The sequence below is a fragment of the Pongo abelii genome, chromosome 14 (genome assembly GCF_028885655.2).
Source record: "Pongo abelii isolate AG06213 chromosome 14, NHGRI_mPonAbe1-v2.0_pri, whole genome shotgun sequence".
Lineage (NCBI taxonomy): Eukaryota > Metazoa > Chordata > Mammalia > Primates > Hominidae > Pongo > Pongo abelii.
The window spans coordinates 60183416-60255504 of NC_071999.2; positions in this window are offsets into that span (position 1 = coordinate 60183416).

Genomic DNA, 72089 nt, shown 5'->3' on the forward strand with positions numbered 1-72089 from the left:
GTATCTTTTAGAGATAAAAGTATTTATGGAATATTAAATAATAAAATTGTGTATGGTACCCTAAAGTCTAACTTGATTTATATAAATGCAACCATTCTTGATCTGGCAAACCGAATTCAAATTTTATACACTATTATAAGGTGACAGTACTTTGCCAAACTCCAGACATCATTAATAGATTCCCAGCCCCTATAAATGGGAGGACAAATACTCTTGAGGAAGGCATGTAAAGCTGGTCATTAGCACAATCTGTGAATCATCTATTAGCTTTCCTCAAAGGGATCTACATCAGAAAAAGAAAAATAGCCAGACCTTATGAAGGTTTTTGTAAAACACTTCTCATGGATCTTGAATGCCACTGCAGTTCATCAGGAGGAGCAGTCTTTGATGGAGAGCAGGTGATAAATAGACTTTTAACATAAGTTCTACTTTAGGTAAGATACCGTGAGAGACACACAATGTAGTCATTTCTGAAGTTCTTGTGTGTGCTATTAGATGAAGTATACTCAGCAACTACTACAACTCCTGTATTGGTGTCCATTTTGTCTAGAACAATTTTTTAAAAAGACTTTTCTTTCTTCTTTGACTTACCTTTGCACCTCTCCCAAAGGTCAATTAACTATATTTGTGTGAGACTAAATTTTATTACTTTGGCTTATAGTAAGATTTGAAGTCAGGAAGTCTGTATCTTCCAAATTTATTGTTCTTCAGTATTGTGTTGATACTTCTAAGTCTTTTGCTGCCCCCCACAAACATTAGAATCAGTTTGTCAATATCTTTAAAATAGCTTACAGGGATTTTGATTGAAGTGACATTGAGTCACTAAAGTGGAAAAGAATGACATCTTAAAAATATGTAGCCTTCAAATTTACGAACATAGACTATCTCTCCATTTATTTGACCTTTTTTCTCAAGATTTGTAGTGTTCAGTCTACAGATTTTATATGCATTTGACTAGATTTATAACTATTTTATATTTTGATGCAAATCAAATATTTAAAAAATTTTATTTTCCAAATGTTTATTACTGGTTTGTAGAAAAGTAATTGACTTTTGTATATTAGCCTTATGATTTCTGACTTTGCTATTCTTGCTTCTTTGTTCTAGGAGATTTTCTTTTTCATTATTCTCTGAGATTTTTCTACATAGATAATCATTTCATCTCTTAATAGAAACAGTTTTATTGCTTCCTTTTTAATCTCTTGGTTTCCTTTTCTTGTCTTATTGGACTGGCTAGTACTTACAATTCAGTGTTGAATAGGAATGTTGAGAAATGTATTTTTACATTGTTTCTGATCTTAGAGAAATGCATTCTTCTTTTCACCTTCACGTATCAAGTTAGTGTGGGTTCCTACAGATGTTATCTATCAAATTGAATAGTTTCCCCTCTATTCCTAGTGTGAAACTCCTAAAGAGTTTGTTTTATTTCTTTCTGAAGGGGTTTTGGAATTGATTAACTGCTTCATATGCATCAATTGATATGGTCATATAATTATGCTGGTATGGCAGATGACATGGATTGACTGTTCCATAATGAACCAGCCATCCATAAGTTGGGCAATTCCCATTGGATTGTTATATATAATTATTTTTTATACATTGCTTGATTCTATTAGTTAATGTTTTGTTGACTTTTTTCCACATCTAAACTCAAGACATGTGGGTTGTAGTTTTCCTTCCTTGCAATGTCTTTACCTTATTTAGGTATTAGAGTAATATTATAGTAATGCTGGCAACATAGAACAAGCTAAAAAGAGTTCCTTTTGCTTTTATTTTGTGAAAACAATTGTAGAGTATTAGTATTACTTAGTTCTTAAATGTTTGGTAGAATTTACCAGTAAAACCATCTGAAAATGATATTTTCTTTTACAGAGATTATTCTTGACTCAATATTTTTAAAAACATAGGCCTATTAATATAATGATTTTCCTTGTGTACATTTTGATAGTGTATCTTTGAGGAATTTGCTCATGTTTTCCTAAGTTATCAAATTTGAAGGCATACAATAGTTTATACTATTCCTTTAATATTCCTGTAATGTCCATGGGATCAGTAGTGATGACCCTTTACAATTTCTGCTATTAGTAAATAAGATCCTCATTTTTTTGTTAATCTAACTAAAGGTTTAGCAATTTTAGTCATCTTGTCAAGGGACTGGTTCTTTGTTTTGTAATTTTTCTCTATTGTTTTGTTCATTTCAAATTTTATTGGTCTACTCATATTTATAATTTCTTTTCCTCTACATGGTTTAGGTTTATATTTCTCTTCTTTCTCTAGTGTCCTAAAATAGAAGCTTAAGTAATTGATTTTAGGTCTTTCTTATTTTGCAAGATATGCATTTAATGCTATACATTTCCCTCTGGGTACTGCTTTAGCTGCATACAAGTAGTTTTACAATTTGTATTTTTAATTTTATTTAGTTAAAATATTTTTAACTTTCTTTTGGGACTTCTTTAACTTACAAGTTACTTACTAGGCTTCTATCAAATTTCCAAATAGTTTGAGATTTCCAACTATCTTTTGTTATTGATTTCTAAATTTAGTTTTATAAAGATTTGAGAATATGCTTTTCTCTTTTCCTTTTAAAACCTAGCTAGTGACCTATCAATCATGTTTATCCTTTCAAACAACCCCTTTTCATTTTCTTGATACTGTGTATTTTTTCTTGTTGTTTTTGTCTTAATTTCATTTAGGGCTGCTCTGATTTTAGTTATCTGTTTTATTCTGCTAACTTTGGGTTTGTTCTTATTTTTCTAATTCCTTTTGATGAAGTGTCAAGTTGTTAATTGGAGATCTTTCTAACCCCTTGATGTAGGTGTTTAACCCTATGAATTTTTCTCTTAACACTGCTTTTGCAGTATCCCAGAGGTTTGGGTATGTTGTGTCTTTATTTTCACTTGTTTCAAATTATTTTTTGATTTGTTTTAATTTTGTTGTTTATCCAAAAGTCATTCAGGGGTAAATTGTTTGTTTTTTATATGTGGTTTTGGGAGTTCTTTCTTCTATTAATTTCTATTTTAATTCCACTGTGGTTAAGAAGGTACTTGGTATGATTTCAATTTTTAAACCTTTACTAAGACTTGCTTTATGACCAAACATGTGGTAAATCTTGGAGTATGTTCCATGTGCATATGAGAAGAATGTATCTTGTATAGTTACTGATTGGAGTATTCCACAGATATCCATTAAGACCATTGGTCAGGTGTTCAATTTAAGTCCAGAATTTCTTTATTAGATTTCTTTCTTGAGGATTTGTTTAATGCTGTAAGTTGGGTTTTGAAGTACTCCATTATTATTGTATGGCAGTCTTTTTCTTAGGTCTAGTAGTAATTTTTTAATAAATATAGTTGCTTCAATGTTGGTCGCACATATATTTAGATTGGTTAAATCTTGCTGAATTTACCCCTTTATCATTATGAAATACCATTCTTTGTGCGTTTTTTACTTTTGTTGTTTTAAAATCTGTTATATCTGATACAAGAAAATTGGCCTGTGCTCTTTTTGTTTGTTTGTTTTCCATTTGCATGATAATCATTTTCTATCTCTTTACTTTGAGCCTACGAGTGTCATTACACGTGAACTGGGTCACTTGAAGACAGCAGAAGTTGGGGCTTATTTTTTAAAAACCAATTGCCCCTCTGTCTTTTAATTGGAACATTTCTGCTATTTATGTTCAGGATTAATACTGATATTTGAAGTTTAGTTTCTGTTATAGTGTTGTTAACTAGTTACACTGTAGTCTTTATTGTTTAGTTGCTTTATAGGATCTGTGGGCGTTGTACTTAATGCGCTTTGTGGTAGAAAGTATTGTTCTTTCATTTCTATGTTTATAACTTCTTTTAGCATTTCTTGTAGGTCTGGTTTGGTGGTAATTAACTTACTTAGTGTTTACTTGTCTGGGAAAGACTTTATTTCTCCTTTGTTTATGAACCTTACTTTGGCAGGATAAAAAATTCTTGGCTGGCATTTTTTCTCTTTCAAAGGCTAAACATAGGCTCCCAATCTCTTCTGGCTTGTAAGGTTTCTGCTGAGAAGTCCACTGTTAGTCTGATGGGATTCCCCTTATAGGTAATTCGGCCCTTTCTCCTAACTGCTTTTAAGATTTTTTTTCTTTCGTGTTGACCTTGGGTAGTCTGATTACTGTGTCTTGAGAATCATCATCCTGTACAGAATCTTTCAGGAGTTCTCTGAATTTCGTGTCCTGTATGTCAACCTCTCTAGCAAGATCAAATAAATTTTCCTGAAATATACACTCACACATGTTTTTCTAAGTTGTCTACTTTTTCTTCTTTCTCAGGAATACCAAAATGTCGTAAGTTTGGTCTCTTTACATAATCCCATATTTCTCAAAGATTTTGTTTCCTAAAATTATTTTTTCTTTGTTTTTATTTGATGGTGTTAATTCAAAAGACTGGTCTTTTAGCTCTGAAATTCTTTCTTTTGCTTGGTTGTGTCTATTATTGTGTCTATTATTTCCAATAGTATTTTGAAATCCCATAGTGAAATTTTCAATTCCAGAAATTCTGTCTGTTTCTTTGTTAATATGGCTATGTCATCTTTCATATCTTGGATGGTTTTTCTCACTTCTTTGTATTGGATTTCAACTTTCTCTTGAATCTCATTGAGTTTCTTTGTCTTTCACATTCTGAGTTCTATGTCTCTCATTTCAGACATTTCAATTTGGTTAGCACCCATTCCTAAAGAGTGAATGTGATCCTTTGGAAAAGATTAAACACCCTGGCTTTTTGTACTGCCAGAGTTCTTGTGCTAATTCCTTCTCTTCCAATGAAGCTGACAATTTCCTATCATTTGAATGAAGCTTTTTATTATTTTTTCTTTTTTCCCTTAAATGTATGACTGTGGTGTATGTTGTATGTGATTGACTGGCTTGTTTCTGGGTGCTTTCAGAGGTCAAAGTTCTGTATTGATTCCTTTGTTCCAGAAAGTTTCATAAGGTGACTTTTTCACATGCTGCTCATTGTAAGGATGTATTTTTGTTTGATGGTACAATTCAGGCTGAAGTCCAGCAGATGGTGCTTGAGCATAAGTGCTGGCCAGTAAGCTGGTGCCCCAGTGGATGCACTCTCTCTGACAGTGGGTGACAGGAAGAGAATGTGATATGCTGAAGCCTCAGGTGCAGGAGTGAGGGTGTGCATCAGCTCCTCCTCCAGACCCAGAAGAGCATAATTCACTTTCCTATCATGACCCTGTTGCAGGGATCATGACATTTCCATTTATAAAAGCTTTGTCCTTTGGTTCCCAGCCAGAGTATGGCTGTGGGCCATGGTCTCACTTCTCTAACAGCTACCAGTAGGATGGGGGTTGGGGACACAGCCTCTTTCCCTAGTTTGGGTCAGGCAGCTCCATGGACTGTACTTCATTGCCAGGATACTGTTGCTCTGTTTAAGGAGGAGGAGTTGGACCGCACCCTTTGTAAAAGCTGTAGCCACGATGGGCTCACTTTCAACAGGGATGGAGCCACTGGAAAAGCCCCAAAGTGCTTTCTTTCAGTATCTTTAGTGGTTGTGGAGCCACCAGAGAAGCATAAAAAGCACTTTCTTTCAGTGCATGCTCACTTTCAATGAGGGTGAAGCCATCAGAAAAGTCAAAAAGTGCTTTCTTTCTGTGCATGCTCATAGGGATGCAGTGGCAAGAACTGCTGCTGCAGCTAAAACAGTGCAACGGAGGGTGAGAGGCAAGAGATGACCCCCTCTCCATGTTTTTGCTTGGGTACTTGTGGTTCCTCCTCTAGCAGTTGGCATCACATCCATGTTTTCTTTGTCCCAAGAGGTGCTTTGGTAGGCTGTACTCCTTTCTCCTTAGGGGTGATCTACACTGAGGGTTACATTCCCAGGGGTCCCACAACTACCCAGGGAACTAACAATCCCTGTGCTTGCCAAAGTTAGAGCAGGTTGTGGGGTTTGTTTGTATATGGTTTGGTGGTGCAGTGGCTTAAGAGCAGAGGATTTCCAGGCTAGGCAGTTGCATCTCAGGTGCACTATCAGTGTGGTGCCTACCATCTCAACTTGGGTCTGAGGGAGGGGTAGCATGCCTGCTTGAGCGGGCCACCAGGTTCTCTGGTCCCAGGAAGTTCTCTAATCACCAACCTTTGTGTTGACCTGGCTCATGAGGGTGGGGGGACTCCCCAAAATTTAGCAATGATCAGATTGTCAGAGGGGTGAAGGAAGACAAGAAGTACTCCCACCTATCCTTTCCACTGAGCTACGAATTCCTCTGGAGTTAGTCTCAGCCAGACTTTTGCTGCTTTCTTTCTTTGCTCCTTAGCCTCTCCCATAAGCTCTCTGAGAGTTCCTGGCTGCCTTCTCTCCATTTTTCATTCAAATCCTAACCATTCACTGGTAACTTTGATCTTTCTTCTGAGGAGAGCTGGCATGCAATGTCCCTACTCATCAATTTTGAATTAAAAAAAAATAAACTGTTCCCTTACTTTTAATAACTGTCCTTTCATTTTAGTCCAACTGTTAAGTTTGTATAACAAATATGATACTGAAAAATTTCCTTTTGTTTGTACTACTGAATCTATACGACCAACATTATAAATAATGTTTTCCATTCACAAGTGATCAGCATATTCCCTGATTACAGTCCTGTTTTGATATATTCTTATCAAATGAAGTTTGTTTGAAGTTGGTTTCTCTTTCCATGTGTTTGTTTAGATCGTCACCACAAGGGTAAGGCACATTATTACCATTAGCACAGTGACAGTCAACAATTTTTCATCTAAAAAGCATTTTACCAATATTGACTTTGGAAGTCTTTATTACTAAGATTATTTATTCATATATATCTGAACATAACTTGTGGGGGACAAGGAGAACTGATATGAACTTGAAGCTTATCCATCTGTTATGCCATGAGTCTTTTGTCCCTGGCCCAGGAGTTGCAGCTTCTGTCAACATCTGTGAAACAGTGGCTGGCCAAATTGTGTGCTTGCAAGCAGAATAAAATCTCAGACTCTTTGCAATTCCTGAAAACTGTAAACAGATATATTCATAGAATATCTTCTGGCCGGGCACAGTGACTCACGCCTGTAATCTAAGCACTTTGGGAGGCCTACGGGTGGATCACGAGGTCAAGAGATAGAGACCATCTTGGCTAACATGGTGAAACCCCATTTCTATTAAAAATACAAAAATTAACTGGGCATGGTGGCGTCTGTAGTCCCAGCTACTCGGGAGGCTGAGGCAGGAGAATTGTTTAAACCCAGGAGGCAGAGGTTGCAGTGAGCCGAGATCGTGCCACTGCACTCCAGCTTGGTGACACAGCAAGACTCTGTCAAAAACAAAAAAAAAAGAAAAAAGAAAAGAAAAGAAAAGAATATCTTCTACTATACTCATAATTAATGTATCTTCATGTAACTGTTTTGTAGAAGCCAAATTAGGTTGTGAATAGAAATAAGCTAAGTTGTTCATTTGAAAAGGAGAAGAAAGAGAGATAAAGAAAAAGAAAGAGAGAAAAGAGGAGAGAAAGAGAGACAAAGAAAGAAAAAGAGAGAGAAAAGAACAACTGACTTTTCCTTTGCTATTTAATCATTAAACGGACATAACGAGTGTGTACTCTATCCCATTCATACTTTAAGATAATACAACAGAGAATAGAGTGGACATGGTACTACTTTTATGGAATACATCTTTTAGTTAGACATAAGGAACAATATTACAGATAATGATACATAGCATAAAAGAAGTGAACATTCTTGGGATAATTGTAATTAACAGACAGCTACATTAGACAGGGTGATAAAAATTCCTTTTTAACTCTGAACCTGGGAGCATGGTTTAGTGAAAGAAGTCCTGAATTCCAGTGATAGACCTGATACCTATTCATTCTGAGGAATTTGCAAGTAGGTAATCACACTTTTTCTGTCATACTGATGGATATATTTTCTAATAATAATACCAACATACTGTAAGCATATTTTGGCATTGTGGAACACAAAATAAAGGTTAAATGTTATTAGTAGTAGCAATTAAATTACCAGAGTTCTTGTTAACCAATGTTTTTTCTGCTAAAGTAAAAGTTGACATGACTATCTTTTGTTTTTGACTTTATAATATGGATTTTTTCTATAAGCATTAGTATCCTTATGAAGTATTGTGGTAAAAGTTAAGCTGTCTTTGATAAAAGCTCATAAAATGTGTCTAGATTGTCATTTTATACATGCTATCACAGTCATTCTGCAGATGTAATTGTAGGAGTTGGGCTTCAATGAACACTACCCTAGGATAAATCTAGGAAGCTAGATAGATTTCCTTTTTTAGCTTAGGCTTATTTTTTTCTTTTATATTTTTTTCTTCTTCCTGATTAAAAAAAAGTATCTAATTTTAGCTAAACGGAATCTGGACTAATCAGAAATCTTTTTTTTCTGTAGCATGCTATAAATTAGAACTTTTGAAATAAGTGTTTCTATTTTAATAATTCCAAAAGGTCTTACTATTACTTTTAATCTCCCCAAATCACAAGACTACAAGTGCATAGTCCTCATAGTTTTACATTCAACTCTAGGAGATCCAGGGACATATTTCTTGTAGACAAAATACAACTTGAAATCACATTCTTTATAGTAAAAAAGATCAGGAAAAGGAAAAGATTGTATGTTAATTTTGTGTTTAATGGACAATGTTATGCCATAGATTAAGTTAAAAACTGAAAGCTTAATTAGAATTTATTTTGTGTTGAAAATTCATATTTGATTTATTCTTCCATGTTACAAGCAAGAAGAATACACTCAGGAAAAAAGAATTTTCTCATGATGACAGGACCAGTGAAATTAAAGTACATTTTACATTGTACTTTATTGTACTTTAATTTCACTGGTCCTGTCATCATGAGAAAATTCTCCTTCTCTTTCCTTGTCACAGACCCTACTGACTATTCTATATTTCAAAGGTGTGATCCTTGGATTACATACATCAGCATCACCTCTGTCTTGTGACTGTTTAATAATCAGATTTCTAAGCCCACAAGCAGACTTGCTGATATTGAATTTGGATGATGAGGCTTAGAAACAAGAATTTTGATAAGCTTTTAGGACTTTGTGTACTTGAGAGATATATAACCCTTGAATTATATAAGTCAATAAAATTAAAACAAAATGTCTGACTAGGGTGGTAAAGTTATCTGTTATAATTTATACCAATGAAACTATCAAATACATAAACAATTGAGCTTTCTTCAGAATCTTATGGTACACTTATTTTTCCCTTTAATGACATTTTATTTTTCATCAATAACTATGCTGCCACAGTCTACAAAAATGCTTTGAATAAAATATGTATATACACATCCTTAAAGAGCTCAAATAATATAATTCTAAATAAGTAGTAGTTTTAATAATAACTAAAAAGTTTTAAATAGTGAATAATTATAATAAAGAAATGTAATTGAAGATAATTTATATATGAGTTATACTGATGCTTATAATGTATTATATTTTATTCATTTAGCTTCATTTAATCAGATCTCATATTTGATTTTTTTAAAATTCAAAGCCAAGAGTTTAAGTTTTGGTTCCCCCAAAGTCTTCATTTTACTCTCTTCTCTAGGGCAATGACCATGAGTCTTTTTTTAAAATTGAGTTCTAATTTATATGTCATCATTTGCAAAACAAAATTGTATATTTGCAACTGGATATATTAGTGTAGTTAAATGGTGAAACTGCTGCTAGAACTATTGAGAAAGAAAATTTATCAGATAATATTTTAAAACAATATCCTGCTTTATAAGAAACAAGACATAGCTTCGTTAAGAAAAATGATTACATTTCTGATAGTTATAATAGTAAAATCATGGGAAAAAAGAATAATATGTTGTTATAGTGTGAACTTAAATACAAGAATCAGCAAAAGAACAGCCCAAGAGTAGTTGACAAAGCTGAGATAGCAAGTGAAGCTCAGATACTATCTTGGAAAAGGGAGCTGAGAGCTATAGTTCGGGGACACAGTCATGTTACTTAGTCACTCTAAGTCAATTTTACAACTGCAAATTGGGATGGTTTCATAACAGTATTCAAGAAGTATTTATTGGGCCTATATGTTAGATGCTGTTCTTTTTGTTAGGGATAGACTACAGGAAAAAATAATGGATATAAAGTCCTTAGAAATTTCTGGTGTACAAATGACACATACTCTAATATTGACCACAGAGTTGGAAATAAAACAATTCTCGTCAAAATCAAAAGAACTAAAATAATAACAACACATTCTCAGTCTACAATGCAGTAAAAACATCAACACTAAAAACATCACTTAAAACTGTACAATTACATGAAAATTAAACAACATACTCCTGAATTATTTTTGAGTAAATAATAAAATTAACACAGAAATAAAGAAGTTATTTGACACTAATGAGAACAAAGATACAACATACCAAAATGCATGAGACACAGCTAACGCAATGTTGAGTGGAAAATTTATAGCACTAAAAGCACACATCAAAAAGTTAGAAAGATCTCAAATTAATGACCCAACATCACAACCTAAAGAATTAGAGAAGGAAAACAACCCCAAATCTAGCAGAATACAAAAAATATACAAAATCAGAGCAGAGTTGAAGGAGATTGTGATACAAAAATAATCATTCAAATGATCAACAAATCCAAGAGTTGTTTTTTTGAAAAAAATAGTAAGATAGATAGGCTGCTAGCTAGATTCATAAAGAAGAAAAGAGAGAAGACCCAAATAAATACAATTAGAAATGACATAGGGAATGTTACCATCGAGTCCACTGAGAAATACAAATAGCCATCAGAGACTACTATGAACACCTCTATATAAACAAACTAGAAAACCTAGAAGAGATGAATAAACTCCTGGAATCTGAAGTTGAATAAGTAGTAAATTGCCTGCCAGCCACAAAAATCCCAAGACTAGGTGGATTCACAGTCAAATTCTACCATATGTCCAAAGAAAAGCTGGTACAAATACTCCTGAAATTATTCCAAAAAATTGAGAAGGAGAGACTTATCTCCAACTCATTATCTGAGACCAGCATCATTCTCATACCCAAACCTGGCAGAGACACAACAAAAAAAGAAAACTTCAGGCCAATATTTTTGATGAACATTGATGCAAAAATTCTCAACAAAATACTTGCAAACTGAATCCAGCATCACATCAAAAAGCTATTCCAACATGATCAAGTAAGTTCTATCCCTGAGATGCGAAGTTGGTTCAACATATGTCAATCAATAAATTTGATTCATCACATAAACATAACTAAAGAAATAACTACATGATAATGTCAATAAATGCAGAAAAAGTTTTCAAAAGTTCAAAATTCATTCATCTGAAAACTCTCAGTAAACTAGGTATTGAAGGAACATACCTGAAAATAAAAGCCATCTATGATAAATGCACAGCCAACATCATACTTAATGGGAAAAAGCTCAGAGCATTCCCCTTGAAAGCAGCACAAGATAAAGATGCCCTTTCTCACCACTCCTATATATTCCAATATAGTATTGGAAGTCCTGGCCAGGGCAATCACACAACAGAAAGAAATAAAGGACATCCAAATAAGAAGAGAGGAAGTCCATTTATTCTTGTTTGTAGATGACGTGATTCTATACGTATAATAGAAAATCCCTTCGTTCCCACACCTAAAAAACTACTTCTGCTGATAAAAACTCCAGTAAAGTTTCAGAATACAAAATCAATGTATGAAAATGGCTAGTATTCGTATTCAGCAACAATATCCAAGTTGAGAGCCAAATCAGGAACACAATACCATTCACAACTGCACAAAATGAATAAAATACCTAGGAATACAGCTAGCCAAGGAGGTAAAATTCTCTACAATGAGAATTATAAAACACTCCAGAGATAACATAAACAAATGGAAATCATTCCGTCTCATGGAAGAATCAATATCATTAAAATTGTCATATTGCCCAAACCAATTTACAGGTTCAATGCTATCCCTACAAAACTGCCAATGACATTTTTCACAGAACTAGAAAAATCTTTTTGAAAATTCATATGGAACCAAAAGGGAGCCCAAATTGCCAGTGTGATCCTAAGCAAAAAGAACAAAGCTGTAAGCATCATGTTACCCCATTTCAAACTATACTACAGGGCTACTGTAACCAAAACAGCATGTTACTGTTACAAAAACAGACACATAGACCAAGGTAACAGAATAGAGAAACCAGAAATAAGGCCATACACCTATATGTATCTGATCTTTGAGAAAACTGATAAAACAAGCAATAGGAAAAAAATTCCCTATTCAATAAATGGTGCTGGAATAACTGGCTAGCCAAATATGCACAGGACTAAAACCAAATCCCTTCCTTACACCTTATTAAAAAATCAACTCAAGATGGATTAAAGACTTAAAGGTAAAACCCAAAACCCTGAAAACAACATGTTCAATACCATTCTAGACATAGGAGTGGGTGAAGATTTCATTATTAAGAACTAAAAGCAATCCCAAGCAAAAACTGACAAATGGAATCTAATTAAACTTAAGAGCTTCTACACCGCAAAAGAAGCTATCAACAGAGTAAACAGACAACCAAAAAATTTGGAGAAAGTATTTGCAAACTATGCATCTGAAAGAGATCTAATATCCAACATCTCTAAGGAACTTAAACATACTAATAAGCAAAAAGACAAAGAACCCCATAAAACATGGGCAAAAGACATGAACAGATACTTTTCAAAAGAAGACATACATGTGGCCAATAATAATATGAAAAAACTCAATATCACTGATTATTAGAGAAATGCAAATCAAAACCATACTGAGATACCATCTCACACCAGTCACAATGACTATTATTAAAAAGTGAAAAAAATAAGAGATGCTTGTGAAATTGTGGAGAAAAAGGAACACTTATACACAGTTGGTGGGAATGTAAATTAGTTCAGCCACTATGAAAAGCAGTGTGGTGATTCCTCAAGGAGGTAAAAACAGAACTACCATTCAACCCAGCAATCCTGTTTCTGGCTATATACCCAAAAGAATATGAATTGTTCTCTATAAAGATACATGCATGTGCAATTTCAATGCAGCACTAGTCTCAATAATAAAGATCCAGAATCAGCCTAAATGCCCATCAATGACAGACTGGATAAAGAAAATTTGGTATATATACACCATGGAATACTATGCAGCCATATAAAAGGACCAGATCATGCCTTTTGCAGGAAAATGGATGGGGCTGGAGGCCATCATCTTTAGCAAACTAACACAGGAATAGAAAATCAAATACTGCATGTTCTCACCTATAAGTGGGAACTAAATGATAAGAACACATGGATACAAGAGGGGAGCAACAGACACTGGGGCCTACTTAAGGGTGGAGAATGGGAGGAAACAGAGAAAAAACAAGAAACAAACAAACGAAAAACAACTACTGGGTGCTTGGCTTGTTACCTGAATGATGAAGTAATCTGTACACCAAATTTCCACCATGCAAGTTTACCTATATTACAAACTTGCACATGTACCTCTGAACCTAAAATAAAAGTTAAAGAAAGAAGTTACTGACATATAGAAAACACACAGTAAATCATGTTAGATGAGATTATGCAGAACACATGTTAAAATAAATTATGTGTGCATAGTAAGAAAGGGCTACAGAAGAGTTTAAAATGCAGGGAAAAAGACAGAGACAGGATGCACTGAAATGGGGTTCTGAGAAATAGATATATTTTCTAAGGACCTCTGATATTATGTATAGGGCAGAATGAGGGAGAGAAATAAGGCAAATGAGACCTAGCCTTTCTTATAGATTCTAATTAAAGCTATCACAGGCTGAAATGTATTTATGTTTGCATACGAATGTCTGTATATCTGTGTGGCAAAAGATTCAAGGTAGACCAAAATTCAGGAATAGGCTGCAATTATGGAAGAAGACTGGGCCAAGGTAGGGTAAATAGTCAATCCCTCCATCTCCCGTTTCCTTTAAAGTCCATGTGAGACTAAGTGCTTCTCGAATACTCTGAAAATCAAGCTAGCATTTATCACAGAATATTATCCAAACATCTTACTATCTGCACTCTAGAAAATCTATCAGAGCAGGAACTGTGAGTGTCATTTTTTTTTATGTATCCCTGGTGCCTAGTGCAGTGCCTTGAAACAGAAAAGAGGCTCAGTGCATATTTGTTCATTGTCGAATCTCATCTCAACTTATTCAACAATAGACATTTTTCTCTTCAATTGCTATTTTCATGTTTAATTTGTGCATATTCTCTTTGTAAAGGGAGGGAAGAAATAGGAGGAGAGAAACATGTTTGAATCAAACATTTCTCTTTTCCTGCCTCAGAGGTTCTGAAGCTAGAGGTTCTTGAACCTCACATTGCTTTTCTAAGAATGTTACTTGTCCTGTCCTCCACAAAATCACAAATTTTACCTAATAATTCCAAGGTGATGGTGCATGTTTGGATGTCGCCTCCAGGTTAAGCATCTTGACATCAATGTGGTACACTGTAATGTTTTTAAGTTCTCTTCTTCTCCTAGAATTTCTAAAATTTATTCTTCTATATATCTGCCAAACACTATATAGATGGGAGAGTTTATGGAAGTTTCTCTAGTTATAAAGTTTTCATTAGCGCTAATAATCTTTCAAGACTGAATACCAAAGAACATTTCATCTGCGGGAGAGGAATCTTTCACATTCTTTTCTACACTCTAAAAATATCAACTTAAGCTGTGATGGAATAATTATGTGTACTGTAGCACTTTGTGTATTACTATTCTGGGATATGTGCACATTTGCCTGAGGGTGTATATAGGATGGATACTATAAAAACATAAACAAAGTGGGTGGGTGCTAGCGAAGCATAAAAGAGGAAACATTTGATGGACTGTTTTGTACTTGGTATTCTGCTTCTATTGCTCTGCTTACGTGGCAATCACAGAACTTGAATTCAGGATACAATAATATTTTTCTGGCAGCAAATTCCAGAAGTAACTGTGTAGGCTGTTTTAGAACTGCTGCTAAGTCACTTTTCTCATTAGACTACTAATGAGATGCCTCAGGTACCTTGTTCTTTCCTGCAGTCCATTTCTTTTTTATTTTTATTTATTTATTTATTTATTTATTTTTGAGACAGAGTCTCTTTCTGTCACCCGGGCTGGAGTGCAGTGGCACAATCTGGGCTCACTGCAAACTCCGTCCAAGCAATTATCTTGCCTCAGCCTCCCGAGTAGCTGGGACTACAGGCTTGCGACACCACGCCCGGCTAATTTTTGTATTTTTAGTAGAGACAGGTTTCACTATGTTGGCCAGGCTTGTCTCGACCTCCTGACCTCATAATCTGCCCACCTCGGCCTCCCAAAGTGCTGGGATTACAGGCGTGAGCCACCGTGCCCGGCCGCCATTTCCTTTTAATTTCAATTTCAGTCCAGAGACATATATAAGATGGCCTAGAAAGCTCAACTTGTTCTGGCCCTTACTGCCCCTCTGACCTCATTTCACGCCACAAGAAAAAGAGAAGAAATACACGGTGAGTTCCACAAGAGTTATATGAAGAACTCTATGAACTGACTCTATGTAGCGGCCATTTCTGGCCCTCTAGGATAGCACAAAGAGTCAATAAATGAGTTGAGACAATAAATGGCAAAAACAGAAATCGACTTGGGTATTAGTATTTCAAGAATCTCAGTGTATGTCCCAATATTATATACAGTTTTTATATGTTGATTAACCTAAAGTAGCAATTTTCCTGATTCTTTGCATATGGTTCAAGAATAGTGATGGCATCAGTAAGACTACGATATCGTAATTTTCAGGAGAGGTAAATTTCTAACATAGTAAGCGTTCAATAAATATTCGTTAAAATTGAATAAATAAAAATTGACGAAAAATTATTGGCCCCATTTGAAATAATTACAGTTAACTTGAGTGATTACAGCATTAATATTCAATAGCAATTTAAATTTGATATTACTTACTTGATGGGCTTGAACCCAGTTTTGAATGTTGTTTGTCAATTTTCAGCATCTTAGAAATAATTACTATGCATTACTTTGGGGTCTAATTTTAAATAAAAAATATTGATGAGAATGCTCTAAAAATTACAATAAATTATCAAAATTAGATAGAATACTTTACAAAATAAATATAGTAACTTGCCTTTTAGATTTTTAAAAAATATTTCTTAGTAGAATGTCACTTTGTAAGAAAAGACTTGCTTAAAGTTAATATATCCAGATTTTTTTTCTTTCCTTTATATAAAATTATTTTACTTTGATGTGAGGTTATAAAGTAAAGTTGGGATTAGGAATATAATCATTCATGCAGAGACACCATCAGTACAATCATCCCATAGGTAACACTGATAGGTAGAAAGAAGAGTGTATCAACCATTTTACCTCAAACCTCAGTATCACACAATATACCCATGTAACAAACCTGCCATCTATTCCCTGAATCTAGAATAAAAATTGAAATAAAAAAGAGTGAATAAATAACATTTCTTCATTTGAAACTGCCGATTTTCTCAAACTATTTAATTGAGAATACAAAAAATTATTTTAGAGACATTATTTTTACTTAAAGAGAAATTTTTTTGTGATTTGTGTTTGTTACTAAATTAACTGTCCAGTATGGTAACTAAACGGAAGGTAATGCTGAATTAATAATGCAAATGAAATTTGTTTAGAAGGTGAAAAAAGGGACAGAAAAGTTAAACAGCATCTAAAATGAATGGCAGTGTGAATAAGGAATTTTTTTGCTAATTTGTTTAGCTAGGAAAACATCTACATGGCATATTAGTAAAGCTTTAGATTCATCTTATATAACAAATATTAATTTCACATTATCATAAAGTTTATCGTAACTTTTATACCTTTCAAATGAATGTATTTTAAACTCTTATGTAGTTAAAATTAACTGTCTGGTTACATTTTATTATCTTAATGTTGCTAAATGCTACTAATATTTTAAAATATTTACTCATTAAGAGTTCATATTTTACTCTTTATGATGCAGATTAGAAAAAGAGTTATAGTGTGATAATATAATGAGCTTGGATATTTGTTCAACAGTTCAGTTTACAGATGACTGTTCACATATACATACCATTCTATTTCAGAATGCTTTTTACATTTTGCAGAAAAGAAAACTGAATAGTATAACAAGTAATAAGAGAAGGAACTACATATAAAATTGAGGTCCTTTGGCTTTGTAGGTCATGAATATTCAAATACAGCCAGTTGGAAGGAGTCTTTAACACACATGACCTCGATGGTCAACAAATTGGAGTTTTAGTGCATACTTCTACCACAAATTAACTGTTAATTAACCTGTTTAGACAGTACATTCCTTGTTTGTGAAATAATGATTGATATAAACATTGATTCTCATTCCTACTAGCTTTAAAATTATTCTGTGTAGCTGGAGCCCTACCATCTTCCTGCACATGTGTTACGGTGTGAATATGTTCAATGTAACAGCACATTTCCCTACTTAAGTTCTGAACCAACTCATTCAAGTAGAATAAATGAAGAACATAAATATCATCTTTATTACTAATAAAGCTTGTATAGGATAACTTGCTCCACCACTGATAAGGAAAGGTAAAGTGTAAGAGAAAAGCCAGAGATCCTATGATAATTTATTAATATAGTCCTCTTCTTGAAATACCAAGAGTGAAATGTGTTTATCTCTTATTATTTTGTTAGATTATACACATAACTCAAACCTAAATAATCCTACTGGAACTGCCAAAAGAGAGAATAAAAACGACTGAGTTCCTTAAAAACCTGAATATATATACACATTTATTCTATTTACTTCTTTCTTGTTTGCCTTTTTTTTTAAACTACCTATTTCAGTCAAAGGTTACAATACCAAAGAACCTTTTTTTTTTTTGGTTTGAAATGCATTTATTTATTCACATTAAAGACCAACCTCTCTATATTCACTGGAAATAGGCAATTTTTTAAATTTATGTTATTCAAATATCTGTTTACTGAAAGATAAACTAGATATTTTAGATTTTCTAAATGAGATATCTAGATATTTTAAAAAGTAAAAATATTAGTGACAAAAAAGTTAAAAAAAGAAAATGGAGTAAATAAGAATAAACACATTTTAAATCTAAGAATAGACAGTAAAAAAATGAAAAATCACAAAGATATAATTTGCAAAACAATATATTTTTGTAATAAAATACTTATTGAACATGTATAATATATTATGTGTAATATATTATATAAATTAAATACATGTATAATGTATTAATCACTGTCCCAGGCACCTTGTGTAAAAGGTGGTATCTAACTTCAATGAAGAGGAGACTGACACTTAAGGTAACAATTTACTACAGTTAGCTCAAATCTCTAACAAGTTTATGCATATGCAACACTGCATAACTAATGGCAAAACTCAGATAGAGTATATTTAACATCAGATATTAAAATAAATAAGGCCTATTTATTTTAAATAAATAAGACCTACATATTTACGATAAATAAGACATTAAAATAAACAAGGTCTATTTGTTAGAATTCTGTGTTTCACAAAGGGGAAAAATACACATAACATCAGTCACATTTGGCCACCTATTTTCCCATGCCATTGAGCCATTCTACTGCATTATGGAATGGCTAGTAATTGATTTGATGTTAATGATCGTTTTGAGGCCATAATTTTTGTTATTGAGAGAGAAAGCCAAAGTTACAGAGATTTTTTCCTCTGCTTTCTTTTATAAATTGTGTGGTTTCAGATTTTAATTTTAAATCTTTGGGGCATTTAGAGATTTATTTTTTGAGTAAGGATGTGAAGGATGGGTTAATGTCCCTCTCCTCTTCTTTTTATACAGCAGATATCTGGCTGTTCCAGCATCATTTCTTCAAAAGGCTTCCCTTTTCCAATTGAATTTCTTTAGTACTTTTATTAAAAATCATCTGAAAATATGTAATTGGTATGTTTCTTTACTTTCTATTTTGTTCCACTGACCTATATGTCAGTCTTTTTGCCAATAACATGTTGTCTTGATTAATGTAGCATTGTAATAGCTCTTGAAATTAAAAGGTATTAATTATATAAACTTTGTTCTTTATAATTTCTTTCTCTAACGTAGATTACTTATACTTCTATAAAAATTATGAGTTTATTTATTTAACTTTTAAGTTTAGGGGTACTAGCTCAGGCTTGTTACTTAGGTAAACTTGTGTCATAGAGGTTTGTTGTACAGATAATTTCATCAACGAAGTACTAAGCCTAGTACTCGTTACTTATTTTCCTGATCGTCTTCCTCCTCCCACCTTTCATCCTCTGAAATGGCCCAGTGTGTGTTTTTCCACTCTATGTGCCCAAATTTATAATTAGCTTGTCAGTTACTACATTAAATAAATACCTGCCCAAAATTTTATTGTAATTTCATTGAATCTATAGATAATTTGGGAAAATTGATGTCTTAAAAAGCATCGAGTTTCCAAATCATTAGATATGGTATATTTCTCCACTTAATTCTTCAATAATTTTTCAGCAATATTTGTAGTTTTAGTATAGCAGATTCAACATCTTTTTTGTGTAGTTGACTCCAAGTACTTTTTCCTGAAAATTAGATACCTCAGTTACTGTATCACTACAAACTTAAAGTGCTTTTACATTACAGACTCATTCTCTTTTATCGTATATATATATATATGTGTGTGTGTGTGTGTGTGTATACATATATATATAAATGTAAACTCCAATTAAAGCTCCTGAAACTATATTAAGACATTTAGATATAAATGCAATACAATATTATTTTTAAATAAGCCAATTTCTAACAAAATGTATAACTAAAACTAGATCAAAATGTCTAAATGTATTTAAGAATCTATGAATGGACCACAACTAAATCATGATAGGACACTGTTGAAAGAAGAAAGAAATCAAGTAATATGTTCCTGTAACCTTACAGTTATTACCAAGATATACCTGTAAAAATCAATTATTTTTAAAAAGCCATTGAAATAAATATAACAGATTATAAAATAAACTTTGTCTTTTTTCATTTTAAAAGTTTTAAATTGTTTAATGATATTTTACTTCCTTTGGTTACCATTTAGAGTGTTTAAAGAGTTTTATACTGGAAATATTAGCATTTCTAAACGTTCAAATTTCACATAAAGCAGTTGTCATTTTAAAATCAATTACTGTGCTTTCTATCTCTCACATAAACTTGTTTGTTATTTTATCGCTCAGTTAAATTTAGAAGTACCCACTTTTAAGACCATCTGAGTCAAAAGTACTAACCTTTTCTCTTGGTTTCTTTAATTTTTTTCATTCTCTTTTCACACAGGCAATCGAAAAGCATTATGGTAAAAGAAGGGAAATTTCACATTCTAACATGGTCCATTAAATAGCTAACATTTTAGCTTTATGTATGAAACAGAAGTTTTTTAAAATAACTTAATCGCATAGACTAGATAAAAATTATACAATATAATAACCATAAAGCCAGATTTTATACAGAGATAACAATACATACACAGAAAAAAACATATTTGCTCTCTTTCACACACACACACACACACACACACACACACACACATCATCATCATCATCACCACAACCACTACTGCCAACATTTCTTTTTAGAAATATAAATTCAGCTCAGTAATCTAGATATTTAATCATTTAAAAAATAAGTTTGGTTAAATTTTGTATTTAATTCTGCTTATCTTAGAGAACACAGTTTCTGAAGAAAAGGAATAGCCAAAGTTAGCAGCCTGCTACTGTTTCATCTTTAAATCAGACTATGGACTTCCTTCTACATGCCTGACCTTTTGTCTCATACATTACATCTACAATTAATGTGGTTCAGTGTCCCTCTTGTCAGTAGCTGCTAATGAGATTTAAAGCCATCTTTAAAACCAGCTTCAACAGCATTAGTGTTATTTGATGGCATTTTTTGATCTGCTTTAGTATTAGGCATGTAAAAGGAACACACAAATTGATGTTTGGCAGAGATGTCAATCAGGCATCTGATATATTCTTCCTGTTAAATTTAAATGTATTTTGATAGGATTTATGGCTGATGAAGATTCCTTAGCCTAGTAGTTTTCTTTTTATGATCACCTTTTATGTTTGTTTATTTGTTTTTTGGTGTTTGCTTCAGTCTCATTCATAAAACTTAGATAAAGTGACTTAGAGTGAGTGTCAAAATAATTTTGAACAATCCCTAAATGAAATACAGTAGCAGTATAAAACTACATACTGTCTGTCAAGTACTTTAAATTTTTAGGATTCTTAATGTATTAACATGTTTGTAGACTTACCAGACCAATATAAGCTTATAGTATTCTACAATTTTTAAAATACAATGCATGTATAATTTGTTGAAATTGTAAAGGTCCTTTTGGATATATATAAAAAAAACTTTAGAAAAGAAAAAAAAATATTTGATTTTTTTCAAGCATTAGGTAAATACAAAAATGATATACAATATTTTCTTATCAGATTGGAAAAAAGAATGCAAAGGCACAATTCTATTATCCAATTTTAGTGAGAACATAATTAGTATATACATTTTTGAATGGTAAATTTTAATAAGTATGAGAAAAATTGAAAGTTTTATTAGTCTTTCAATCATATACTCCTCTCCAATGAATACATACTAAATAAATAACCCAGTTAAAGCAGAAGATTTATGTATATATCCATGTATTACATTATATTGCAGTTATTTTAAACAACAATATATTAGAAATTAACATTTTGTTCAAAAATAAGGTCATAGTTATATACTACTGTACATGTATAAGAGATATAATACATAGATAAGAAAGTATGATGCAGTATTTATAAATAAAAGTAAATGTTTAAATATTGGAAAGTGAAAATAAATTCTTTCAAAACCAAAAAGTTAGTGTAATCAGAATACTTGAAGAAATGTTAGATAGCTAGACAGGTAAGTAAAAACAGTTAAAACTACCGTTAACTGTGTTATTTGTCACTATTGGAATTATGAAGAATTTTCATTTTTACACAGTTTTTATGTATAAATTTTCTTTACTATGTATGCATGTCTTCAACAATCAGAAAAACAATGTATATTAGATTCAAATCAAATCAAACAAATGTGAAACTTCCTACCTGACTCTCCCATGTCTAGAGCCAGTTCTTCTATGGTTATTGGATCTTTCTTGCTGTCATTATCTGCCCTGGGTGAAGCAACTGGTGCTAAAATGAATTTTTGTGTGTTAAGACATGATTATGATACCATCACTTCTTAAAGCCTACGTAGAATACATATCCCATCTTATAAGCTATCTGTTGTTGTTATTGTTGTTGTTGTTTTCCATAGTCAACATTTCAGGAATCAATCTGTAATGTGATTCATTTGTAGACAGACTAAGCCTCACAAAGATATAATACTACAAGGATATACCACCTGTGATTTTTCTTTTAAAACATCTAAGAACCACAGTTGTCAAAAATAAGCAGGTGTCATCCATCCAGTAGAAGCATTTTTGCATAACAAAATATAAACTGGTTTTAAATTGGATGATGTAACTATGACAAAGTTTTTTCCTGGATAATGCAACCCATATATACATTTTTAAATGATAATACATCCTGAAGCAGGGATCAGTAAAGTATACCCTGTATGCTATACACGGCTTGTCTCCTGTTTTTGCAGAGCTCAGGAGATAAAAATGGTCTTACATTTTTACATGCTTGAAAATAAATTAAAACAATAATTATCTTGTAACGTGTGAAAATTATATGAAGTTCAAATTTCAGCGTTCACAAAGTTTTATTGAAATATAGCCACACTCAATATCTGCACATTGTCTATGACTGCTTTCACTCTACAACTGCAGAGTTGAGTAGTTAAGACAGAGACCATATGTCCTGAAAAGTTGACAATGTTCACTCTCTGATCCTTTTTACAGAAAAATATATCGATGCCTACATTAAAGTATATTGCTTGTGGAATTGATTCTGAGTCCACAAGAAATGCATAATGATTCTGGCTACAGAATATTTATTCTTGGTACCCCACCTTGACTTTTTACATGACATCTACATGAGTGATTTGAAGTTTTTATTATGTCTTTTAGTCTTTTTAATACACTTATTATGATGCAATGTATTTAAAAAAATACACATTTTCTTTTGTTCCTTGAGAGAGTGGTACACTCCTGGCTCAGACTCTGCGATGTTGCAGTCTTATATTTTTCTAAATGAAGCCCTCTATCCAAAGTAGAAAATCCAAAGTATTTTCACAGCTGTGTTTTTCTGGCTACAATAGCTTCTGACTGCTCAATTGCAATAGGAGATAACTTTTTAAGTATCTAGAATAAAATGAGTCTTTCTGTTTGGCATATTAATTTCTAACTATTCACTGTCCTATGACATCTCAGTATACTATAAAAAGTCCCCTTGGAAACACAGCAAATGAGCATTATTCTTTGACCTGCACATGACTAATACTGTTGTTTTGTCTGTTACGTAAATCCAATTTGATTTTTTTCACAAACACTGGTTTCAGGAAAATAACTACAACCAGACATATTACTACATTTTTCTAGAACCTTAAAAGCAAAACTCAATGACAAGTAGTGCAACATATGATCAAATATTGATAGAAGTATCTAGATATGCAAGTTTTTACAAAAGGATCAATATACATTTATTATCTGCACTCACAATCTTCTACGAAACTTCAGGAATTTGACCATTTTCTTTTTTAGCTACAATGTATAAACGTGTATTTGTCACATACATAATCAATATCCAAACTTTTATACAAGTCAAAGTGAACATATTGTTATTTTCTTACTGACTGATGAAGCTATTAACATGAAAAGTCAATGTGACAGAAAAGTTATTGATATCTAGACATTTGATGATTAACTGATTTCTACCCAAACTAATTGTGACTCATTTTACATTTTAGAAAATACTTCACTATTAATTTTCCTATAGTAAACTTTCTATGGCATCGAAGACATACTTTAACTTTGCTCTATTTTAAATATAATTTTTTTCAAACAAAATAATTACATGATATATTTAAAAATTTGTTTGGAAGGACTTCTTATAATTTTTTTGTTAGGAAATTAAGATGTAACCAGACCCATTTACTGTTTCTAATTTCATCATCTGTGTATGTTTTCATTAATGGAAATTCATGTGGTTCCAATACTTGAGACCTTAGGAGTTGAGAAAGGACACAGTGGCAAGTCCCCTGGATTTTCTTTTTGTGTCCCTTAACCCAGACTGGAGACAACAGAAATTATAAATACAGAAACACCATGGGCATAGTGATAATAAATTTCCAGTCTTCTAGGAAAGGGCAACCAAGTAACACAGAAAACCTACCACAAGTACCTCTGTATATCAGTAAAACAACACGGAAAAAAACTGCAGTCCTACCTCAATTAGCAAAAGCAGAGAGGAAAAACTGGACAACTACTCTTGCCAGGCTTAAATGAGGCACGCTGATCTGTCCTCCAGTGTATGTCAGAGAAGCACGATTAGAGAACCAAGCCTTTCATTTTTTTTTATATTAAGGAGATTGTCTTTTCACAGTGTCAGTGTAGACCATGTGGAGAGACTGTAATTTTACCTGCAGCAGTGGTAACAAAGCACCTGTCCCCATCCCATGAGGGTGGTGTCAAAGGGGGGCTAGAGGAGAGTCAGATCCTTCACCATCACCCAATCACCCAGCAGTAAGAAGGCCACTTCCTATCATATTGTATTGGAAATTAAAACTATCAACATTTAAAAAGCATTTATGAATTAATTTAACTATAAAATATGACCATTACTTGTTAAAGAATATATTTTGACATAAGTATGTATTCAAAGTCAAATAAATGTAGTGACAAATGTGTCATTTAGTTATATTTACAGAACTTCCTTAATGTTAGGTTGGTGCAAAAGTAATTGAGGTTTTTGCCGTTACTTTAAATGTCAAAACCCACAGTTACTAACATCTCATAATTGTTTCTGCTTGTAATTACTTGTGATATATCATTTTAAATGAAGCACATAAATCAGACATTATAAGTGTATTCATTTACATACATATAAATACATACATAAAATTGGAAAGAATAATATTTTAGTAACTTTTCTGTGGCTTTAATGTTACATCAAACTTGATAAAGGCTGATTGTGATATTGGATTAAAATTCCATATAACAGAAGCTTTTTATACACTGTTGCATTAAAACCCATTAGTTTGCCTTGATTTTTTTTAAAGCAGAGTTGAGGTGGTGGACAATTTGTGTGTTTCTCAATGGTCCCAATGCCCTGTAGTCTAATCTCCAAGATCAGAAGAAAATATCAATTCTCCTTAGCACTTGAGAATGCAAACACCCCATGCATCTGTCATATTCTAATACCATCTAATTAAAGACGGCCTTCATCACATGGTCTGCCCTTCATCACATGGTCTGCCCTTCATCACATGGTCAGGGATTTCATACACAACTGCATTTGCAGAAAAAGACAGGAATCATTTGTGAATCCTCAAAAAGTGGGAGTACTGATGACCTGGGCAGTACACACAGCGCTGCCACCTGACTTGCCCCCCACTGTGTGATGCTTCTATGCGTTTCTGCTTTTCTTCCTATTGTTTTTGCATAGTAAAGGGGAGTCCTGGTTGACTTGGATGCCAAGTCAAATATCTCTATGCACTCTATTATTTAAATAAAGAGATTAAGTTGACTGGAGAGACTAGTGAAAAATGGAGATCTTTCATCCAAAAATATGAAAGATACTAAAATTAGTCAATCATACAAATTTTAATGTAGTGAAAAGCCAGAGATCACAAACAGTGTCTGAAATGTTTGCCAAAGCCAAAAGGTTAGGAACTGACACTGAAGGCCAGAGTAAAGTACTAGATATTTGTATGCCTATAGGGGCATAGTCTGCGAGAGGTTTGGCTTCATATGAAGGAGTAGGGGTAGGATAGATATCTTAGGTGAAAATACATACAAGAACATGCATTTCTAAACTCAATGCTCTAGATATGATAACCGTGGTGAGTACTAAGAAAATATAGTCATTTACATATTACTTATGTTCAGCCAAACTGATAACATTTTTTAAAGAGTTACATCAAACGATAACTCCTGAAAAGCACGTCATCTCTATCTACTCCCCTCCCCCATATATTGTCAGATATTTTTCACAGTGATATTTTTGGCTTAGGTCTTTTATTTTTTTAATTTTGTTTTAATTTATATAATGTATTTTTGAATTTAGATCAAATAATGTAATCTCTCTTTTTCTTTATTGTTATTTGTTTTTTGCTCACTTTCTATAATATTAAATCTCTCTGACTTACTGCAGTGATGACAAATAAGATAAGAGCTTTAAAGAGTTTTAAAGGTAGAACATTTTTCTTTCCTTAGATCAAATAATATATTTTGCAGGGTTTTGCAAATATTGCTGGGGATTTTCCTCCAGCTTTTCTGATGTAAGTCATTAAATTGACCTCAAGAAAAGAGAATTTGTTCTTTTACTCTGGAAGCCATTTCAGTATTTTGATAGACAAATAAAGTCTTTGTATTTTTCTAGAATTCTGGTCTATTTCCATATACTCAGGTGTTAATGAATTGAGATAATTCTGTTACTTCAGCTGTGGCCACAATTCTTATCCTGTGCTGTGTTTTGTGTTAGCAACTAGCAAGACTAAGCTCCAGCTACCCACAGTGGTTTGGTGATTTGCTTGATTTGCATCCTTTATTGATGGGGGCTTACTTCCAATTTTACTCATCTACTCCTCTAATGATGTTTCCTGAATTTCTTCCCAAATATACTACTTGTGTTTGTATGCTTGTTTTAACATCTGCATCTGAGAGGTGAAAACTAAACCTGCCACCTTTTTCAAATTTTTGTTTATGTGGTAATTACTCAATAGCCCTAGTACTTTATTTTCATGGTTCTTACCTAGGAAATTATCCAATTAGAACATTGTAAAGTCATTAAAATCCAAAAGCTAATGGAAATGGTCAGTGTAGACAGCACACAGTTGCCTATAGGCAGGCGTATTTGCAAGGACATAGAGAAAATCCTATGAGAAGAGGAATATACATTTCATTCAGATGCACAATTCATATACACAAATGGTATATAGTTGGATGAAACTAGCCTTGACCTGCCATCATTATCCATTAAAGTAGTTAACAGAGTAGGAGAGAAACTCAGCATTATACTGGAAGAAACATTTACCTCTCAAATATAGTCTGGTTTAAATATTGTCTGACCCAGTAGAGACTTATTAGAATATATCACCTGATTTTGTAAGCCCCACTATAGATTAAATTTATCACCAAGTGGACCTAGAATAGCTTTAGCCCTAGGTAGCATCCACTTAGGAGGGGTCTGAGTATAGGGGGGTCAGGAATGATATGTGATCCGGCTCTGCAACACTGCTAAATACCATGCATTCATAGGTACTGTCTCTGCTAGAAAGAGAACAGTGAGTCTCACAAGAACAACAGACACCCAACTTAGCATCTTTGTAAATATGTTCCTCACTAGCTTTCGTTATAGTGCAAGTTTATACATACATACACATGCATATGTGTTGTGTGTGTATTTTGAAAGATCTACATGTTCTCTAATTGCTAAAACTAATTAAATGCATAGTAGTTATTAATCACCAAAATCTTACTTTCACAGATCAAAAAACCAAGGCTGAAAGAGGTAAAAATGTGGCTTAAAGTCTAACCTGCTCGCTCACTGTGTTATACATCCTCTCGGGACTTCTGTCTGTATTTTCAATCTCTATACTCATATAAACTTCCAAAATGTGGTACATACAACAAGGAAGTTCAAAGATTTCTAACTTTAAATCAGCATCTCAATGCAAAACAAATTTCTGCAATAATTTAACTGATAATAAAACAATAACAAGAAAGCATCCCGAAAAGATGTAGTAATTAGTATTAGTGTACCCAAAGAGCCATGTGAATTATTCTATGTGATGAATGTTATCCTACAAAACACAAACAAGATAATTTGGGAACTTTAGCAATAACCAAGACAAAGCAATGAAGAATATGTTGACTTTTTATTTTTCACTTTTTTTTTTTGTAGAATCAGTCATCTGCTTATTTTTTTCTTTTTATTTGAAGTAAAATAAATACTTTTCTAGTTCAATCTCACATTACTTCCATTCAGAGTTTCAGAGATAGTTCAATCTGAAAGTGGCCTTTGAAGAAACCACATATCTAGTGAAATGCTCCAGCCCTTTTCAGAAATAGTCTCAGAGTCTTTGTAAATGTCAAAGGAGAGCCACAAATCTCAAACAGTTGCCAAAACCAGAATATCTCTGAATGTCACAATGATGCTTGGTACATGTCTACCATACAGGGCTTTTTTTGTGGGTGTCAAATTCTGTCAGGTTCATCTTAAAGAAGCATAACATTTTAGGAGAGGATTTAAGAGGTTTAGGGTAAAATAATACTTATGTTTTGCATGGGTCAACAGTTACTGCAATTGGACATGATCAGGTTGAATAGACGCATGTTGGTGCATTTCAATTGCAGAGAAGTTTTCAAATGATTTTAATTTTTCCCCATAAAGCTATGATTAATCATGTTTTCATGTTGTCTACTTAGGTAACAAGAAAGTAACTATTTACATTTTTAATTCTAAGTCATTGGTGAGTTTTTGACATTTTATTTAGTGACATGGGTTAATTTCATACTCACCAAGATATCTTCATAATTGAGACATATTGGGTTACTATAGCAGCAAGCTAGTATTTTTAATAAAAACTAGGGACCCTGCTGTTACTCCCTATCATGAGATAACAAATTTAACCCGTGACACTATTTTATCATGTGATTTACAAAGTTTCACAGAGAAATATAGATATCTGCTCTAATGGCTTGTTATTTGAATAACACAAAATATAAATGCTTGAAACATTTTTAAATTTGTTTTTAACTGAGGTATTACTTTGAGTTGTAAACATTTTTTCTTTTAGGTTTTATTTAGCTGTTTTTGTGTGTGAGTCTATTGCTTTAAGTATTTATTCAAATATATATGTTTTTAAAGGCATTTTTATGAGTGCTATTTTGATTATTTCTTTTGATTCATTATAAGTTTTGCCTGTTACAGCGTATCCTAAATTTGTATTCAAGCTTTTAATACTTTATATTGTTTATTTCTTTCACATTTTCTACTTTCTAAAATTACAACTGAATCCTTTCTAAAATTAAACTGTGCAACACACAGTTTTAAAATAAAAACTTATATTTCCCCATATCTATTCCATTTCTGATCTTCTTTTCTCTAACAAGGATATCTTTTAACTCCTCACATTTCTACTTCCCACTATAAAAACCCTTCCTTTTAAAGCTTATTATAATGGTTTTTCCGCAAAACTTACTTGATACTTCAGGTTTCACATAACTTTTCCTTTGAAATAAATGTCTATATTGTACAAGTGACCCTTCCTATTACCAATTAGAATGAAATCTGATCCCTCCTTTCCTTGGTAGGGCAGAAACCAATTCTTAAATATCGTCATATCTCACCATAATGCAGTACCTAATATAGTACCTAATACCAAGGTTAGCATATAACAGATGTTCAATATAATTTTGAAAGAAAGATTGGTTGCTTTCATTTTATGGGTATAGTGCTTCCTATTTGGAGACTACATTTTACATTTTTTGTTACAATTTCTTCTGACAGTGTGACTGAATTATTGCCAATGGATTGGAACAGAATTGCTTTAGAGAATTTCACATTTACTTTCTTAAAGAGAAATCCCTCCTCCTGACTATGTCTCATCCTCCTAGGACAGAGAACTAGAATCCCTTGGGGATAATGGAGAAAGTATTAGAAGCAACTGAGCAATTAAAAAGTGAAGTCTCTTCTTTTTTTAATTTTATTTTTTAAACTTGCATATAATAAATGTACGTATTTATGGAGTACACAGTGAGTTTCATTACATAAAGTGTACAGTGATCAAATTAGGTTAATTAACATGTTCATGTTCATCCCCTCAAACATTTATCATTTGCTTGGTTGGCAGCATTCAAAATTGTCTCTCCTAGCATTTGGAAATATGTAATAAATTTTTTGTTGACTATAGTCACTCTACAGTTGTATAGAATACTAGGAGAGAAACAAAGCCTTTTCTTGGATTTAGAATACATACTTCAGGATTATTGTTTGAAAAACAACAACAATAACAAAACCTTATTTTGGTTCATTAACCATTGTTTTATTGGGTCTTTCCCACTCTCTCTCTCTCTTTTTTTTTTTTTTTTTAACATTAGCCTAGTCTTAACCTAACAAATTTATTTAATAAAATAAATTAATGAATTTGAAGTTTTCGGTAAGTGTTTTACATTTTTTGACATCCGTATATGCACTTATTTTATATATCCTGATTTACTATCACACACTCAGAGGGTCTACATAGAATTATCATTTTGGGTTTGATAACACATATGCACAAGTCATGTTTAAACATCTGTAAAGAAGCCAGAATATTAGGAAATGAAATATTAGGAAACTAAAGAATAGACCACTTTATAGCATCTTAGTTGGAAATGTGGTAATCTTCTTTAAAATTATTCTATAAAACCACTAGAAAACCTGAAATTGTAAATACCCATAAGCTACTAACATACGAACAATTTTATGTGCGAAAAAGGTCAAAAACTTATTTCTTCAAATATCATTTTTGTTAAAAAGTAGACAGTGATTTGGAAAGATTTTTAAAAATCATACATTACATTTGTTTTTCAGCATTTAATATTGCATTTTTACAAAGTCCTGATTTAATGACATATAATCTGCTCAGTGATATTCATCTTTTAAATGCTTTACTAATATTAACAAATTTTCCCTCAGAAGAACACTCTATATAATTATAAGACAATGAAACTAAACAAGCAACCTAATATTTTATTTACCACAAATAAATGATCTTGGGCATGAGTAATAGCTTTTCATCAAGTAATGTCCATGTTATGGAGTGGATATTTGTGTTCCTCCCACCAAAAAATTAAAGTTTGAAATCCTAATCCCCAATGTGATATTAGGAGGTGGAGCATTTGGGAGGTAATTAGGTCATTAGGGTAGACCCGTTAGGAATGGGATTATGGATCTCATAAAAGAGAGCCCAGAAAACTCTCTAGCTGTCTCTTTCCACCATATGAAGACAGGGCAAGAAGTAGAGACTGCTACCCAAAAGAAGACCTCACCAGAGCACAGCGTCGCTGGCACCTGAATCTCAGACTTCCAGCTTCCAGAACTGTGAGAAATCAGTATCTGTGGTTTATAAGCTATTCCGTTTATGATACTTTGGCTAAGCAACCTGAATGGACTAAGAAAACCTACTTTTTAAATAAAATATAACACACAGCAAATTTAATGATGAATTTTTTTTTAGTTTCACATCACTGATATCTGAAATTTCATCAGTTGTCTCTGAAACATTCTTCATCTATTTCTAGGCTGAAAGAAAAGGAAAAAAGAAAGTTAAATTATGAATCATAAACCTATCAGATAAATTTAGTCATAATAGGTCATCTTTCTAGATCCTACAAGTTTTCATTATTTTATCCAGTACAAGTATGCTTATGTTAATATTAAATGTATATGTGTACTAGATACTCTGTTGCCTGAGTAGTTTGCTATGCTTGAACTATAATTATATTATAAAGTACATATTTGGTGGTCACATGTACATGAAGCTGACATAATTATAGAATACTATCATGGAAATACATAGATCTTAATTTTTGTTTTCTCTACATACTCTGATACTTTATGTCTTAAATATGGATGTGGAGGCTAAGAGTATTTTCTTTTTTTAATTATTTTATTTATTTATTTATTGAGACGGGGTCTCACTCTGTCACCCAGGCTGGAGTGCAGTGGCAGGATCTCAGCTCACTGCAACCTCCGCCTCCTGGGTTCAAGCCATTCTCCTGCCTCAGCCTCCTGAGCAGCTGGGATTACAGGTGTGCACCACCACACCCAGCTAAATTCTGTAATTTTTAGTAGAGATGGGGTTTCACCGTGTTGGCCAGGTTGTTCTCCAACTCCTGAACTTAAGTGATCTGCCTGCCTTGGCCTCCCAAAGTGCTGGGATTACAGGCATGGGCCATCGCGCCCTGCCTTATTTTCCAATATCTTCTTTGAAGTTTTGCTTTTTGCTTCTTGGTACCTCAGCTGAAACTTGTAGTGTAAGATTTTGTTATATTACAAAGATGTTGTCCCAATAAAGGGAAAGGAACAAAGGATCTGTATAAATCTAATGATATTTATCTAATGAACATATTGATAAATTATTTTTTTTTTTTTTTTTTTTTCATAATAAACACGAATTTACTAGTTCAAATTTGAGTACACTGAAAGTAAAAGTTACATTGTAGCTATTCTTCTGCGAAAGAATAGCTAAGTTATTTACAAGTTACAATAACTAAGAGGAATATTTGTTAGCTCATTTGAACTCACAAGAATGTTGCATCTTTACACCGAAAATCTTACAAGAAAAAGGCACAATATTTTAAAATCATGTAACATACGCAATTTATAATAATAGCTTCTCCACTGGCATTGGGATTAAAATGTATATATACTTGATATGTAACATTCATTTAGTACTATTCCAAATCCTAAGGAAATGAAATGCACCATCTTCACTCTGCTGTTCCACATATTGCTCTGGCTTTAATCCAATCTTAAATTTCCCCTGTAGCCTGAATACTACTGTAATCCACATGATCTCAAAAATCACTTTAGTATTTCTAATGGTCTTGATTTCAGAGGAGAACTGTAAGGTTTTCATTCTAGTATGATTGAAAATATATATTTTAAGCACTAATCTCCTTTCTTTTGACTTTTTAATATCTATTTGTTGCAGACATGTTAAACAATCTAAAGGAACATTCACATATGTTCTTTAGGAATACAGTAGACTCTCTTATCTGCATGGGAGCTATTCTAAGTCTCCCAGAGAATGCCTACAACAGCCAATAGTATTGAACCAGTTGAGGTCAATAGGAACCCATTTCTGTTCATGTCTTCCACCCATAAATTTACGGCCTTTTCCCTCTTAACTAAGCACTTCTCACACGCTGTGGTCATAACTTTTGCAGTGTGAGGTGTGGTGGGACAGCAAAACAATCACAAATTTCTTTTTTCTTCTTCACAACTTCACGGATAGAAGATTCTTTCTTTTTTTTTTTTTTTTTTCTTTTTTTTTTCTTTTATTATTATTATTATTATTATTATACTTTAGGTTTTATGGTACATGTGCGCAATGTGCAGGTAAGTTACATATGTATACATGTGCCATGCTGGTGCGCTGCACCCACCAACCCGTCATCTAGCATTAGGTATATCTCCCAATGCTATCCCTCCCCCCTCCCCCCACCCCACAACAGTCCCCAGAGTGTGATGTTCCCCTTCCTGTGTCCATGTGTTCTCATTGTTCAATTCCCACCTATGAGTGAGAATATGCGGTGTTTGGTTTTTTGTTCTTGCGATAGTTTACTGAGAATGATGATTTCCAATTTCATCCATGTCCCTACAAAGGACGTGAACTCATCATTTTTTATGGCTGCATAGTATTCCATGGTGTATATGTGCCACATTTTCTTAATCCAGTCTATCATTGTTGGACATTTGGGTTGGTTCCAAGTCTTTGCTATTGTGAATAATGCGGCAATAAACATACGTGTGCATGTGTCTTTATAGCAGCATGATTTATAGTCCTTTGGGTATATACCCAGTAATGGAATGGCTGGGTCGAATGGAATTTCTACTTCTAGATCCCTGAGGAATCGCCACACTGACTTCCACAAGGGTTGAACTAGTTTACAGTCCCACCAACAGTGTAAAAGTGTTCCTATTTCTCCACATCCTCTCCAGCACCTGTTGTTTCCTGACTTTTTAATGATTGCCATTCTAACTGGTGTGAGATGGTATCTCATTGTGGTTTTGATTTGCATTTCTCTGATGGCCAGTGACGGTGAGCATTTTTTCATGTGTTTTTTGGCTGCATAAATGTCTTCTTTTGAGAAGTGTCTGTTCATGTCCTTCGCCCACTTTTTGATGGGGTTGTTTGTTTTTTTCTTGTAAATTTGTTGGAGTTCATTGTAGATTCTGGATATTAGCCCTTTGTCAGATGAGTAGGTTGCGAAAATGTTCTCCCATTTTGTAGGTTGCCTGTTCACTCTGATGGTAGTTTCTTTTGCTGTGCAGAAGCTCTTGAGTTTAATTAGATCCCATTTGTCAATTTTGGCTTTTGTTGCCATTGCTTTTGGTGTTTTAGACATGAAGTCCTTGCCCATGCCTATGTCCTGAATGGTAATGCCTAGGTTTTCTTCTAGGGTTTTTATGGTTTTAGGTCTAACATTTAAGTCTTTAATCCATCTTGAATTGATTTTTGTATAAGGTGTAAGGAAGGGATCCAGTTTCAGCTTTCTACATATGGCTAGCCAGTTTTCCCAGCACCATTTATTAAATAGGGAATCCTTTCCCCATTGCTTGTTTTTGTCAGGTTTGTCAAAGATCAGATACTTGTAGATATGTGGCATTATTTCTGACGGCTCTGTTCTGTTCCATTGATCTATATCTCTGTTTTGGTACCAGTACCATGCTGTTTTGGTTACTGTAGCCTTGTAGTATAGTTTGAAGTCAGGTAGTGTGATGCCTCCAGCTTTGTTCTTTTGGCTTAGGATTGACTTGGCGATGCGGGCTCTTTTTTGGTTCCATATGAACTTTAAAGTAGTTTTTTCCAATTCTGTGAAGAAAGTCATTGGTAGCTTGATGGGGATGGCATTGAATCTGTAAATTACCTTGGGAAGGATGGCCATTTTCATGATATTGATTCTTCCTACCCATGAGCATGGAATGTTCTTCCATTTGTTTGTATCCTCTTTTATTTCCTTGAGCAGTGGTTTGTAGTTCTCCTTGAAGAGGTCTTTCACATCCCTTGTAAGTTGGATTCCTAGGTATTTTATTCTCTTTGAAGCAATTGTGAATGGGAGTTCACTCATGATTTGGCTCTCTGTTTGTCTGTTATTGATGTATAAGAATGCTTGTGATTTTTGCACATTGATTTTGTATCCTGAGACTTTGCTGAAGTTGCTTATCAGCTTAAGGAGATTTTGGGCTGAGACAATGGGGTTTTCTAGATATACTATCATGTCATCTGCAAACAGGGACAATTTGACTTCCTCTTTTCCTAATTGAATACCCTTGATTTCCTTCTCCTGCCTAATTGCCCTGGCCAGAACTTCCAACACTATGTTGAATAGAAGTGGTGAGAGAGGGCATCCCTGTCTTGTGCCAGTTTTCAAAGGGAATGCTTCCAGTTTTTGCCCATTCAGTATGATATTGGCTGTGGGTTTGTCATAAATAGCTCTTATTATTTTGAGATACGTCCCATCAATTCCTAATTTATTGAGAGTTTTTAGCATGAAGGGTTGTTGAATTTTGTCAAAGGCCTTTTCTGCATCTATTGAGATAATCATGTGGTTTTTGTCTTTGGTTCTGTTTATATGCTGGATTACATTTATTGATTTGCGTATATTGAACCAGCCTTGCATCCCAGGGATGAAGCCCACTTGATCATGGTGGATAAGGTTTTTGATGTGCTGCTGGATTCTGTTTGCCAGTGTTTTATTGAGGATTTTTGCATCAATGTTCATCAAGGATATTGGTCTAAAATTCTCTTTTTTTGTTGTGTCTCTGCCAGGCTTTGGTATCAGGATGATGCTGGCCTCATAAAATGAGTTAGGGAGGATTCCCTCTTTTTCTATTGATTGGAATAGTTTCAGAAGGAATGGTACCAGCTCCTCCTTGTACCTCTGGTAGAATTCGGCTGTGAATCCATCTGGACCTGGACTTTTTTTGGTTGGTAAGCTATTGATTATTGCCACAATTTCAGCTCCTGTTATTGGTCTATTCAGAGATTCAACTTCTTCCTGGTTTAGTCTTGGGAGGGTGTATGTGTCGAGGAATTTATCCATTTCTTCTAGATTTTCTAGTTTATTTGCATAGAGGTGTTTGTAATATTCTCTGATGGTAGTTTGTATTTCTGTGGGATCGGTGGTGATATCCCCTTTATCATTTTTTATTGCATCTATTTGATTCTTCTCTCTTTTTTTCTTTATTAATCTTGCTAGCGGTCTATCAATTTTGTTGATCCTTTCAAAAAACCAGCTCCTGGATTCATTTATTTTTTGAAGGGTTTTTTGTGTCTCTATTTCCTTCAGTTCTGCTCTGATTTTAGTTATTTCTTGCCTTCTGCTAGCTTTTGAATGTGTTTGCTCTTGCTTTTCTAGTTCTTTTAATTGTGATGTTAGGGTGTCAATTTTGGATCTTTCCTGCTTTCTCTTGTGGGCATTTAGTGCTATAAATTTCCCTCTACACACTGCTTTGAATGCATCCCAGAGATTCTGGTATGTTGTGTCTTGGTTCTCGTTGGTTTCAAAGAACATCTTTATTTCTGCCTTCATTTCGTTATGTACCCAGTAGTCATTCAGGAGCAGGTTGTTCAGTTTCCACGTAGTTGAGCGGTTTTGAGTGAGATTCTTAATCCTGAGTTCTAGCTTGATTGCACTGTGATCTGAGAGACAGTTTGTTACAATTTCTGTTCTTTTACATTTATTGAGGAGAGCTTTACTTCCAAGTATATGGTCAATTTTGGAATAGGTGTGGTGTGGTGCTGAAAAAAATGTATATTCTGTTGATTTGGGGTGGAGAGTTCTGTAGATGTCTATTAGGTCCGCTTGGTGCAGAGCTGAGTTCAATTCCTGGGTATCCTTGTTGACTTTCTGTCTCGTTGATCTGTCTAATGTTGATAGTGGGGTGTTAAAGTCTCCCATTATTAATGTGTGGGAGTCTAAGTCTCTTTGTAGGTCACTCAGGACTTGCTTTATGAATCTGGGTGCTCCTGTATTGGGTGCATATATATTTAGGATAGTTAGCTCTTCTTGTTGAATTAATCCCTTTACCATTATGTAATGGCCTTCTTTGTCTCTTTTGATCTTTGTTGGTTTAAAGTCTGTTTTATCAGAGACTAGGATTGCAACCCCTGCCTTTTTTTGTTGTCCATTTGCTTGGTAGATCTTCCTCCATCCTTTTATTTTGAGCCTATGTGTGTCTCTGCACGTGAGATGGGTTTCCTGAATACAGCACACTGATGGGTCTTGAGTCTTTATCCAGTTTGCCAGTCTGTGTCTTTTAATTGGAGCATTTAGTCCATTTACATTTAAAGTTAATATTGTTATGTGTGAATTTGATCCTGTCATTATGATGTTAGCTGGATATTTTGCTCGTTAGTTGATGCAGTCTCTTCCTAGTCTCGATGTTCTTTACATTTCGGTATGATTTTGCAGCGGCTGGTACCGGTTGTGCCTTTCCATGTTTAGCGCTTCCTTCAGGAGCTCTTTTAGGGCAGGCCTGGTGGTGACAAAATCTCTCAGCATTTGCTTGTCTGTAAAGTATTTTATTTCTCCTTCACTTATGAAGCTTAGTTTGGCAGGATATGAAATTCTGGGTTGAAAATTCTTTTCTTTAAGAATGTTGAATATTGGCCCCCACTCTCTTCTGGCTTGTAGGGTTTCTGCCGAGAGATCCGCTGTTAGTCTGATGGGCTTCCCTTTGATGGTAACCCGACCTTTCTCTCTGGCTGCCCTTAACATTTTTTCCTTCATTTCAACTTTGGTGAATCTGACAATTATGTGTCTTGGAGTTGCTCTTCTCGAGGAGTATCTTTGTGGCGTTCTCTGTATTTCCTGAATCTGAATGTTGGCCTGCCTTGCTAGATTGGGGAAGTTCTCCTGGATAATATCCTGCAAAGTGTTTTCCAACTTGTTTCCATTCTCCCCGTCACTTTCAGGTACACCAATCAGACGTAGATTTGGTCTTTTCACATAGTCCCACATTTCTTGGAGGCTTTGCTCGTTTCTTTTTATTCTTTTTTCTCTAAACTTCCCTTCTCGCTTCATTTCATTCATTTCATCTTCCAGGGCTGATACCCTTTCTTCCATTTGATCGCATCGGCTCCTGAGGCTTCTGCATTCTTCACGTAGTTCTCGAGCCTTGGTTTTCAGCTCCATCAGCTCCTTTAAGCACTTCTCTGTATTGGTTATTCTAGTTATACATTCTTCTAAATTTTTTTCAAAGTTTTCAACTTCTTTGCCTTTGGTTTGAATATCCTCCCGTAGCTCGGAGTAATTTGATCGTCTGAAGCCTTCTTCTCTCAGCTCGTCAAAGTCATTCTCCGTCCAGCTTTGTTCCGTTGCTGGTGAGGAACTGCGTTCCTTTGGAGGAGGAGAGGTACTCTGGTTTTTAGAGTTTCCAGTTTTTCTGCTCTGTTTTTTCCCCATCTTTGTGATTTTATCTACTTTTGGTCTTTGATGATGGTGATGTACAGATGGGTTTTTGGTGTGGATGTCCTTTCTGTTAGTTTTCCTTCTAACAGACAGAACCCTCAGCTGCAGGTCTGTTGGAGTACCTGGCCGGCCGTGTGAGGTGTCAGTCTGCCCCTGCTGGGGGGTGCCTCCCAGTTAGGCTGCTTGGGGGTCAGGGGTCAGGGACCCACTTGAGGAGGCAGTCAGCCCGTTCTCAGATCTCCAGCTGCGTGCTGGGAGAACCACTGCTCTCCTCACAGCTGTCAGACAGGGACATTTAAGTCTGCAGAGGTTACTGCTGTCTTTTTGTTTGTCTGTGTCCTGCCCCCAGAGGTGGAGCCTACAGAGGCAGGCAGGCCTCCTTGACCTGTGGTGGGCTCCACCCAGTTCAAGCTTCCAGGCTGCTTTGTTTACCTAAGCGAGCCTGGGCAATGGCGGGCGCCCCTCCCCCAGCCTCGCTGCCGACTTGCTGTTTGATCTCAGACTGCTGTGCTAGCAATCAGCGAGACTCCGTGGGCGTAGGACCCTCTGAGCCAGGTGCGGGCTATACTCTCCTGGGGCACCGTTTCCTAAGCCCGTCGGAAAAGCACAGTATTCGGGTGGGAGTGGCCCGATTTTCCAGGTGCCGTCTGTCACCCCTGGAAGGGGAACTCCCTGACCCCTTGCGCTTCCCGAGTGAGGCAATGCCTCGCCCCTGCTTCGGCTGGCGCACGGTGCGCTCACCCACTGACCTGCGCCCACTGTCTGGCACTCCCTAGTGAGATGAACACGGTACCTCAGATGGAAATGCAGAAATCACCCGTCTTCTGCGTCGCTCGCGCTGGGAGCTGTAGACCGGAGCTGTTCCTATTCGGCCATCTTGGCTCCTCCCCCATTTTGATAAATTATTCAATAGAAAGAAATAAAAAAGAAGAGCCAGAGTGACAGAGGAGTTAGAAAGGAGCAGGAAGACCACTGAATTATTGTTTTTCCCTATACTAACTCAACCTTTTATTGTCCCATTCTTAAATAATACTGTAGAAATAAATCAGCAATTGTCTCCCTAATAGATGATTGTCTCAAACGATAATTAGAATGTCTGTTGACATAAGGTCAAATCTCACAGATGACTCTGAATTACGCTCATTGAAAGCCAAGTTGACTCATATTTTCAGATTGTAAAAGAAACTCATTTAATTATGGATAAGAAGACATGTAGATGCACATGTAGATGCACACATACTAACAGATTTCCTTGAGAACTCAGCAAAATAAAGTGGGCAAAGTATCCAAAAGTATAATAAACATATCTTTCAGGTAAAAATAATTGTTCTTCATAGATTCCTGCTTACAACATAATAGACATGTATATGATTTTGGTTCCAGACACTAGATCCTCAATTCAAATTGGCTGGGGAAAAATTACTTTTTCATATAAATTATGATCTTTGTGTTTAATATGGTTAGCTAGCATATTCTCTCAACCAATGGTTCTTGAATCATATTGGAAAATTCTTAAGAGTACTGGGAAGAATGAATCCTTTTCCTTGATTGCAAAGTTGATAAAAACCAATTTAAGCTTCCTGATTACTTGCCAATTGAATGTGAATTTGTCTCGTTTTTTTATGATGTCTGTGAGAATGGGATGAAATCACTGAATGAGGAAGAAGACCAGAAGTTTTGGAATGTTCTAAAACATAAAGCTACTGGTCAAAATCTTAAAATTGTTTTTATAATAAGAATCGAATAAGTGACTGCCTGTATAAAGTCTTGAGAATTTTCATCTCAAAATCGTTTCCCTAATTGGAATAAATCAGTGAAAGATCCTATTAAATGAACCTAATATTTAGGATATGATGGTCTTTGAATTTGTCATTTGCTAGGTAACAGTCCTCAGTTGTACAATCAAACACTAATCTAGGTATTGCTGTGAAGGTATTTTGTAGATGTAATTAAAGCTCATAAATAGTAAAGGATTTACTAACTAAGGGAGATTACCCTAGATAACCTAAGTTGGGCTGATTCAATCAGTTAAACGACCTTAAAAGTAGAGCAGAGGCTTCCTCGATGAAAAATAAACTTTGTTGATGAATAAGGACTTTAGCCCATGCCCAGGAGTTCTGGAATGCCCTTCCTGTTGGTCTGCCCTATGAATATGGGGCTCGCCTAACCAGCCCCTATACTCACATAAGCTAATTCTTTACAATAAACATTTTAATATATCTCCCCTGCTAGTTTTGTTTTTTTTCTGATTGAACACTTGACAGTTACAGGTATTGGTACCAGCAGTGGTCCTAGAGGAACAAAGTATTAAGAATAAATTTTGTGAATTTATTCTGGCTCTTCTGGCATTGGTTCACTAATTCAATTTATGATAAAGTCACTAATAATTCAAGTTCCAGTGGTAAAGAGACCATTGGTAGTTCATGGCATGATGTAGCAATAGAGATATACAAAATATAGCCTAATCAAATACCTATAGAATATGAGGTTCTCAGTGACCACGTATTTGCTAAGTTAGACCATTTTAGTCAAACTAGAATATATAATAAAATTGGATTGACTAACTGCTCTAAATTGCATTGGAAAAAGTTAAAAAAAATGAGTTCAGGGTTTCAAATTCCCAGATCAATATTTGCATAAAACACCTGAAATAATCTATGTCTGCCTCTAAATAAATTCTTATCTCTTAAAGAAGAGTCAAAGTTGAAATTTCTGAAAAGCAAACACAAAGTTTCAGCCTGCAAGTTATTGAATTACAACACACATTGAATTCTCATTTTCTCAGGTGTTTTTCCATCAAGTGTGGGTATTGTTTGGGAAGGAATGGAATGGAAAAAAAAAAAATAAGGACAAATAGGAAGATCCCAATAAAGCTGGGAAAATCAAATATTTAATTTATCTGACTCTTCTTTAGTAGTAAAAGTAGCCCTTTCATCCCTATGAAAGGAAGTTGATTCTCCTTTGCCTAAAACCCTGTAAGAGACTTCTCTGAGGAAGTTTCCTGGCAAGGGAGGCACTGCTGATTATCTTCAAGATCTAACTCCACAACCCCTCTTTACTTCTAGACATATAAATAGACACTAGTCCTAGCAGACCCCTAAAAATGACACAATTTATGTTCTATGGGAACATGTATTGCATAACAAAGGAACTGCACCCATGTTTTTCATTTTATATAGAAAGAAATTTGGGGAATGTGTATAGAAAGGGATCTTAGGAATGTTGACTCATAGTAGAAAAAATATAAGGTTGGATCAGGTCCAATTTATTGAAACAGGCCCACTAAGTAGAGATTCTGCATTTAATGTTTTAGCTTGAGGGGTTAGAAGGGGTGCCAATAGTCCACCTGCCTGCTTGGCAGAAACATTAACCCAATTGTAGCCAACACTAAATAAAGTTGAAATGCCAGAATTACCTTACTATATTGTGGAAGAAAGTGTCCAGAGACTTAAGGAGATTGAAATGTTATCTTTCAAGTCCTGTTACTCAAATTACAAGATTCCAGAAGACACACTTTTTACCATGACAGTGAGAAATACATTTTCGAGAGAACACTAGAATCTTGGAATCATTCTGGTTGCTTGTCTCTGTAGATCAGAAATTATAGCTGGAACTGCTATAATTAAAGCTGAATCCACAACACAATGGGGACAATGAGATCCTAGACTGGCAGGGGTCAAGTGGTGCCATTTAATTAACAAAGACAAGGGTGTGCTTATCATAATGAACAGTGAAGACAAAGCAGTTGTCAGAATAGTTTGACTCACAGATACCTATAGAATTGGCCAGATGATCATAGTATCCATAAAAATAAATACGTAGGCCGTCTATTAAATTCTTACATGATCTGTACAGATAGGGAGTTGTAGGTCGAGCGAACATAAGTTTAACTAGAATAACAAAAACAGAGTCAAAACCCCTCCAGTCAATTTCTAGATATAAACTAGTTTATTAACTCAGAATACCTTGAATACACAAGGAGGTTGGGCCTTTTTAAGGGAGGACCCCATTACTCTGCTAAAATATTGTATGATTAGTCCTTTTTTTAGACTTCTCCAAAAAGACTTACACCATCTACCAGGGTGACTGTACATTGGTTGGAGGAAAATAGACTTTCTAGGAGTTGCCAAATACTGGCTCTGATCTGACACTAATTCCTATAGCCTCAAAACGTCACTGTGCTCACTCAGTCAGAGTAGGGGGTTACTACATAGGTCAAGTGATGAATAAGGTTTTAGGTTAGGTCCATCTTAAAATGGTTGTAGTGGCTCTCCAAACACATGTATTGATTATTTCTACATTTCTGGAATACATAATTGGAATAAAACTACTCAGCAATAGGCAGAATCTCCATATTGGTTCCCTGTGTAGTTAGAGCTATTTTGGTACACAAGGCAAAATGGAAGCCACTAGGACTTCCTTTACCTACCAAAATGTTGACCAAAAGCAATGCCATATTCTTCAATGGATTGTGGAGATTAGTGCCACCAAAGAGGACTTAAAAGATGCAGGGATGGTGATTCTACCACATCAGCATTTAACTTGTGTATTTTGCTTATGCAGCAAACAGATTTTAGAGAATGACAAAAGAGTATAGTAAGTTTAATTACGTGGTGACTCCACAGTTTACATTATGAATGGCTTCATTGTTTCAGAAAATTAACATTTCCTTGGTACTTGGTATGTTGTTACTGATCTGGTATTTTAAAAATATACCTATTAGTAGCCACCAAAATTGATTTGCTTTCAGCTGACAAGCCATCAATGTACCTTCACTATTTTACCTTAAGGGTATATCAGTAAGCAAGTCTTCCGTTCTAATTTAGTCCACAAGGGTTGTCTTTCTCTTCCACAAGATATCATAGCAGTTCATTATATTGATGTTATTATGCTGATTGGACCAGGTGAGCACTAAATAACAATTAGTCTAAATGTATGGGTAAGGCATTTATGTGTCAGAAGGTGGGAGGTAAACCACTCAAAAATTCAAGGGCCTTCCATCTCAGTAAAATTTCTGAGTCCAGTGGTCCAGGGCATTATGAGGTATTCCTTCTAGGGTGAAAAATAAGTTGCTACATCTCTTGCAACTGAAAAAGAAGCATGACACCTAGTGGGCCTCTTAGGATTTAAGAGGCAATATAGCCCTCATATGGTTATGATAAAGCAAGCTGTTTCAAAAGTGACCCCAAAAGCTGCAAGTTTTGAGTAGGGCCTGGAACAAGAGAAAATGTCCAGGCTCCCATGCAAACTGCAATAACTATTCGTGATAAATGTATCTCATATATTAAAATAAGCTAATGTTTTGAGGAGGCAATAAAAGTTATAACTTTTTTAAATTTTTTAATATTAGTCAAATATGGAGATTTTCCTGTTGTAAGTTTGTTAATGTTGAATGCTTCTTTATACACCTCAGGAGATAATTAAAAATGCAAATTGATAGAATGTTTGCTGCTATTATTTCTGCATATTACATCTTATGGACAGGTGACTGCTTTTTATGACTATACTTAAACAAATGACAGTTGCTCTCTGCCTTTTTACGTAAAGATTTTAAAATAAATGATTTACTGAAATATCACTTATTTTTTTTTTGCTTGTAGTGGATTCTGATAAAAAAAAAAAATTCATGCTGTGTGACTTTGAAAATGCCCTTTACTGGCAGCCAGCCTTTATTACAGCATTACTGTTTGCTGGCATTAAACAACACAATCAGGGGCCAATTTAAAGTCTAGAAGTCAACCTATTTGAGATTAAGAGGCTCCCTATATGGCATTATTCCCTTAGATGAATATACAATCTTTATTATTCCATAAATTTTGCTTAGCTTAAATCCTAGAAGCACTTATGTGTATTACATCACTGTAGATAACATTTTATGTAGAATTTTCCAAAAAGGAACTTTGCTATATCTCATAATATCTAGTGATTTAAAACATTCATATTACAAGTCATTCCAACATGCTACATTGGAGTGTGATGAGAGAGGACTGAAAGGAACACCACACTCAAGGTATTATATATCTTATATAGATGAGTTTATTAAGTAGAGATAAAATGTACTTTTACAGGGAGATTCACAGAATTTGATAAGTACTACATTTCCATTTCCAATAAGCTCAGTATTGAATCTTTTTCAGCATTTCTCTAGGATTCTGGAACAGAATACACTATTTCAGCATTTGAATTTAGAAAGGGTATTATTTATATTAGAATTAAATTTTGTTAGTGACTAAAATAATTATTACTTCTCCATTAAAGAAGTTATTCTTATCTCAGTTTTTGCTTTGAAATTATACACTAAGTATTAAATACAAAGAAAACAATGTGAATATTTCTAAACTTATTTTTATGTGGTTAAAAGTACAAGGAATCCATTAAAGACATTAAAGACATTTATTCATAATACATAATACATAATAGCTCAATCCTTAAACATGTGTTCCACAAACCACTGCCATCGTTGCAACTTTACTGTTTTGATAAGCTTATCTACCAAATCTGAATTCCTAATTGTTTCACGAGGAAATGAAGACATTGGTGCCAAAAAGAATAAAATGGAAGAAAAGAAATACATGCTATAGAAAAGCAGTATCATGACATATTTATAGGCCTTCCCACCCTGCCTCATATGGCTTTTTGTGTTGATTCACAAAATTTGATTATACATTAAAGAAGCTGGAGAAAACATTTGGCATTCTTAGATAAAAATTTAAAAAAATCTTTATCTTAATCTCTTTATGCGCACACAGGAGTGCTACATGAAACTTAACATGCCAGCGAATCCAAATTTAAATTATGAATCTTCACCTCAAATAAGCTCTCAATTCTTCCCAACAATATTTTAATTACCTCCCCTTTTGTACAGTCTCTCTGCCTTCCTAGAAAATAATTCCACACCCTACTCTCTTTCACTCTCCAACACCTCCTCCCTATTGTCATTTTCAGATGATAAATTTGCATCTACTTCCAGAACAAAACTTCCCTGACTCCTTCTACCACCTCTACCTCTATCCATATACCCTGCTGTTTTTGCTGATACTATGAAGCTGTCCATTCTCCAATCTAATTCAACCCCTCCATATGTGCAGGAGATCCCATACATTTTAGCTTATGCAAATAAATTTTCCCACTATGCATCATATTTCCCCTCTTCTCTGGATTATTCCCTTCTGCATACAAACATTCAGACTTACATTGTTTTCCCACCTTAAATATTTTCTTGACTCTACTATGACTTCTTTGTTTATGATAACAATAATCCCATTTCTCTGCTTCTCAACATGAAGGTCTTATATACAGTGCCTACATTAAAGTTGTACTTTACACAACTAGATTTAAAGTAAAAGAATAGAATAACATAAACTATGCCAATACTAAGGAAAATAAACCAGCCTGGGCAAAATGGCAAGATCTGATCTCTAAAAAATATATAAAACATTACCCAGACATGGTGGTGTGCACCTGTGCTTCCTGCTACTAGGGAGGCTGGGGCAGGAAGATCACTTAAGTCCAGGAGTTCACAGCTGCAGTGAGTTGTGTTTGCAATCCAGCCAGACTGGGTTACAGAGTAAACTCCTGTCTCAAAGAATAAATAAATAAAAATAAAAATAAAAATAATGGGGCTTGTCACAGTGGGTCACACCTGTAATCGCAGCAGTTTGGGAGGCCGAGGCAGGCAGATCACATGAGACCAGGAGTTCTAGACCAGTCTGGCCAACATGGTGAAACCCTCTCTCTACTGAAAATATAAAAATTAGTGTAGAGTGATGGTGCATGCCTGTAGTCCCAGCTACTCAAAAGGCTGAGGTGAGAAATCGCTTGAACTCGGGGGATGGAGGTTGCAGTGAGCCAAGATAGTGCCACTGCACTCCAGCCTGGGCAACAGAGCAAGACTCCTTCTCTAAATAAATAAATAAATATGAAAATAATAGAGCACAGTGGTTATTTTATATCAGAGATGGTAGATTTCAGAATAAAAAATGTTACTAGGAATACAAAGGCTCATTTCAAAATGATTCACTAAGAACCAATAACAATCTTAAACATTTATATACCTAATAACAAAGCTTTTCACCTTCAGTGCGAAATAATTTGATTACAGTCCTCCCTATCTAATCTGATGACAGCTCTCATCTTCCAAGTAGTTAGGTCAAATTCTTTGACGTTATTTTGGATCCTTTATTTAACATCTACAATTAATTCATCAACAATATATTGTTGTTTCTACCACCAAAATAGATTTAGAGGTCCAACGCTTCTCATTGCCACCACTGCCTTTACCCTGATTTGTGTGCCATTTTCTCTTGCCAGGATTACTGTTGTAGTCTTCCAGTTTGCCAAATTGCTTCCATATTGGCCCCTCCTTTCCCAGTGTCTACCTTTGATTTTGTTTATTGTTTGTCTATTCCTACTTGTATATGAATTTCAGGAAAACTTGGATTTTTTTGTTTATTGGAATTTTGTTTTGTACCTAACTAATCCCTAGAAAATAACAAATATTCAATAAATTAATGTTTAATATTTTTGTTTAAATGTTATTTTTATTGTCTTGAGTGTATACATGCGGTTATACATAGGACTAAAAATTGTGCTAGGATTATGTTATTTTCTGTCTGCCATTTGCTTTAAGGCTGTCTCAAACTCGTTGCAACATTATTAGGGACAAATTTGAATATTTTTCTCTTTACACAACACTGAGGACTTATATTGTTTTCCCGTGTTCTAAATTATTCCAAGGTTTTTCTTTTCTTTTCTTTTTTTCTTTAATTTTAGAGATTTTCTTTCTAGAGCTATTTTCTCTCCTGATATAGTTTGGCTGTGTCTCCATCCAAATCTCATCTTGAATTGTACTCCCATAATTCCCACGTGTTGTGGGAGGGACCCTGTGGGAGAAAATTGAATCATGGGGGTGATTTTCCCCATACTGTTTTTGTGGTAGAGAGTAAGTCTCACGACCTATGATGGTTTGATAAGGGGAAACTCATTTCCCTTGGTTTTCATTCTCTCTCTTGCCACCTGCATGTGAGACGTGCCTTTCACCTTCCACCACGACTGTGAGGCCTCCCCAGCCATGGGGAACTGTGAAGTCCAACAAACCTCTTTCTTTTGTAAATTGCCCAGTCTCAGATATGTCTTTATCAGCAGCGTGAAAACGGACTAATACATCTCCCTTTCAATCTGTAGTGGTCACACTGTTTCTGCTGCATACTATCACCCTGGGAGAGAATACCATTGTTTTTAGTAAATTTTGAAGTGTTTACTGTGGTTTACTGCATAGTTTTATGTTTCTCACAGTTTTAGAATTACTCTTCATAAAATAAAATCTTATAGCTATTTAAGCTTCAATCCGGTATCCAAAATCTTCAAAGCTTTGATATCTCATTATTGCAAACAAATGTAATAATTGGTGGACATCTAAGGTAGCCTGATGATATGAAAAAGAAAGATGATGGTAAACAAAAAAAAAGAAAAAAATACCAAAAACAAACAAAATTCTTCCAGAAACCAGTATTATCTGAAATTCTCAAATTAGTTTGTGCAAAAATAGCAGCCGAAGGGGCAGGGGGAACATTAAGTATCAGGTAACAACAACTCAAATTGCTAATTTCTTATCATAAATCATGGAAGATAGAAGGAAATGGTACATCATTTTCTAGGAGCTGTAAAGAAAGCTTGTCTGTATTTTTCCTGTATTTGATATATCCTTCAGAAATTAAAATGAAGTAAAGACATTCTCAGATGTAGAAAATCTAGAGATTTAATTGCTAGCATACTAGCGCTAAACAAAATTACTGAAAAGAAAACTTCTTAAAACAGTGGAAAAATGGAAACACTTGGAACATGAGAAACAGAACAGGAGAAACATTTGATTGAAATGATAAGTAGCTATATAAATTGAATAAATTTTTTTTCTTTTCAGTTCTATGAATTTGTCAGTTGAAAAAACAAAACATTTTTTGATAGGGTTTTACATCTATGAAGATATAATACACAGTACAAACATAATACAGAGTTTAGGTAAATGGATCAATATATAGTATTTTTCCTGTTTTCCACTTGAGTTAGTAAAATATTAATACTAAATAGACTCTAAAAATATATGTTATATTTTAATCTTTAGAGTAACAACTTAAATATACGCAAAGGTATATAAGTGAAAAGAAAATGGGTAATGAAAATAAAATGCTACAAATAATATTCTATAAACTCACAGAAAGGAAGAATAGAGAAATAGAAGAACCAAACAGAAAGAACAAACACAATATAAACAATAAAATGATAAACCTAAATCCTGCTATTTCAATAATGTTAAATACAAATTGTCATACATACAAAGATAAATTTTTCAGAGAATAAGAACATTACTCAATTATAGCTGCATGAAAGAAATTATCTTAAAATAGAAAATATGTAGTTTAAATGTAAAAGGATCTAAAAACATATAATGTAAACAAAAACTTAAAGAACACTAAAGTGGCTATATTAATAACAGAGAAAGTAGACTTCAGAGAAAAAAACAAACAAAACTACCAGGCATAAAGTACATTATTACAAAATGACAAATAGATCAATTCATTAAGGGGACATAACAAACGTAATTGTGTATGCTTCAAAATATATGAAGCTAACACTGAAAAATAGAAAAATCTAATATTACAGGTATCAACACCAATCTCTCAGTATTAAACAGAAATAGTAGACATAGTTTAAGTATCCCTACAGAAAAACTGAAAACTACCATCAACCACTTGGATCTAATTTCAATTTATATAACACTCAATGAGCAATGTGCATTCTTTTCAAGTGTACCTGGAACATTCACCAAATAAGATTGTTTCTGGGATTGTAAAATTACTACCTATTGGAGGCTATGCTTATGACCCAGGTGATGAATTCAATTGTACCCTAAACTTCATCATTACATAACATACATTTGTAACAAACCAGCACATGTACCCCCGAATCTAAAATAAAAGTCGAAAAAGAAAAAATGATAAAGTAAACCCTGACAGTTTTAAAATGAAATCATACATAAGTTATCTTCTCTGATCATTATGAAATTAAACTAGAAGAAAAAAACAGCAAAATTTCCAAGCATGTGGAAATCAACTGTTTCTAAATAAACCATGAGTCAAAGAGGAACTAAAAATAATAGAAAATATTTTGAACTAAACTAATATAAAAATACAAAATATCAAAATTAATGGGATACAACTAAAGCAGTTCTTCACAATATTAAACATTAGAAAATATTGTTTAATACATGACCATATAATTAATACAGAAAAATGCATGAATCCAAATTTAATATTTATTCCTGATGAAAAACTCTCAGCAAACTATAAATACAAGATAACTTCCTCAACCTGATAAAGGACTTCTGTAAAAATCTATAGTTCATATTATTCTTAACAGTGAAAGGTGGAAGACCTTATTCCTAAAATTGGGAACAAGAGAAGGAAACCCCTTTCCCTCTCCTGCTGGAAATATTGGTCAATTTACTAAGAAAGGAAAAAGAAATACAAGATCTAACTCTTAGAAAAAAAGAAATAAAGTACTACATGTTCAAATAAGACATGACTGTCATTGTAGAAAATCAATTAGAATCTTTAAATATACAATTAAAATTAATATGTGCATTTATCAACGTTACAAAATACAACACAATACAAAGCCAACGTAAAAATCAACTATATTTATTTAATATAGCACAGAACATTTCAGATGAGAATAAAAAATATTATGCCACTTACAATACCTTCAAAAATAAAATATTTATATATAAATCTAACTAAACATCATAAGGAGTGTGAATTAAAAAGGGTATATTTTTCTGAGTGTAATTTGAACTTTTAGTTGATTTTGAGACACTCCAAATTAGATTTAAAGATTATTCTAGTCAATGCCCCAGAATAACTACATGAGAGCAATTAGTAAGATATTGATTCAAAGAAGTAAAAAAATATGTAGTCCTGGAATAGAATTATGAAAAGTGGCTAAGCCTCATAATATGTGTTAAACATACACATCAACAAACTTGCTTATGGATTGAAGGTAAAAGGGGAATCAAATATAAATTGAGATGTATGGGCATGACAATTGTATAACTAGCATTGCTATTTACTAAAATGAAGAAGACTATGGAGGAATCATGTTATGAGGAAGTCATCAAATTGCAATTTTGGACATGTTAAGTTTGAAATAGTTGTTTTCCAAGATTCAAATTGAGAAATAAAATATACCAGAAGTAAAATATAGTAGAACTTAGTAGAGAGGTCAAAGTTCTTATTTCAGCCAAATAACCTAGAGTAAGCATGCTTAAGAAACACACACACACACACACACACAGACACACACAAACAGTTGAAAACAAAGTCTGGAGACAGTCACCATTTTGTACCAAGAAAGAGAGGCAAAAGAAAAAAAAAAAAGAAAGAAAAGCAGGTAGAGGGGGAGTGGCTAGTAAAGTAGGAAGAGACAACAAAGTAGTATATCACTTTAGAAACAAAGTGAAGAAAAATGTAGAAGCATACAAGAGTTTATATAAGTGGTATAAATATATAGTATAAAATACTCTTAAGAGTTTGAATTGACAACTGAAAAGTGAACAATTAAATTTAGCAAAATTAGGTACCTCTGATAAGATAGTGTGATAAGGGTTTGGTGTAGATTGAAAATGAGATAGAAAAAAGAAAAATAAAAACTGTGTATAATTTTTTTTAGAAAACTTTGATATGAAATGTAATAGAAATAAAGAGCAGAAAATAGGAACATACTGTTGATGGAAAGAGACATAGAAAGACTTTTTTAAATGAAGATAGATATTACAGCATGTGTGAATGTTGACTGGAATGGGCAGCCACTAAAATGGAAAAAAAATAATGCTGAAAAATAAAGGTGTTATACAGGAACAAATGACCTGGCTATAGTAGAGTGGATGAGAACAAATGCACAAGTTGAGTAGCTTTTTTTTTATTGTCATCTATTGCTACATAACAAATCACTCCAAATTTACTGGCTTAGGAAAGATTGTATTGTATCTCATAATTTTGTGAATCAGAAATTTGAGCAAGGCTGGGATGGATAGTTTTTTTGCCCTAGGAGATTTTGACTTAGGTCATTTCAAAAATGTTTTTATCTCGTGATTGGTGCCTAAGCAGACATGACTGGAAGGCTAGGTTTAGCCAGGCTATTGACTGAATAGCATTCACGTAGCCTGTCTAATGTATCAATCTCATAGCAGTCAACAATTTTGCATGCGACTCAGGGGCATCAAGGAAAGAGAATCAAGAGTCCAGACATAATCTGCAATGTATTTTATGACATACCTCAAAATGTACAGAACATCGCTTCTGCCACAATATAATGTTCAATTCCTTGCATCCAACTAGATTCAAGGGAAGATACATTAGTTTACCTGTTAATGGAGGCATGTTGAAGGATGTGCAGTTATTTTTAATGCACTTTAACCTTGCAATGTCATCACCAGATTTTAGTAGCTGTTAAGTATTAAAAAGCTTTACTCTATTTGAGGATTTATTTAGTGTTTACTTTAAAAATATTTACTTATTAGATTTTTTAATAGAAAGATCTTATTAAATACGGTTGCCAAAATCTCTTTGAGTTTTAGACCTAAAGTAATTCTATTATTTTCTTTTGAAGTAAATACCTTTTTGTTATTTATATTAAATATTAAATTAATTGGTAAATTACAGCGTATTTGATACATATCAGGTGTTAGCTTATGGTACCTTTTGGCATTTTCTTTCCAAATCAGCATGCATTTGCGAAGTACTTCAAAATTAAATCAAAGCTTAGCTCAAATTACAGACAAATTACCTTCCATACAACCTTATTGTATTTAATAAAGTCCAATTTACCTTGCACAAAGTGGTGTGTGTGTGTGTGTGTGTGTGTGTGTGTGTGTGTGTGTGTAAGTTGACAAAAGTCATTACAGGAACAAAGGAAAAGGAGTAGTCAAGAAAACCTAAAATACTAGGAAAAGAGTACAACCCATGAGCAAGAAAAAGTAATAAAAATGGAGAAAAAGAGAGGGAGGAGAAAAACCACAAAGTATAGTAAGTCTACTGCTGTCATAATTTGTCAAATATTTTTTATGACTAAATTTCTCATTCTGAGATAATTAACATTTCAGGTGAAAACTGGTATGAGGAAAGGAAGAGGGATGGTTGACAAGACTGCAACCAAGTTAGGTGTTGTGCTGAGACCTACTTCAGGAAAAAAATGGAATGAACAGTCTACAATTACCATTATCCCAGTTTGGAATTAGTAAAATGGTTTGATGACAGTTAAATAAGATCCGTGTTTAATACCCAATAAAATAAAATAAAATAACATATTTTTTAAAAAATTAATGACATTGAAATAACATATCTATTCAAATTGATACATTTTTGAACAAAAAATAGATGGTTAAATTTGTTTTTTTGACAATCAAGATGATTGATTTTAAAAAGAAGTTCTGATGCCAATCTTAGAAAATACTGAGAGAATTTAAAAATGTATATGACTTCCTCACCAAACTACAGATTAGTATGTCCTGTTGCTGTTTGCATCCCATCTGTGAATAATGTGAAGAAATACAGCTGCTTCTGAATTAAATACTCTTCTTCCTAATTTGCATCTTTATTTCACTAGAGAAATGATTAAGAGATTTTTTTAAAAAGCACTAAAACAGATGTCATTGAGAATGACCAAGTTTTACAACCTAAGTTGTAGTTCATAAAACTAGTAAAAAAAATGAGAGTTATATATCCTTCATTGACTCAATCACTAAATGAATGACATGAAATATATACAGAGACCAAAGAACGCCTTCCTTTCTAAATTGTGTGTATTTGTATGCGAGTTTGTGTATATGTGGGTTGCCTTCTAAAGTAGAAATACAAATACATCAAAGAGATTCAGACTATGCTCCTTAAAAGTTAATGCATATAGCAAACTGATAAAACCAATGATTGATCTTCCTGTCCCTAATATTTTACCCACAAACCCTCCACACTTGAGCTGATTCTTATTAAAACAGATCTGCTCATCTTTTCTTTTTACATTTTTCTTGCTCAAAATTATTTGGGAACTCCTCATTAAAATAGATTTTGTAGGCCAATTCTTTGATCTTAAAAACCCTAACAAAATGAGGTACCAATATATCGTCTCATTTTCCACTACCTCACTATCTTACTTAGCCACAATGTCCTCTCACTTAACACTCATGTTATTCTTGGTGCTCCAATGATCTTCTCCTGCTGTTTACTTTCAACAGAGTCATCATTCAAAGGTCAAATCAAATGCCACATCTGCGAATGCTCCTCTAATTTTCTCTACTCTGTCAAAATTCACACATTCCTTTGATTATCACATTTTTTGTTTATTCCTTATAACATTTAGATAATTTATCTCATATTAGTGGTAATTCTGTAAATCTGCTCCACGTAGTAAAACTAAGTCTGCATCTTTGTCAAATATTTGTGCCCCTGTATCCCACACAATTGCTCATTCAATACATTCTTTACACATCAATGCTTATATTCATAAGGAATAACAGCTACCTGTACAAAAATGATTTATTTAACAGCAGAAGCTAATAAATTGAAGAGGAGAGAAACATAGCTAAATTTATCTTAACTAAATTTAGAAAGTAGAATATTTACAATGAGACCATGCATCCATGAGTAATTTTTGAGAAGGTGCATTTTATGTTAAGAATTATACTTTAATTCTTTCATTTCTTAATTTCAGGCTATTTTGAATTGTATTACCAATTAGATTTCTCTAATAAAAAGAAACATAAATAGCATATATGTATTTTTATATCCTTGATATTCTTTTGGTAGTTTATAACTTGGTACTTTTAAGTGACATTTTAATAAATTTTCAAATTTTAATTATAAATTTTTTAATTAAAAATGACCTATAGAATGTTATAAGCATTTAATTAAAATAAAAATATATTATCCCCAATGAGGTAGAAAACTGCATTCTAAATATTCATTTAAATTATATTTTCATTTCTTAAGCAATTGACTTTGAAATACTTTCCTTGAAAACTGAAGCAAAAGTTTCTGTGACATTTCCCTGAAAAGCTTTAATAGTGAACAATTTTATTCCTACAAAACATATTTAATTGAATATATACAATAAAAACTACATAAGGCTAACTTCAAAGACTAATATAGTTATTTTATGTAAGTATCATTAGCATTAGTCCAAAAATGGATATTTCTAAAAAGTATTGGGAGAGATCCTTAGGTGATATATAATTCATTATCATGGAGTACAATTGTAAAGCAAGTTTTTAAACTGTTTGAAACAATGGTGTCTTTGTGGATATAAATAAATAAAGTATTTGAAAATCAATGAAATATACTAGATGCTTTGTCATATAAAACTTTCTAGTGCTTTTAATGACATTTATGTTAAACCTAGTTATATTTTGTTTCTTCAACTTATTAGTGCATTAAATATTGTATTTGACACAATAATGTATACAAAGTTTTGTTAGAAAAATGATTTCTGAAAAGCTTTTTTTAGGTCAATAAAGAAAGTTATCCTTGTTTCTTTTAGGGTATTTTAATGATAGTGGTGCCTCTGGAATTGCCAAACTATTTCAAATGTCAGTGTTCCATAACTGGTAATAGAACTTTGTAAAATAACAGCTATTAAGGCTTCAGGTTTATGCTAAATTTCCAGCTTTGACACATATATTTAAAGGCAATAAGACTAGAGACTCTAATGGCTAAATTTATTCAACATCAAATGAAAAAAAAAAAACCTTCAAGTGCAATTTCTCCTTATGTGTAAAAGAGAATATTTCAAAGTGTTTGTATGAGTTTATTAATATATACTAATCCTTATAATAAAGCAAAATAATAAACATGACACTTTTAAAATTTAACATACTTTTATCTTAGAAAAATAGTCTGCCATTTTATAAAAGAATATATATAATTTCAAACATATTGTAAAATAGAAGTATTTTCACTATGTATAATGAAATGAAATTAAATGCCCAAGTTTTAAATGGCCAGATGCTTCGTAGTAACTATACACATAAGAACCATCTATCATTTATTCCTCCCCACCTGGCCAGTTTTTTAAAAGAGGCATCCTGCAATTAGGATCCCAATATTTGGACTTGTGTGTTTCACTCATTATTCTTATTAGCTGCTTTAGCTATTGCAGTAGTTTTATGGGGGCAAAAATAATATGTTGTAGTTTTTTTTGACAGTCTTTACAGAGTCATTTTCTAATAAAATATTTTTAAATGTATGAGTTTGTGTGAAGTAAAATTTTACATGAAAATAAGTTTATATAAGAGCAATTTGATATCCCCCATTATTGAAATGACAAGCCTGTAAGACCATTGCATTATTTGTGATATAATGCAGTCAATTCTGGTTCATCACTTCTTAGTAAAATTGAAATGATATTTCAAATTTTGAACTCTAGAAAATACATTTAAGATGAAACTCACTTTCTCCAAATTTTCCATCATATACATATATAATTAAGATTTTTATATTTTTATTCAAGATCTCAGTAATACCCAAGTCTGTAAGAGCTAAGAACATTAAACCATTTAACAAAATGTTGTAAATGAATGATGTGCAAGACATTATAGTAAGCATTTTGTATGACACAAAGGCAAAAACCATATGGTTCCTGCTCTTAAAAATTTCAAGGTCCAGTTAACAGTATCAGTCACAGAAACACTGAATTAGTTGGTAAATTTGGCAACAAACAGAGTGGGAGAGAAAACAAGAATTAAAAATAACGGTTTTATGAGGATCAGAAAATATCTTAAAAAGAAGGAAGAGGCATCAAAGAGAGAATCTTATTTTCCTAAGTAGAGAAAGAGGTGATAAAAATTTTGACTGAACTATTTAAAAACTCAGACACTTATCTATATATATTTATACACAAATGTTAGAGTTTGAAATATCACACCCAGCTGTTAGAAGACATCAAGTTTACACTTGCAAATGATAGAAACGTTAATATTAGAAAATTTAATTTTCAAATGTTCAATTAGAAATAAAAATAACAAGAACTAGACAATAAAATAAAATCATCACAAAACCATAACCTATCTTGGAAGGGTTTATGCTTGAGATGTAGGGTGAACAGAATAAATTTGGGAGGTGGAGCAAGATGGTCAAATAGAACCCTTCAGCAATTGTTCCCCCTACAGAAACACCAAATTAAACACCTATCCATGTAAAAAGAAAACACCTTCATAAAAAACAAAAATTAAGCTAAGTGATCACAGTACCTGGTTTTAGCATTGTAACAAGGAAAGACACAATGAAGATTATAGGAACGACAGTTTCAACAGTGCCTGCACCACCCCTCTCTCATCCCCAGGCAGTGCAGCCACGGCAGAGAATCTGTGCCTTTACGAGAGGGACAGCAAAGTGATTGTGGAATATTGCATTAGAACTAAGTGTTGCCTTGTCACAGTAGAATACATTACTGGACAGAATTCTGCTGGTGCTCATGGAAGGAGCATTTAGACCAGCCCTGCACCAGAGGAGAATTCTCTTCCCTGGCAGAAGAAACCTGAGTCTTGGCCCATTTCACTACCACCTAACTAAAGTGTCCTGGGCCCTAAATAAATGTGAATGGTAATCAGGCCACAGAGACTGCAGTCCTTGGGCAAGCCTTGGACATTGTGGACATGGGGTACAGCCCAACACAACACCGGCTGTGGTAGCTATGGAATTGCATGCATCACCCCTCCTCCAATTCCAAGAAGTACAGGGTGCAAAGAGACTTCTATCTGGGGAAAGGAGAGGGAAGAGTGCAATGGACTTTGTCTTGCAACCAGATACCAGCTCAGACAGAAAAATAAAGAACCAGGCAGAATCCTGAGGCCCCCAGTTTTAGACCTCTGCTTCCCAATGGGAATTCTAGTCCCACACCAGGCCAGAAGGGAATCTGCTGCCCTGGTGTAACAGCATCCTGACAGGATTCACCACCTGCTGACTAAAGTAGCCTTGGACCTTGAATAAACATGAGCAAAATCCAGGCAGTAGCAGCCACAGGTCTTGGGTGAATCCTGCCTGGTACTATGTTGGTCTGGGAGGTTCTCAGCTTTGGGTGTGAACCAGTGCCGTGCCAACTCTGGGAGCCACATCAGCCCTGTCCCAACTCCAGGCAGCCTAGCCAGAAGAAAAATTTATTATTCTAGGGGAAAGAACTGGAAGAGAATGAGGGATTTTACCTGGGAACCATGAAATTTGCTCTTATTTTCCCCAAGTTTACCATAGCTTTGTATCTAAGAGTCAGCAAGAGTCACAGCGTACCTTGACTTAGAGTCCCCCCAGCGTTGAAACAGCTGCAGTGACCACAGGCGTAGGGAACTTAACATTCAATTCCCTTAGGATTTGGGGAAATGCCTTTCTCGAGGGTGGGTTAAAACAAGACCAGACTACAAAGACTGAAATAAACACCTATCTCTGTAATGCCCTGATATTAATGAAAATTTACAAACATAAAGAGGTTCCAGGAAATATGATCTCACCAAATGGACTAAATAAGGCAACAGTGTGACCAATCCTAGAGTAGCAATGATATGTGACATCTGAGACCAGGAATTCAAAATAGCTATTTTGAGGAAGTTAGATGAATTTCAAGATGCACAAGGAAAAAATTCAAAATTCTATCAGAAAAACTTGAAGAGTTTGAAATAATTTTTGAAAATATAGGAAATTCTGGAGTTAAAAAATTTAATTGATAAACTATAAAATGCATCAGTGTCTCAACAGCAGAATTGATCAAGCAGAAGAAAGAATTAGTAAGCTCATAGGCTATTTTAAATTATACAACTAGAGGAGAAAAAAGAAATTAATTTTTAAAAATATGCTTACAGGATTTAGAAAATAGCCTCAAAAGGGAAAATTTAAGTGTTATTGATCTTAAAAAAGATGTATTCATATAAATAATAAAGAACTTTTCAAACAGAGAAATACATAAATACCTAGGTACAAGAAGGTCAAAGAACACAAAGAAAATTCCACCTACGTAAAACTGCCCCAAGGTATATGATAAACTCTCAACAGTCAAAAAACAAAGAAAGGATCCTAAAACCACCAAGAAGAAAGAAGCTAATAACAAATAAAAAAGCTCTGATATATCTGGCAGGAGACTTGTGTGGAAACTTTACAGGCCAGTTGAGAGTGAGATGATGTACTTAAAGTGCTGAAGGGAAAAACAAACAAACAAACAAAACAAAACCAAAAAACTATTCAACCAAGAAGACTATACGCAGCAAAGTTTCTCACCAAATGTGGAGGTGATGTAAAGGCTTTTCCAGACAACCAAAAGCTGAGACTTTTTATCAACAACAGATCTGTCCTACAAGAAATGCTGAAGGATTTAAACTCACGGGTAAAAGTAAGTAAACAGACAAATTCAGAATACTCGAATATTGTATTTGTGATGTATAAACCACTGGTATCCTTAGTATGAAGACTAAAAGACAAACCTATCAAAAATAATAATAACAATTTGTTAATAGAGAGACAATATAAAATATATGAACAGGGACAACAAAAAAAGGTAAAAATGTAGGGGAGATGAAGTTTAAGTGTAGAGGTTGTTTTTTTTTTTAATTTTCTCTTTGCCTGCTTGTTGTTCTTTAATTTTCTTTGTAATCAGAGTTAAGTTGTCATCAGTTTAAAATAATTGCTTAGAAGATTTTTTTTGCAAGTCTCATGGAAGCCATGAAGCAAAATTCTGTAAGAGATACACAAAAAATAAAAAGTATATATTAAAACATACTTCCAGAGAAAATCACCTAGAAATCACCCACAAAGAAAACACACACACACACACACACACACACACTCTCTCACACACAGAAAGAAGGAGAGGAGTTACAAAACAATCAGAAAACAAATAGCAAAATGTCATTAGTAAGTCCTCACCTATTAATATTAATCTTGATTGTAAATGGGATAAATTATTCAATTAAAAGGCATAGAGGGGCTTAACTGATTTTAAAAGAAAGATTCAATTATATGATGCCTACAGTAAACTCATTTCACTTATAAAGACACACACAGACTTAAATGAAGGGAAGGAAAAATATATTTTATGCAAATGGCAATTTTCTAAAAAGCAGGAATAGCTATACTTGTATTAGATAAAATAGATTTGAAGTCAAATACTATAGAGACGAGAAAGTCATTATATAAGGAGATAAATTAAACAAGATGGTATATAATAGTGTGTGTGAACATGCAAACACCCAACACTAGAGCACCCAGATATATAAAGCAAGTATTATTAAAGCCAAGGAAAGAGAAGACCAAAATACAGTAATAGTCGTAGACTTTAACAACGTACTTTTAGCATGGACCAGTCTTTTGGACAGAAAATCAACAAAGAAATATCATACAATAGATCAAATAAATGTAATAGACATTTACAGAACATTTCATCTCACAACTGCAGAATAAACATTCTCATTAGCACATAAAATGTACTCTAGGATAGACCATATGTTGAACAAAACTAAAAACAGCAAAAATCTCAATAAAAACAAAACAGTTAAAATTATATCAAGTGTCTTTTCTGACTGCAATGGAGTACAACAAGAAATCAATTTAAAAAAGAACTCTGAAAACTGTCCAAATGCACGAAACTTAAATCACATGCTCCAGAACAACCAATAGGTCAACGAAGACATTTTAAAAATATATCATTTTTTGAAACAAATAAAAATGAAAATACAATATACTAAAATCTATGGGATACAAAAAGAGCAGTACTGAGAGTTTTTAGACTAAATATCTACTTCAAAAAGTAAAAAGATTTCACATAAACAACCTAACCATGCATCTCAAGGAACTAGAAAAGTAAGAACAAACCCAAACCCCAAGTTAGTATAAGAAAAGAAATAATAATGACCAGTTCAGAAATAAAATTGACTAAAAAATAATACGAAAGATTAGCAAAATGATGGGGTTTTTAAAAAGATAAAATTGACAAACCTTTAGTTATACTGAGAAAAAGAGAAGACTCAAAACACAAAGTTTGAGATGAAAAATGAGATATTACAATTGATACAACAGAAATTCAAAATACTTCGAGACCATTATGAATAAATATATACCAATACATTGAAAAGCCTAGAAGAAATAGATAAATTTCTAGACACACACAACTTACCAAAATCGAACAATGAAGAAACAGAAAGTCCGCACACACCAAGAACAAGTAATGAGATAGAAGCAGTAATAAAAAGTCTCTCATCAAAGAAAAACCCAGGACTTGATGGCTTCATTTCTGAAAACTACCAAATATTTAAAGAAAACCTGAGACCAATTCTACTCAAAATATTCCAAAAAATTGAGGATAGAATACTTCCAATCTCCTTCTGTGAAGCCTGATACCAAAACCACATGAATACACAACAACAACAAAACCACCAGCCAATTTTACTGATGATGAACATACATGCAAAACTCCTTAACAAAATACTAGCAAACTGAATTAAACAACAAATTTTTAAAAAATCATTCATTGCGAACAACTGGGATTCATTTCAGGGATGCCAGAATGATGGTTCAACATACACAAATCAATGAATATTAATAAAATCAAGGATAAAAACCAGAAGATTTTTTAAGTAGATGCTGGAAAACCATTGAATAAAATTTAACATCTCTTCATAATTAAAACTCTCGACACATAGAAGGAACACACCTCAAAACAATAAAGGTCATATATGACAAATCCACAGATAGCATCATACTGAAGGTGAACAAAAACACTTTCTTCTAAATCTGAAACAAGACAAAGAGTCCTGCTCTTACCACTTTTATTCAACATAATACTGGAAGTCCTAAACAGAGCTATTGGACAGAGAAAAAAATAAAGGGCATCTAAATTAGAAAGGAAGAAATCAAATTGTTCTTGTTTGCAGATGGTATAATCTTATATTTAGAAAAACTTAAAGACTCCACCAAAAGAACTATTAGAACTGATAAATGAATTTGGTAATATTACAGGATACAAAATCAACATACAAAACTAGGCAGTATTGTTATATGCCAACATACTACCAGAGAAAACATCTTTTTTTCCGAAAAAGACATAAAATAAGCAATCTCATTTATAATATCTACCAAAAATTAAAATACCTAGGAATAAATGTAACCAGATAAGCAAAAGGCTTTTACAATAAAAACTGTAAATTATTTATTAAATAAACTAGAGGGCACCCAAATGGAAAGGTTTCCCATGTTAATGGATTGGAAGAATCAATGTTGTTAAAATGTCCATACTACCTGAAGCAATGTACAGATTCAATACAATCTCTATCAAATAGCAATGACATTCTTTGCATAAATAAAAAAGTTCTAAAGTTCATATGAAACAACAAAAGACTCAGAAATAGCTAAAGCAATCCTGAGCAAAAAGAATAAAGGTGGAGGCTTCACATTACCTGACTTCAAATTATATTATAAAGCCGTAGTAGCCAAAACAGCATGATAATGGCATAAAACAGATACTTAGACTAATGGAACAGATTACAGAACCTAGAAAGAAATCCACTAATTTTTGGTCAACTCATTTTTTACAAAGACACCAAAAACATACATTGAAGTAAAAACAGTCTTGTCAATAAATGGTGCTGGGAAAACTGTATATTCATATATAGAAGAATGAAGCTAGATCTCTATCTTTCCTCATGTATAAACAGCAAATCAAAATGAATTAAAGGCTTAAATGTAAGACCTGAAACTATAAAACTACTAGAGGAAAGTTTTGGGGAAATGCTTCAGGACATTGGTATGGGCAAAGATTTCTTATTTAAGACCTCAAAAGCACAGGCAACTAAAGCAACAGTTGACAAATGTAATTATATCAAGCTAAAAAGCTTGTAAACAGCTAAGGAAACAACAAAATGAAAGGAAAACCTACAGAATGGGAGAAAATATTTGTAAACTATTTAACTGACAAAGGATTAGCACCCAAAATATATAAGGAACTCACACCAGAGCAAACAACTAAATAAACTGGTTAAAAACGGACAGAAGATGTGAACAGATATTTCCCAAAGGAAGCCATACAAATGGCCAATGGGTATATAAAAATGATCAAAATCTTAAATCATTAGAGAAATACAACTCAAAACCAGAAGAAGAACTCATCCCAGTTACAATGGCTATAATCGAATAGACAAAAAAACAACAAAAGCTAGCGAGGGTGTGGACAAAGAGGAATGCTTGTACATGTTGGAGATAATGTAAATTAGTATAGCCGCTATGAAAAATAGTCTGGAAATTTCTCAAAGAACTAAAAGTAGAACTACCATATAATCCAGCAATCCTACTGCTGAGAATCTATCCACAAAGAAAAAAAAAATCAGTATATTAAAGAGAAATCTTCACTCCTATGTTCACTGCAGCACTGTTCACAGTAGCCAAGATATGGAATCAACCTAAATGTTCATCAAAGGATAAACAGATAAAGAAAATGTCATATACATGGATCTAATTCTGCTATAAAAAATGGAATCCTGTTATTTGCAAAAAAAAAGGATGAAACCAGCTAACATTATGTTAAATGAAATACGTCAGTCACAGAGAGACAAATGTCTCCTCTTCTCACTCATATGTGAGAAATACAAAGATTAATAACATGGAGGTGGCTGGGCGCGGTGGCTCACGCCTGTAATCCCAGCACTTTGGGAGGCCGAGGCGGGCGGATCACGAGGTCAGGAGATCTAGACCATTCTGGCTAACACGGTGAAACCCCGTCTCTACTAATAATACAAAAAATTAGCCGGGCGCAGTGGCGGGCGCCTATAGTCCCAGCCAGTGGGGAGGCTGAGGCAGGAGAATGGTGTGAATCCGGGGGTCGGAGCTTGCAGTGAGCCGAGATGGCTTCACTGCACTCCAGCCTGGGCGACAGAGTGAGACTCCGTCTCAAAAAAAAAAAAAAATTATGTGGGTGGTAAATAGAATGGCGGTTATTAGAGGCCAGAGAGGATTCTGGGATGGGTGGAGGAGGGGTTGGTTAATGGGTACAAAATGTAGTTTTACTGAAGGAATAAGATCTGATGTTTAGAAGCACATAGGCTATAGTTTAAAGTAACTTAAAATACTTTACTATCTATTTCAAAATAACTGGAAGAATAGCTTTGAAATGTATCCAACACAAAGAAATGACACATATTTAAGTTGATGAATATCCCAGTTTTTCAGATTTGAACATTACATATTGTATGGTTATATCAAAATATTATATTTGTGACATAAATATGTACAACTTTTATGTATACATAACTTAAAAAAATTGGTTTTACTATAAATTCCAGTGTGGTGTGCATGGTTTCAATCACACTAGCAATTTTAGTAGGAGTTGAATACAGAGGACTGGTTATCAAATTCAGATATTCAGGTATAAGAAGTTACAACCTTCTTATAAAATAAACAAGTAGAATCAATTATTTATTGATCCATTTGTTAATTCATTTTTAAAGGGAGAACTATGCACCAGGAACTGTGTGCTAAACACGGTATAGTCAAGAAGACAGACACTCCTGTTGCTATCTCTAACACTTGAGTTCAGTGGCAAATATGAAATTTAATAATACATGTGGTGAGAAGTAAGACAGTGAAACAGGCTACTAGGAAAGCTCACCTAGCTTAGAAAGCTTTCGAGAGTAATAAAGTATAAGCTGACACCTTCAGAATGAGTGGTTTTGCCAGTTCATGAAAAATGTGCTGTGTATTAGACACAGCTCACTCAAGGAGAGGAAAACACATGTGCAAAACCTATATCTCGATTATAGAGGAAGAAAAGAGGATGTTGAGAAAGGACCTATGCATTTTTTTCAGAGATGCAATCCTGTATTCCCTTGTAAATAAGACAGAGTGAATCACCAAACAATTTTAGGTATTGGATCAAATTAATCTGCTATTTTAATCCTTAAAAAGCTTTAATAAAGAGATTTAAGAACTTGTGGAGAGTTTGGGTTCTTGAGCTACAATCCTCAAACTGGGGTAGAAGTTTCAGGTTATGGTTAAGGTTATGATAAATGCAGCAAGGTCAGGTCCCTTTCCTTCTTTTTTTTTTTTTTGAGAAGGAGTTTCACTCTTGTTGCCCAGGCTGGAGTGCAATGGCGCAGTCTTGGCTCACTGCAGCCTCCATCTCCTGGGTTCAAGCAATTCTCCTGCCTCAGCCTCCCAAGTAGCTGGGATTACAAGCATGCGCCACCACGTCCAGCTAACTTTGTAATTTTTTAGTAGAGATGGGGTTTCTCCATGTTGGTCAGGCTCATCTCGAACTCCCTACCTGAGGTGATCTGCCCGGCTTGGCCTCCCAAAGTGCTGGGATTACAGCCATGAGCTACCGTGCCCGGCGCCCTTTGCTTTAAAGTCTCTTCTTCCTTATTGAAGGTAAATGGAGACAATATGGGCCCAACCTCATGTCTGAGGCAGAGTAGGGCAACACTGACATGAGGAAAAGGAAAGGGTTCAAAATTCTAAAATGGGGGGAAAAGGGATGTCATTTTCACTTTCACTGCTTTTAAGATTCTCTCAAAAGAGCCTCTTGAAAAGGGCTCAAAGACACACTATCAGTTTAGAATAATTATTCTTTTAAATTAACTTAATCGTAACCTACTGAAGCTTTCTGTGGAAGTTTTGGCTTTCCCTCTACCTTGATATTTGGGAATCAATCACTCATCAAGCATAAGTCACATACTCAGTTTTGGGGGCTGTGCCAAAACCAACCTGCACCTTTGGGGCTTCTGGGCGTGAATCTGTATTCTAAATATATTGTCTCTTTAGGACCTAAAAACTATGGTCTGGAAAAGGAAAAATAAACTCATCAAGAGTGGAAAGATCACAAGAAACAATTCACTGGATGCCCCCCCCTTCTAGTTTGATGCACAATGTATGCTGTTATTGTTTCTCTAGATATCAACAGAGAGTAACTCAGTTCTGTTGAGGTAGTCTTTGCAGGAGCATGGGTGTAGGGCTGGATTTCATCATTCAAAATTAGAGAGACATCTGAGCAGTCAACACTTCTGAGGCTTCTGCCAGCTATGATTCAAAGCATCCTCCCAGTCTGATTGGGGAATCTTACTCTAATTTTAGTAATCCCAGAGATGGCAATGAGAGAATTGGGCTGTGGAGGGTGCACCTGCAGAAATGGCTGTAGCTTATATCTGCATCTCAGAAAAAAGGGGAAAATTATGCATATATTACAAGAAATAGACTGAGAGGAAGCAAAATTGGATTAAAAAATAGGAAACAATTTCAAATAGTCTGTTCAAAGAATGATGTTGATTACCTAGATTATTATGTCAAAGAAAAAAGATAGAATTCTTTGTTAATTCAAACTCTGTGTATGATTCACTCCAAACCTGAACCTTAATTCCTTGACCACTCCTCCAGGAATAATGTCATAAATTCTGTCTCCTTTGGTCACAACAATAATCCTGCCACGGCCAATTACTGCAAGCTCTCCTATTCTCGATTTCAATGACCCTACTCTACAGACACCACTAGCCATCTTTCCAACTTGCTCACTCTTTATATTTCGTCCTGACTTTAATGATCCTCTGATCCCACTCAAGCATTCCTTGCAGTGCTTGAAGAAAATAATAATACGGAGACATCAGATCTCCAGCCTCAACGGCCAACTTTCACACTGCATTTCTCTAACCCACTCTGTCTCCCTCAAGTATACATGCTTATTTCATACTTGTTCTTCTCTCCTCATACTTCCAACTTCTATCCTCAGTCTCAGTCTATCATGTTGTTTCCTATTTGATCCAGAAAATAGAAGCAATAAACATAGCATTTTATGATCACCTTTAACCAAATCAGCTCAGCTATTTGTATCCATGACTATTTCCTCTGCCTTTTCTTCTTTTCTTACAGAAGCGTCTGGCACCCTTTTAAGGCCAGCCCTTCCATTTGTGCCCTAGATCCAAACTCCTTTCACCTAACTAAAGACATTAATTCAGCAACATGTCTGATCGTCTCCTTTATCAATTTTTTTCTCACCTTATTATGTCAGCCTCATCAAAATACTAACGTGCCTCACATTCTAATTTAAAAAAAATTACCTTTTGACTTCATAACCCTCTCCTGTTGTCACCTTTGCTCTTCTGTACTGTGAAATGTTATTAAATCTGACTATACTAACTGTTGCCAATTCCTTTTCCCCTATTCTCACTTGGAAATAATCTAGTTTTTTTTTATCTCCACTATTTTATAAAAAGTAGTTTTTTCAATATTTATTAATTAGTGTTTTGATATATTTAATAATTGTTACCCATTCTTGAAAAACATACTTCATTTCAAAGACACTGTGCTGTCCTGATTTTCCTTCTACCTTTGGTCTCGTTCTTAGTGTTCTGATATATTCCTGCACCTTTCTCCTGCCTGGGCTTCATGCTTGGATATTCTCTGTTCTCTAGAAGTTCCCATTTTTTCTGGGGAGAGGAAAAAAAGTCTTTCTGACATCATACAGAATTTCTTTCTGCAACATAGTTACATACTTCTATTTTATACACATATACTTTATGTCTTATTGTGTCATTTTGGCCACATGGTAGCCAAAAGGTAACCTTGTTCATAGACTACCACAAAGACCATGGGTGGCATCAGTCTATTAAAAGTTATTGTATTTAATGTTTTTTGTAGTCAGCAGCAGCAATAGCAGAAACTTTGGCAAACGTCAACAGGGATGTCTAAATTTCAGCATCATCAACATTGGGATATGATAAATGGAGAGCTAAAACAGCAAACAAGGCAAATAGGAAATAAAGTGGCATCTAAACTAAGCATTAATTGTTAATAAGGGAGATACATTCTGTGGTGTCATAGGGCCAATGGGGACATATTTGATATCTAGGCAGGGACTCTTTCCAACACTATACAGTTTCTTTATTTTTATATAATTTGTATTTAGGCATCTAGAATTGTATCCACTGGAATTCTGTAGATTAGATTTTAAATCTCAAAATGCCAAATCAATATGAATTTCTGGTGATAAATGTAATCTCTTGATCAGCAGATTTGGTTTTACACTGAAGACTGCTATGTGTGATGTTCTACAATGTTGAATACTTGATCTAAACTCTTCCAAATGCTTCTAAAAATAGAGTACACATGGAGAACTTTTACAGGTTAACTAGGACTGGCTGTGGATGCCTACCATCTGGTCCTACAAAGCATGGATAGATTAGTTATAACAGCAGAGAGAATGAAATGCTTTACACAATCAAATGGGAAAAAGGCAAAAATGATCTGTGCACATAATCGATGTACAGTGTGGGGTAGACAGAATTCTGGCAGCCAGAGTCCAAAGAAAGATCTGTAGTAATTCTTCCTTTGGAAAGCTGCCAAATTAATATTGTTGGGATATTACGATGTGCAACTGGAAACAGCACGCACTATATTCCATTGGAGAGTTAGAATTTAAAGACTTTTTTTTTTAACTAACTATGGGTTTTGTTGGCAAGTTAATCAACTACACTGGAATTTGTAAAAATAAAGTAATAATATAATAAATATATGTGCAGTCTTTTCTATGTCTGCCAACCTAAGAAGTATGAATTAAGAAAAAAATAGGAAATGAAAAAAAAGTAAGCTGAAGAACAACAGATGGGTTTATAGTACTTAACAATTTTGGAAAAATTAGTATTTTCTGACATACTTGAAAGAAAAAATGATGATGCAGGAAAAGGCAAGATAGTTTTTATGTTTCTAAGTGAAGTATACATCAAAGATTATATAAACCAGTTAACAAGGTTCGGAGAGACTTCCAGAGAAAATGAAGATACACAAAAAACAGAGAGAAAGAAGAGGAACACCAAGTTAAAAATGAAGGTACATATATAAATTCTTTTAGCCTCTAAATATGCTTGTTAATAAATTATTCATAAGTTTATACTTTACAAGTCAGACACATCTATAAAATACATAAGAACTGTAAACATATAAAAAATTAAACCAAAAGAACACAAGGTCATTAAAAATGTATGACAGATCCAAAAATAAAAGAAAGAAAAATGACCAGGAAAATATCTGAGTAAATTAGTTATAAAACTAAGGAAACAAATAATAAATAATTAGTTTCATAAGTGTGGTCAATGAAAGTTACTTCTGATTGTAGACATAGGAAAAATTAGCTATTCTTTCTGATAGCAGTTTCAAATAACCAATTTACTTCAAATAACAAGATTTGTAATGAATTCAAAAAAGAGAGAAAAATGGCTTTATGTTCTGCTATTAAAAATTTATGACAACTACAGTATCAATTTGTTAAGCTTTATCTTAGGGGAATCATCTGAAGGGAAATATATAACTAAAAATAAATTCAAATAGTTGAGATAGTTGTACTTATGCTCAAAACCTATGTATAGTCTCCTAACAAATGGAGAAATGTGTGTAATTTAAAATGCATGTCTCTCTTTTTTTACTTTTAAAAAACTAAAATGTTTAAGGTGTCTGAACAGGTTTATACCATTGTTCCTGAAGGGCTAGAACAAAGAACCTTTCAAACATATCATATCTACAATGCATAAAAGGAGGTGGAATATGGATGTAGTAGGTTATAGTAGAGTGAATATTCAAAATAGCTAATTAGTGGCTTTTGTAAATTTTGGAAGTAGGTATGGAGGCGTGTGTATGCAGAGTCCTGAAGTCAAGATACAGGAATGGGAAAAAATAGATTCAAGCACAAGGAAGTCAAGAATATTTTCAATGATGATGGCTAATGCTCATGATGGAATTTTCATGATCATACCAGATTTGTAAAGGAACTGGTTCTCCTTATTATAATCATAATCGTACAGTCCTCAACACTTGCCTTCTGTGAATTAGGTAGATCCATGTTTTATATTCTATCTTCTGTGTTTAGTAGTCTTCTACATATTTTTAGAAGTGAAGCCTGTTCCCCCTTGTCCCGACAATTTCATGCTGGAAACCTAGGAGCTGAATTACTCCAGTTAAAAGGTGGGAGGAAAACTTTACTTAAAGTCAACTGATTATAAATGTTATACATCTCCAAAATGCTTTCACAGCAACATCGCGACTAGTGTTTCACCAAACAACTGAGTACTACTATCTTGCCAAGTGTGACTTCCCATCGCAGGGAGATTTCTTTTATCTTTTGTGTTAGGAACTTATAGAAGTGTTGACAGATATTTTGAGAAGGCAAAAAGCAAATTGTGATGGTGCGGATAAATGACTGAAGCCTAGAACATCTAAGGCAAGCATGGAAATGTACCGTGTACCAGGGGAGGTAAAATGGCTGTATTCGAGAATCTGCACTTACCCACTTGCTACATGCTAAACTGTTAAAAACATAGACAAATGTCCTGTCTAAACATGGGTTTTTAAAGGGGCAGCAGAGATTGAGCTTCATTTCTCTGAGTCATTCTTTCAGCAAGATATTTTCAGCCAGCTAGTACAAGGTAGATAAGACAGGCCAACTTTTGTTAAACCACATTTGGATACCTAAACACATCAGCACTGGATAAAATCGGAGGTTTGTCTATAGAAGCCTTAGATCATGAGTGGAGGAGAGAGCAGAAGGATCTTTATCCTAGGGCCAACAGCTTCTGGTCTTAAGCACATACCCAATTGCTGTGAGGGAAGCATAATGCCCTATATCAATATCTGGTTAAAATTAATATCTGATCTGTCAGAATATCCTTCTACACCGAAGAATTTGTCATAAAAATGACACATTTCATTTCCTGTCTTTACATGACAAACACCAATACCTTGTTTATCAAATATGTCTTACTATGAAAATTAGGAATTATTTGAATTTGTTATGAAGACAATGTGCCAAAATGGCATTACATTCCCTGATGTTTAGTAATGCCTCTTTTGCCTTTATAAAGAGAACAATTTGACTTAATCCACATTTTTTTTTTCAGAGCATTCTGGATACTTTTCACTCTTCAGGGCATTGAATGGCACTCAGTAAAACCAGCTTGATGTTTTCCCTTTGTATGGTCTTGATCCTACATTAAGCTATCTCATTCTGAAGTGTTGAAGATTTGTAGTATATTTTTCAAGAGCATACTGTGCTCCTTCAGTGGATTCAAGTCTTTCTTTACTGCAGAAATATTTTATTTTATTGTATCTTGAAATACGTTTTATTTTCAGTTTGTATGGCTTTTTTCTTCAGACAACAAAATTGATTGCATTCACGATCATATTGTTCAATGTGTTTCTGATCTTATTCATTTGTTACTTCTAAAGATTTCACCACAGTAAAATTTTGTTTTATTTTATTTTATTATGTGTCTTGTTATGGGTTGGGTTATTTACTATTAAATATTTTAAAATCAAACAAGACAATTAAATGGGTCATTTCTTTTTTCTTTTTTGTCTACATGCAGACAGTTGGTGTTATTTTCTGCCCCTTTACTATTCTTACATCTTACTTTCTTACCAAAAAATAAAAAATAAAAAGAAAGAAAAAACCTCATCATTTTAAAGAAAAACCTTATAATGAGGCAGGGGAACTGAATTTTTAAGATTCAAATAATCTTCCCTCTAATTGGGTTATCTTGTACCTCCTCCTGCAGCCAGATCTATGCCCATTACTAATGAGTTACAGTAGTCTGTGGATTATGAAGCACCCTATCCCCAATCCCACGCTATGCCCAACTCCAGATAATGAGAACTGTTTAAACAGCAAAAGCTCCCTAGGGGCAGGAATCAGGAGTTTTTCTTTCAACTGATGAGAGCTGCTGGGTGGGCAAGACAAATTGAAAAGTGCTGGCAGTGACAAATGAGGAAGATGAGAGGCACTGCCCTGTGTGAGGTCAGCTGTGACTTTGGGTTCAGATCGCAACTAGGTATCATGCTAGGGCTTATGTTTACCAGTTTATTATGAAGGTTATTATGAAGAATACAGATGAATACAGATGTAGAATACAGATGAATAGATGCAGAGGGCAAAGTATGGGACAAGGGGCTTGGGGGTGAGCAAGGAACATCCCTGCCTTCTCTGGGCACACCACCCTCTAGGACTTCCACATCTTCAGCAACCCAGAAGCTGAGGTAAAATTTTGTTTTTTACTCTTACGTTTCTTTCCTGAGTTCTACCCATCTCACAGTTAACTTGTATTTTCTGTGTTGTACTCTAGCATCAACACTTTGAAATTTCTTTCCTGTTTTCTTACTTTTCTTTCTTTTTTTTAATCTCACTGTCTTTAAAAGAGAACTCCTGGTATATTTATGATTTCTGGTAAATGAAGAAAACATTTTCTAAAACATTCCTGTATTTTCAAAAATAATTCATCTTTATATCACTTCTACCTGCATATTTCACCCCTCTCCCCCTCTCACTCTTTTACCTTGATCAGTAAATAGGTCTTATGATTTTCTAATGGTTATAGCTATTGTGTATTTTTCCTGCATCATAAAGTATGCCAAGGGAAAGAACTATACTTTTGCTTCAAGTTTCTGGTCTTAAACACTTTCTCATCAAATCTGTGAGATTGCCCTGGGACATTTTTTAACTCTGTTTTTAGTATTGATGAGGTTGAAGTGGCTCACTCTAATCCCCATTATATAAAAGGTTGTTATGACTATTATCTGGTATTTGCTATTTCCTATTTTCCTTTATTCTGCTTTATTTTTGTCACTTGCCTCTGATCTGACAGAAGATGCAGAAGGATGTACCATGATCTTGGTTACAGACTGAGAATAATGTAGCTTCTTCAGTATAACTACATTTTGTTGTTCTTTTTG